The sequence below is a fragment of the Pelobates fuscus genome, chromosome 2, assembly GCF_036172605.1.
Source record: "Pelobates fuscus isolate aPelFus1 chromosome 2, aPelFus1.pri, whole genome shotgun sequence".
In the NCBI taxonomy this organism is placed as follows: domain Eukaryota; kingdom Metazoa; phylum Chordata; class Amphibia; order Anura; family Pelobatidae; genus Pelobates; species Pelobates fuscus.
In genome coordinates, this window is record NC_086318.1 from 341,724,631 (window position 1) to 341,796,719 (window position 72,089).

The 72,089-nt window shown below is 42.9% G+C and overlaps 1 protein-coding gene across 1 annotated transcript; it reads left to right on the forward strand.

The window, feature by feature from the left end:
* The first annotated feature begins 200 nt into the window (after positions 1 to 200).
* Positions 201 to 36,434, forward strand: LOC134585858 (sulfotransferase 6B1-like). The gene is made up of 7 exons (XM_063441334.1): positions 201 to 446; positions 6,852 to 6,961; positions 9,940 to 10,029; positions 21,624 to 21,750; positions 27,839 to 27,933; positions 34,565 to 34,721; positions 35,986 to 36,434. The coding sequence occupies exons 1-7, from the start codon at positions 221 to 223 to the stop codon at positions 36,114 to 36,116; spliced, it is 936 nt and encodes a 311-aa protein (XP_063297404.1). The 5' UTR covers positions 201 to 220; the 3' UTR covers positions 36,117 to 36,434.
* Positions 36,435 to 72,089: the final 35,655 nt, after the last annotated feature.

The window sequence follows — 72,089 nt, forward strand, 5'->3', positions numbered from 1 at the left end:
TAATATTTATATATTATTTACTCACAAAATCATAACATACCATATACTACATACTGTGTTATGCAGTATAGTGCAACAAGGTAGAATTAAAAACACAATAATATGTGCTAATTTGGCAGCACACATCCAAGCTTAAAGGTTGTGCTCCAAACCCCTCCCATTTCATTATATCAATAAACAAAACTCAAAGGACAGTTTTCAGCACAGTAACACAAGGTGAATGATGTCTACCCTTAAACAGAAGCCTAGAACAGAACGGGATAAATTTCTAGAAGCTATTGTGAAAGTGGCTGGGGATGCCAGCAAGAAATCCGCGGAAGAATTGCTGTTTCGTTATAAAGGGGTTCTATATCCCATTTACATCTGCAGTGAGGCAACCTTCCAAGCTGTGCAATCACTGGAAGCCAGGGAAGATGATATGTTCATTGCAACTTACCCAAAATGTGGTGAGTGATTTAAATACAAAGTTTTTGGAAAGTTGAGGAAGGTTATTTAATCAGGTTATCTTATTAGGTGGGATCAATAATTTTTGAAGGACGTTCCATCAATCCTATATATTTAATTAATGAATTAGTAACCGGGTATTACAGTTAGTCATATTTATATAATAATTCTGCGAACACAAGGAAACAAATATGGTATATGTGTGCATCAGTACAGTTCGGTAAGGGCTAAGATTAATTACAGCAAAAATAAACAGAACAGATTTACACCACACTGAACTTTTGTCTTTTTTTGATGTCAGGTTTCCAAGAATACACTTTGGAGGGCTTGCACTGCACGGGGAAACTACTCAATCCCATTGGAATACAGCCTTGCCGCATACATTCACTCCCACACACACACACTTGACAGAGATACCCTCATATCCGGTCACATTCACCCCCTCAATCAGCCACGATTACTCCCCTCACCCAGTCCCAGTCACGTGTGAAGATTTTCATTGTCATACACATATGAAATACAGGCTCACCATACACGCAACACACAAAGACCCCCTTACAATTGCTTTAAAAGTCGCGTTTTATGCAGTACTTATTAAACATCTACCTTATAGCAATTAGAAAGGATAGGGTTTTGAAATTCTATATAATGAGCTGCTAGCACATGTGTTGCTAACACAGCAAGGGCTATGCAAGAGTCTGCAGCGTATTGGGTACCACTTGCATCCTGGGATCCAAACCCCTCTGACATCCTCTGCAGTCATTTCTATCTTCCCTAACCACTTCTCCCGCTTAGCCTCACACAGATTTATGCATTAAAACAGCTGTCTGCTCGACTCCAGTACTAATGTTTTTTGTAACCAGTGGACAATAGATACAAGTAATCATGCACATAAGTAAAAAGCAGAGATTAATACTAAAACAGTTACAGTACTTACTCTAATTTAGCTGACATTGAGTTACTGTGATATGTGCATTCCAGTTTAGTATAGGGGTTACAAATAATGAGAATAAATTATGATCAAAGTTTTTTTTAATAGACACTCTATGCACCATAATCACTAGACAGCACTGTTGGGGTTATGGTACCAGGAGTCATGGGAACCTTCTGCCAGTAATCTGTCAAACTGTTTACAAATGGTTTGACACTTGCCTGTGGTCCCTCAGGTGTTGATCTGATATAGAACACATTTATACTTCTGTTCTATCATACCTGATTCACACAGTTTACCCTCTGGCACTTTCAGCCAATTACATTACTGTATGAGGGGGTGTGGTACAAATATGAACTTTTGCTTAATCATACCAACTCACAGTGGAAGGGCTGTGGGTGACCAACACAGCAAGGTATCGTACACAGCTTGTAAACAGTTTAATGAGTTACTGGTTGTGTGAGGCCTTATGGCACAGAATGCATCCTCCACCATTATGTTTCTCCAACGTACAATAACTGTGAGGCAACTGTAAGCAATGTTGGATGACCATGGCAGTATATGCAGCTTAGACATAAAGGCAGAACATGATCATGTTGTGTAACCCTAAAATTGGTCAAAATAACTTTTTAGAAGTGCTAGCTAATCCTATTCTGGTTTCGCATTAACCCATTTATGACAAATAATTTCCCAAGTCAATAATGATTTTAAGGGATTTCACTAACCTCTTGTTTATCTGGTATTATTTTCATTTACACAGAGAAGGCATTTTGAAAGCAGTTAAATCTCCCATTTGTATACTAACATCTAATCTACTTTAACATCTCAAATTCCCCATATTTCCTGCTTTGAATCAGACCAAAACCTGACACTAATTCCATTATGGTTCTTTGCATGGATAGGCTCAATAACAAATGACGTTTTCTAATGCTATTACACACCTGCAAAATACATATTATTTAAGTTTTAGAAATTGATAGATGACCGAGATATTTGTTCTTGAGAGGAGTCATTACTGCCATTCTGCCATCCCTATCAGTATGATCCAAAACAGACTTATTCCAGAGGTTATCATTAAAGGATCATTATAGGGTAGGGAACACAAACACGTATTCTTGACCCTATAGTGTTAACACCACCATCTAGCCTCCCTGGGCCCCTCATGCCTCCATCAATATAGCAACATCTTACTGTATTCAAGCCTGAAGCTGTAACTCTGCATGCTGTTAGACTCAGAAAAACAAGCAGTCTGCTGACATCATCAGAAGTGGTAGTCTGATCCAATCACAATGCTTCCCATAGGATTGGCTAAGACTGGGGCAGAGCCAGCATGATTCAAACACAGCCCTGGCCAATCAGAATCTCCTCATAGAGATGAATTGAATTAACGGGAGGAGATACTAAATGTTTGGATGCATTTTAGGCAGCCATGACCCAGGAAGGACCTCTAACAGCTATCTGAGGAGTGGCCAGTGAAGTTATCACTAGGCTGTAATGTAAACACTGCATTTTCTCTGAAAAGACAATGTTTACAGCAAAAAGCCTAAAGGTAATGATTCTACTTACCAGAACAAATTCAATAAGCTGTAGTTGTTCTGGTGACTAGAGTGTCCCTTTAATCAATAGACCCACAATATAATCTATAGCACCACATCACTTCCAGAGAAGACAATCTAAACCTGTTATGTGGATACAGAGGAAGGCAATGACCAGGGGCGGACTGACAACTCACAAGCCCTCTGGAAATAGGCTATCAAGGACCCTCCTCATGGTGCAATCATTTTTGGCTGCTACTACTCTTCTCCCCCTTCTTTGTGAAGTTCTCACACAGATATCATGTGTGCAATCTGACAAGGGTCGGTCACCTAAACAGCCACACCAGCACAATAATGTAAGGAATATATGTTTGTATCACTAACACTATAGTGTTTGTTTATTTTTATTTTCTCTGGAGATTAAAGAGAAATAATAGACGAGGGATGTCACCCGGCACTGGCAGAGATTGTATTACACTGAATTGCAGTTTGTAAACCATGAGAATAATACAATCAGCAGGTGGCCTGAAGTCATCTGTAGCAAATACAGAGAGAGGCATGAAAACAACAATTTGGTTGGTTGTCTCCATTGCGTCCCCTGTTTGTAATTTATATTGGTTGATTGGGCAAAATAAATAAAATAAACACCGTAACGTTTGTCAACTACATAACTACAACTACTACAGTCTCCCTATTACGTATAAAAATAAAGTTCCATTCTAATTCACAAATGTGGAGATAATAACTACAATTCTATATCCTCATTCGCTGTATAATTGAAACTCTGAAAGAATGAGTCTGTATAAAACGGAGACCTCTCTGTACAATAATGAACATACCGGTCAGTAAAATCTATTTATTAATGTTTTGTCCGATGTGTCAAGAAAACTCCAGCGTTAGAAATAAAAAGCTTTATTTGTAACACTGGAGTGTTTGGTGTGGCATTGCTGCTGTGCTCCTGCAATGCTTCTCATAGAACAAGCTGACGTGGTTTCGGTGTTTGGGGTGTTCTCCACCACACCATAATCCTACACTAAGAAACCAAACATATCATAACGTGAGGCTGTACTGCATGATGTGCCAAGGTAAAAAAAAAAAAATATCCTGAGTAACAAAGACTTACATTTTGTAAACTAGAAAGGAAAATAAATCATTTTAATGTTCTAAAATAATTTTACATCATGTTGTGTTGAAATGCATGGTTTACAAAATGTTGATAACATTCATTGTCACAATGAATACAACTCTATATATAATGCACAATTTTGTCTAGCAATGCAGTTAGAATACACACTGAGATTTGCTTAAAAGGATACTATAGTGCCAGGAATACAAAGCTATATCCCTGGCACTATAGCTGCCTCTGCCTACCCCCTCCCTCACACCCTGCCCCCCCCCCCCCCCCGAATGGTAAATAAAGGGTTACAAATTCTTTACTTACCTGATCCGAGCGCCAATGTCCCTTGTTGCTGGGTTGTGGCTTCACCTCCTCTGATGTCCCATGACAAGTGGGTGCTAATGCGCATGTGCGGCAAGTAGGCCTTACCATAGAAAAGCATTGAATCAATGCTTTCCTATGGGGAAGTAGCTGATGCTGGATGTCATCATGCAGAGCATTATGTTAGGATCCAGGAACAGCCACTGGAGGCAGACTTAGTGCTGCAATGTAAATGTTTTACATTTCAGCACTAAGTGCAATAGGGACAATGTACCCAGACAACTTCCGTGACCTGAAGTAGTCTGGGTGCCTATAGTGTCCCTTTAATGATCCAAACTAATGTTCAGCATGTGCCACCTTTTTGGAAAGCTTTACGCTGGAGATGTATTATCTTGCACTTATCCACTTTAAATGTCAGTTAGCACAGCTCTCACTGTTTTTCTAGTTTACCTAAATCATTTGCCATTTGGCTTATCCCTCTGGAACATCAACCCTGCTGTAAATCTTTGTATCATCAGCAACATACTTATCTTACCACCAAGATCTTCTGCAATATCACTAATAAAATATTGAAGAGAATGGGTTCAAGTACAGGTACCCCACTGGTAAGACCTTGCTTAGAATATACTCTTGATTGCCTGTCACTCAGCCACTGCCTTACCTATTCAACAATATTGGAATTTAAACTCAAAGATTGCAGTTTATTGATAAGCCTTCTATGTGCAACGGTGTCAAAAGCCTTACTGAAATATAGTTACCCAATAAAAAAAAAAAATCAATAAGATTAGTTTGGCATGATCTCTCTGAAGTAAACCCATGTTGTCACTGAACTTGAAATCCATGTGATTTCATATGTTCAACAATCCTATCCTTTAGCATGATTTCCATTACTTTCCCCCACTACTGAAGTAAGGCTTACTGGCCTATAGTTGCCCAACTCCTCCCTACTACCTTTGTTGTGAATGGGCACAACATTCGCTAACTTCCAATCTTCTGGGACTACTCCTGTTAACAATGATTGGTTAAATAAATCTGTTAATGGTTTTGCTAGTACACCACTAAGCTATTTTAATAACTTTGGGTGTATTCCATCAGGTCCCATTGACTTATTTGTCTTTACTTTAAAAAGCTGAAATAGAACCTCTTCCTTTGTAAACTCACATGTAACAGATGTCTTTTTTCCTAACTGAGGTGCTTTCCCTTCATTTTCATCTGTAAATATGGAACAAAAATATTAATTGAGGCAGTCAGTTATACCTTTATCCTCTTCTACATACCTTCCTTCTTTTGTTTTTAGTCTAACTAATCTTTGTTTTACTTTCCTTTTCTTATTTATGTATCTAAAAAATGTTTTATCCCCCTTTATTTATGTAAATATCACTTATATAGTAATCGCTGATGTTTACATTTGTTTTGAATTTATTTTAAGTATGCACAAATATAGCCTTATTGTATTATTTTGTATTCCATGAACTATTTAAAAATTAGAGAGAAAGTAAAACACTCCTAAGTTAAATGAAAACTATAGGGTAAGGAATACAAACGTATTCCTGACCCTAGAGTGTTAAAAACACTATTTAGGTCGTTACCCCCCCTTTCCACTCCTTAAAAAGCTGGAAAACTCACCTTTATTCCAGTACCGCACAGGTCTCTGGCCTCATTGTCTGAGATTATCAGAGTCAATCCAATGCTTTCCCATAGGATCAATTCTGATGATCTCAGCCAAGGAGGAGGGGCAGTGGGCAGAGCTGTGCTGACCAATCAACATTTCCTCAGAGATGCACTGAATCAATGCATCTCTATGAGGTACGTTAAGCGCCACTGGAGGTGTCCCTAGGAAAAAATGTAAACTCTGCCTTTTTTTCTGAAAAGGCAGTGTTTACATGAAAAAAACTGCAGGGACTGATTATACTCACCAGAACAACTATATTAAAGGGACACTCCAGACACCCAGACCACTTCTGCCCATTGGAGTGGTCTGGGTGCCAACTTCCACTACCCTTAACCCTGCAAGTGTAATTATTGCAGTTTTCATAAACTGTGATATTTACCTTGCAGGGTTAAGTCCTCCTCTAGTGGCTGTCTTAGAACACGAAAAGTGTTTTAAGTGACCCTGGACATCCTCACGCTATGTGAGAACCTCCAGCGTTGCCGAAATCCCCATATGGGGAGGTCTAATGGGCGTGCGTGGGCATTGGAGGAGAGTAGGCATCGGCGCTGGTTTTAACCCCTTCAGCAACTTGGGATAGGGGGTGGGAGGGAGAGGGGCACTACAGGGTCCTGCAGTGCCAGGAAAACCTATATGTTTTCCTGGAACTGGAGAATCCCTTTAAGAAATCTAATTTTAACTTGACTATTATCAAAGTGCCCTACCATATTCACAATAGGATACACACATTTCCAAATACAAATAAAGGCCAATTCCATATTTTTATTTATTTATCTGAATTATACCAGACCAATTCAATGCTATCCATCAATGTTGGTTTCCCCTGTTTTGCAGGAACAAATTGGATAACCCAAGTTCTGCACGAGGTGGTCTATTTTACTCACAACAGAGAGCCATTGCTAGAAGATGCAATGTTGGAATTTGGAGAACCAGAGAAAGTAGAGGTTAGTGGAAAAAAACATAATAGAGATGAATAGTGCTAACAGGCAAAACAATCGGATATTTAGCAAGGTGTAATAAACTGACAAAGCATTCGTATCATCTAGATCTAATTTCACCAATAACTGCATTTTTTTGTGATCTTTTAGATCTGGTGAGTTGCTGCCCCATTTTCTGCAGATAAATAATAATTCAATAATGTCAGTTTTTTGTCAAGTTGAGATTTTCTCTAGGATGGAAAAATCCTCAGTCACAGTCATTCGTAACAATGAGAGAGCATTAACAGCAACACCAACGCAAAATGGTTTGTTAACATAACAGAAGAGAGTTTTCTTTTCTTATCTAAATATTTTTTATAAAATATTTTATAAGCTACAAAAAATTGACAAGAAAAAAAGGATGACTAAAATAAATAGAAAACAGCATCCCCCCATTACATAGTGACACATACCAAGGGTCTTAAAGTCAACTTAAATAGGGGGTTGTCACCAGATCTGTACTTTCCGACACGTGTGCATACAAAAATCATTACTCCCATATGTGCACAGCACATACACACACACACACACACACACACACTCTCTCTCTCTCTCTATCTCATCACTAAAATACAGCATTTGACTGCAGAATTTGAATTAATGCTTCATATAGATAACTTAATAATTCAAAGAGAAGTATTAAATTGGCGTGTTACAAAGATTGCCAAGTATGCACCATGTTCTGATTGGATGGATAACATATTATTTAGTAAGTGTTCATTTAAAGGTTGAAAGTACTACTAAAAGATGTGAAATAGGAAACTAAACATTTTAAACATAATAGACCGCAAGTGAACAGTGTTGCAATCACATTTGTAATTTCCCAGGATTGAATAATGTGTGAAGTGATGCACAAAAATTGTATTATAAAAATGAATCACCAAACAAGATAATTAATGAAGTAATTCAATTTTAGCTCTAATATCCTTTACTCTCGAGTCTATAATGATGCATTCACAGGTTTAAAACTTAGAAAGAATTACACATAAAAATAAGAACAAGAATTTGTTTTGCTCTGTTATATGTCATAAAATGTTGAATATCTTCAAGCTTCTAGATTTTCAATTATAGTTTGAAGTACCCATTTATCTTCTAACAGATTCAGACATTCAAACATTAATAACAATATCCTCTTGCAGTACACCATTGGATTTAGAAAAAATATATATGAGAAGGCTTTGTAACATTTTTTCTCTGCTGTTTGTTATCACCATTTTTGCACTTGCTATTATGGTACAGCTAGTATTATGTCAGTTATTGTTATAATTTTAAGCCTGAAAAACATTTATCTGTAAAAATAAGTTAACCCCTCAGTGAAGATTTAACTGTAACTCTCTAAGTAGAACCTTTATCATAACTCTAAGACTGATACAAATTCTACAACCGAAACCTTAAAGGGACACTATAGTCACCCGAACAACTACAGCTTAATGTAATTGTTCTGGTGCGTATAATAATTATATGCAAGCATTTTTATGCAAACATTGCCTTTTCAGAGAAAATCAGTGCTTACATTGCCCCTAGGGACACCTCCAAGTGGCCACTCCTCAGATGGCCACTGGTGGTGCTTCCTGGCTCAGTGCTGCATAGTAGGCAGCACTCCCGTTCAGCGTCCCCACGCAGTGCATGGGGACGTTGAATTTTCCTCATAGAGATGCAAGTGATCATGTCATATATCATATTTGAGATTGTGGAATTTCTTACATTGGTAAGACGGATCTAACACTTAGAGACAGATAATGGAGGCACCATTCAGTTTCGCAATATGACCAAGAGCTCTCTGATTGATTGGCTAGTAAGCCAACCAATCAGAGCTCTTTGACGGCCCAATCTCACTTCTCTTGAGAACTGGCTGTCAGAGTGCTTTGATTTGTTAGCTTAATAGAAAACCAATCAGAGAGCTCTTGGTCATATTGCAAAGCGTGGGAAATGTTCCTACACTTTGTGAGAACAGTCATAGTGTGGTAAAGCCTGTAAAAGGGCTTTCCCCTCTAGGAGTGTTCATTCTGCAGCAAGCCCTCAATGAAGATGTTTTTTTTTTTTGTCGTGCTTTTTTTTTCTTATTTTATTTGAATAAGTGGTGTTGGGAATTGTGGATTTTTATTAGGCCTTTTTGGGAGCTGCAGAACAGAAGAATTAGAAGAAGACTTCTGATGGTAAGCCCACCCCCAATGGCACTATTTTATAATTAATTAGGGCCTCCACCTACCAGCATGAGGTGGGCCATGGGAGGTGACAATAGGTTCCCCCTAATAATTTAAATTAGCCCCATCTGATGCCCGTAGGTGGAGGTTCCCCTGTTATTGCATAGGCTCTAATAGTTCTTTAGAATAGGGGGAAAATAGTTCTTCTAATTATCAATTCACTTGCAAAAAAAGCAAGTAAATGATAATTTGCAAACAGGCATCAAGAGGTGGCTCTAGACTTTGTGAGGGCCCCACTGACACCCTAATTAGAGAGCCACCTATACGTGCGTTCTCCCAGGAGTATTCGATTTATGTGGTTGTTGATGAATTTCAAATTCCAGGTCTGTAAGTTGTTTTGGATGCATATAGTGGTGATTTTCTGTACTCATCCGAGCCAATGTTACAAAATCGGTTGGACCGACTGAATCCTGTCTGCCTTTGGCTTTAGCAAATCTGAGAGTTGCAGATGAAGTCAGAATATGGTCATTTTCACCAGATTTTCTGAATTTGGACAAAATTCTGTGTTTAGTGAATAACCGTTGGTTCTTCGAGACAAAATGATTAGGCATTCTAGAAGAATACAGACTGACCAAAAAAGGGAAGGAGACACAGGAAATAGAAAACATGACGCAAAAGAACACAATCAAATGAGAAAAACTAAAATAGAAAACTCAAACAAATAAATAGCAATATACAAAATGGATCTTAAGATAAAATACCCATTTTTTTCTAACATTTAAATTGTATTTCTCATTTCAGAGTATTACGAGACAAGCTTCGCCAAGGATATTTTCAACACACCTCTATTACAATGACATGCCAAAATCATTTATTGAAAACAAATCAAAGGTAAGTGTGGTTGTGCTTTTTCCAATGACATTTTAAAGAGAACCTGTCTTTGAATTTCTTTTTTTATTATTATTATTTATTTTTGCAGGCAAGTTAAGACATCACAATATACATATAATAAAACAGGAGAAAAAAATCTTCAGGCACTCCCAAATTAAAGCCACAGGCAGATTTATTGGATCAGGAAGGCAAATCAATGTTTCGACCTATTAATAGGTCTCTATCAAGCTTGATACAGAAAACATGTCATGGCCTATGTGACCGTAGTCACCATCACCAAGAGCTTAAGATGGACAATTCAATTAGGTATCTGAATGATTCCTATGTTTAAGTCACCCTGAACCATTGTGGGTGCAGGGTGTTTGTGTAATGTGGTTGTTTGGGGCTAAATATTAGTGTGTTCAGCAGGGCTGGTGCAAGGATTTGTGCCACCCTAGGCAAAGTCTCATTTTGCCGCCCCCATTGGCTCCACCCTTGACTCCGCTACCTCCTGTAGTGTGTATGTGTGCAGTAGGATGCAAGAGGGTGTGTATAGTGGATGAGGTGTACGGGTATAGTGAATGCAGTGTGTATAATAGATGTATAGTGTGTGTTTATATGGTGAATGCAGATTATATATTTGTGTAATAGATGCAGTGTGTGCAGTGTCTGTGTAATTTATGCAGTGTGTGTAGTATTTGTGTGTAGTGGATGCAGTGCACGTATAGAGAATGCAGAGTGTTTGTGTAGTGGATGCAGTGTGTGTTTGTGTAATGAATGCAGAGTGTGTGTTTATGTAGTGGATGCAGTGTGTAAAGTAGCAGTATGTATAGTGTAAGGTGGCAGTATGTATAGTGTAAAGTGGCAGTGTGTAAAGTAGCAGTATGTATAGTGTAAAGTGCCAGTGTGTACAGTGGAAGCTCCACCCCCTGTCTTCGAACTTTTACTTTGAATCATGATCATTTTACCTTGATGTGTAGAGTCTGAATAAACTGTTATTTTCTAACCTTTTATGTCTCTTAGACCTTTATATATATATAGAAGGCATATGCCTGAAATTGTGGGAGGGATTTCATGCCTATTTAAACCCAGCGTTCCCCCCACTCACCTGTCTGCGACGATTTCGGAAATTCGCCTTCATTTCCGTTTTCACAGACCTCTGACGTCATTCTCCCGCGACGCTCGTACACTGCCCGCCGGTTTGTGAGTAGTTTCGTACGCTTTGGAAGCCACCCGTCGATTCGAACTGTAAGTCCTTTCCGATGATTTTCGTTACATACATCCTCTTCGTACGCTTATTCACTTGTCGGTATTCCATTCTCCGTACAGCCGGTTCGTCTTGGCATGCAATAATGTATAGAGCGTTGGTGTAATTCCGTCAGTCTATGCTTCACGCACGCTGGTCCATGCTTGTATTCGGACTTTCGACTTTCACCGGTAAACCAGACAAAACACATATTCAAAATGACAGAAAATATAAATGCAAAACAGGAAATATAATTGCACTTATTATGAATGTTAGCACACGTTTTATTTGTTCCAATGTGACCTTTTGACTCGTACAGACAATAGAACTGCTCGTATCTTTATAGAGCATAGCAGGTTCCAAAGCATATAGATGTGGGTGTACAATAACACAGAATTCAGAATATTCCTGGATGCACAACACACACATACTAAAGTAAGAATTTTGGGGAGTTTAAAGTGAATTTAAAAATGTAGGCAATGTTAGAATATTTTCTGAGTATTAGTTCAGTTTGGCTATTATTTGAAATTAACTTTGACTTCCCTGCAATTCTCCCGTTAGTGAATAACCCTTAAAGCAATGTCTCCCCCCCTGCTATTCTTGGAAACGATTTCTCTGTATTGCAACAGGTGCACATTGTCACAGCTGCTACTGACACACTCAACCTGTCACCTGTTCTCATGTGTGCGTTTCACAGGCACAACTCAATGTGACCTGTCAGAGTCAGTCCAATTGAAAAATAAACTGTATACTATATTTCACCCATCTTGCAACTAAGTCATTATTGCATTAAAGAGCCCAGTCATCTGCCCTCACATGTGAACTCGAATTACACTAATACTGAACTGAAGAGAGGCTTAAATTTAACGGACATGTCTGCGTATTTGTCATGGTTCGGCACACCTGTTAGATCGCTAACTCTCCAGCCTTAGAATACTATTACGATCCTCCTGCGCTACCCGCAACGCACAGACTCGGTGCCGCTCACACGCCGCATGCGGATAGTCTTTGTCTACAGTGTCTTGTCTACATTACACTGTCTGTATACTGGGTGGGAGGGTGATCCCCCTCTCCTCCCCACTCCCCCCTCTCCCATTGTCTGTGCACGGTTGCACATTCGTGACGAGTTACAACGGAGTGAAGGCTTCCTCCGCACGGTTAGTTCCTTCATACGTCAACATAATCCCCACAGAGGGCTTAATTGACATGCCGGTGGCATTGCAGGACGTCTTACGGGCATCCGATTAGGAGCACCGATCATGGGTAGTTTGCAGCGAACGCCGCACTGGCTTTCCTTCACCCGCTCACCATTGCGGGGGTCTTTGGTTCACGGCATTTACGCTACAAGCAAAGCATTATCCGTACCAGTCCTCATTCTTCCTCAGTCGGTGTAGCATATGCGTTAAGTGACGACCCGGCGTATTCCTACGCAGTCAAGCACATATGTTCCGGGCAAGTGCATCTCATTTCACACCGCTGTTCTAGTGAGCGGGCCTCGGCTACGGCTAGCACGTGTTTTAACTATTCTATGTACAAGGTCTGCATATATTTTTATATCTACGTACTTATTACAAAAAAAAAAAAAAAAAATCGCAGTACATTTTCGAATCAAGGCCACGGTCTGGCACCACGAGCCCCGAGGGCCGTACATACGATCATACACGCATTCCAGTTCATACGTCCCAACCGTCTGGACCCCACATGCTCGCTGGGCACTCCAGTTTTGCTCAGAACGTACGATCCTACCTCACTGCTACCCACGTTTCGCTCTGTAGCATGTCCTCTCTCACTACCCGACCTTCCATCTTAGTTAGCAACTGCTGGCTGTTAGGTTCCTAGGTGTCCACTAGTTGTTATTCCCCCTGGCTTCTTCGCCATAGGTTAGTGGTCCCGCGAGGCCAACACCCATCCTCATACTCGGAGGTACTATGCCCCTCGGGCCAAATCATAGCTAGTCGCCTCGCATTGTGGCATAGAGAGGGCCTCATCTGTCACTCCCAGTCTATCTTATGTTAACTGTCACCGAGAGGCCGACACCCCGCCACCTCATTCAGTGGCCACGCTGCCCCCTCGCGCCAACGCATAGATAGAGCCTCTCAAGCCGCTTGGCAACTAGCAGGGCCTCACCTGTCACCAACCTAGTGTAATCGTTTCGCCGCATCGCGGCACTAGCTAGTCGGCCAGCACACACGCACTCACGCTCGCGCTCCTAGTAAGCTGGGGGGGGGGGCGGCACACCCCAGACCCGTCAAGCAAAATCGCTCTGTTTTAGATCCCATAACCGCTTCAGGTATCCTAGCGCTTTATTTCCCGCCTTTGTTTCGATCGTGCGTTACATACTCCTACATTGGTGCAAAACGGTATTTCAGAACTATCGTACTCGGCTACTCCGGTGCTTTCAATACGTTGTCTCTTACGGGCAATGGGTCTGCTAGATGCTTAGTTCTAGCAGTACGAGGATACCTATATATATATATATATATATATATATATTTATATATATATATATATATTACCCCAACCTGTCGCTCACTGGCGATCCTTAGGTACCACGTTCACCACGTGCCCAGTCCAGACACCAAGACCAGCGGTTCCTCCGGCGACTTGTTTCAGGCATTTCTTACTTATATTCAGTCAAATAGGTATGTTGAGTCTCACGTTGCCCTCCACATTTTGTACAGTTTTGGCCTCGTATTGGACCATCGTCGGGTCCTCCAGGTGCTGACGTGACGTACAGTGACTGCTTCCGGACTCATGTATTACGGATATACCGTTTATTTCTTCGCAACGTTTTGGGGGCACTTTGGTACATTGAGTTCTAAATTACCGTTTATTCAACTCACGCTATCACTCTATTTTCACGTCGGCGTCACTTATACAAGCAATGCAGGATAAGCTTTAGCGATCTGATCGGACCGGGTGTACAGAATTCCCGCTTGTTTCTTTTCGAACATCGAGGCATCACTCCGCCTCCTTTTTGGCCAAACAAATACAATTTGAATCCTTAATCTACTAATTAGGGACTTGTCTGCACGCCTGACATCCACAGGGTCCTCCATGCGCAGTCAATTCATTAGTCACGCATTGGTCGTTGTTCACGCTTCTCTTTATGTATGCTTAAGTAGTACATCGGGAGTTACTTCCGGTCATGCTGGATGTTTTGATTTAAGGCGTAACACCTTACGCATCCTGGAGTACAATCTTTTACGTTCTCATGCCCACCAAGTAACTGCTATAGAGTACTTGCTATACGAGCACATATCGTCTTCGAATTTAGTCAAAGCTTCTTTCAGGTTCCTCTCTCGTGCAAACATTTCCCTACGGTGGGTCACGGCTTCGCATTCTGTTCTTCGATTCACATCACGGCAGTTTCATCAGGCGCCTGTTTCAGTCCTTTTTCGCTATGGTTTAATGCAGGTAATCGCACGTGTTCGGTCAGGTCGACGCTCTTCCACAAGAAGTTAATACCCTGCCGCGCATAGATGATACATGTCCACATGACCCAAATCGTAGGTAGGGCTTCTCTCAAACACAGGGCTACTAGCACGGCCTCAACTCTTACGGGATAGTCCTTATCTTCACCTATTGGTACCCATTAGCTAGCAGCTCTACTTCACGAGAAAGCTCTATGGGCTTCTGAATTCGGCATAATTTAAACTTATTTCGTTCCCTTCCTCCTCACAGCATGCTACAAGAACTAGCTCCAGTGCTCTGCAGTATCCTCCGCTTTAGCCACTTCCGAAGTCCTGAAGTAGGACCTTGCTTAAACATAACGGTTGAGATAAAATAACACGCAGTCCAGATTTCCTCTGCAGGTCAAAAAAGGTATCGATCACGCCTGAAATTAGAGTCTACGCAGGTAAGATTTGCCTACTAATACTAAGCAAACGTACTCCACGGCCTACGATATGTGTAAGTATTATAGGTGGTTCAAGATACTAAATGCGTTCCGATTATAACGGTTGCTCGTACAATTTTTGCCACATCTCTCAAACAGTCCATGCTATACATTCGCTCCTTGCTTGTTAGTCTTGGCCTCAATCCGAATTCCTTCTCGGGACATTCATTCCGTGTTAGGGCCGCCACAGCAGCCTCAAGTCGTCCAGTTCCAACTCGTCTTGTAGAGAAGATGGGTCGCTGGAAGTCCTCGGCATACAACCGGTACATTCCAAATCCTGAAAGAAATCAGGCCCGCTTTCTATAATATGTCTAAGTGATTTGTTATGTTTAATAAATGTCACACACTTTTTGGCCCTCTTTTGCAGGCCTAACCTCACGTCGGTTTCGGCACACCTCAACCGACTCTCATATATTAAAATTACACACAGTTTTAATGTGCGCCCCTTCCATAATCCCGTACACAAATAGAAGGCTTATGCCTGAGATTGTGGGAGGGATTTCATGCCTATTTAAACCCAGCGTTCCCCCCACTCACCTGTCTGCGATGATTTCGGAAATTCCCTCCCACCACACCCTTTTCATATATCATTATTCCTGGGTGGGCACACCTCAACCGGCACACCTCAACCGACTCTCATATATTAAAATTACACACAGTTTTAATGTGCGCCCCTTCCATAATCCCGTACACAAATATATATATATATATATATTTTTTTTTTTTAGCAATAAACATCTCCTGCTAGACTGTTTTAGCATCACCATCAACCCTCCTTCGTGGGTTACAACCAGCACTTAGTCATAGCCCTTCTCTGGGTAGCCTGCTATCTATTCCCAACCAGAGATGTAGGGGAGACTCTTTACGTGATCAGGGCCCATGTGCGTTTACAACACTTGAGGACTAGAAAGAGAACAGCTGGCAGGCATGTTCTCTTGCTAACAGTTTTCTATGGAATTCACAATGTGCTAGCACAATGTATAGTCAATTATAAGAGGGTTTAATATTATGTTATAAAATTATGATTAGTATGATAATGTACACAGAGTTTGCCATTTGATATTTACCTTCGTCTTAAATTATATCAGTATGGCACCCAGTGACTTTTTTTTCGCCTTAGAGGCAAGTACAAATGAATGGACCTTTTGACTCAAACTCACAGATTTCAGATTGGATGGTTCTACTCATGTAGAGCATGAGATAGATAGACAGCCAGACAAACTTGGCAGCTTAGGCTGCTGGAGTTGCTATCATATTTCCCTGTAATATCCATCAGTCAGTATTACCTGCAATGTATGAAGGAGAATTCACAGAGACAAAAGGTGTGGCTATGACTGTCATGATCTCATGCTTGTTTTACTCTGAAAGCCTGGTCAACCTCAGATACCACATGTATGTACGTAGTGGGGAATCGCGATGCAGCCTAGAACAAAATATAACCCCATTATACCCCCCAGTAACGACAGACCACTTAGTATGGATGAAACAGGCCACAGCATTTATTATCACAACTAAATTACTGCATAACACATCCATAACTTTATTTATTAACTCTCTTCTTTTCTGTAACCAAAACATTAGACATAAATAAGCATAAATTAACATATATACATATATAACTCCACCCATAGTGTTATACAGTGACCCAAACGTCCTTGCCAATAAAAACATGGAGTGGTTCCTAATCACCACTCCCTCTCACCTCCCCCCTCGTCATAAAAAATCCTTCCAATGCCTGCCATCAGCCGACCTTATCCACGCTCGATGGGCACGAGACCTCAGGCAACCTAAAGTTTGGAGCAGGGGAGGTTTGAGACCTTAAAAACTTGTTCATCTCATTCCATATACTTAAACATAACCTCAAACTCAATTGGCAAGGACATACCCCCGGCTAGCTGCGACGAAATATACTATAGGGTGGGCGGGAGGGAATCTGCCAGCGCATCAGTCAGCTGCTCTGCTGGACTCAATGGAACATGAAATGCACAATTCCTACATTTTTCATTGTCAGGAATTCCAAGTAGATTTAATATTATTTAAAATATAATGTCATATAGCCAAACTGGCAAAGTTGTCCAAGTAAACTATACTTCCAGTTCAACTATACTGGAATGAAGGGTAACACCCTAAGTGCAGTGTACGTGATCCAGGAGCTGACTGGCAAGAAATGGCTAACATATAAAAATAGTGATCTATTGGTAATGTGGAAATAAAAGTAATAAATATGAAAAAAGTGATAAAAATTCTTAAAGAGGACGCTATCTCTATAAAGAGACAGTGAGAAACTAAGATAGAGTGCAACCAATGTGTATGGTGTGTATACCTTTAAAAACTGCTATAGGCAGAATATATGGAATAAACACCAAGTTATATACTTTTAGTAAAAAGATATAAAACTTGTAAGGCAAAAGAAACAGTATTGCAAAAACTGATTTCTGCAGTGCAATATAATTGTTATATCGCTATAAAAAGCCACTAGAACAATATTTGAAGTAATAAAAACTGGGTGAAGATAAAAAACTGTTGATTCACAATTTAAAAATATATATAGATAAAAAATATAAGTCAGGAACGAGATCCAAAATGGTTACCAGCACAGTGGATGTGAGTGATAGGAGTCAGCCTCAAGGACCGGTTCGGATGGCTGCGGATGGTGTAAACACTTAACTCTTTCCAGCTGCCGGCTGCTGGTAAAGACGGCGTGCGTCTCAGACCTCGCTCTGAGAGGTGAATATTGCAGACCTCCTGGTCCGGGACTGTAGAGGCTTCGTAGTCAAGTTGTTACTCCACTGGCTGGAACATAGATGGAATCTGTAACCTGCTTGTTTAGTCTGACGCGTTTTGTGGGAGTCAGCCCCACTTCTTCAGAGACGGAATACTGTATCGTGTTCGAGTGGCAGTTTAAATACACTTTCAATTGATGGTCAATAAACATACAATTACATACATTTCAATGGTTATTAAATGATACATCTTCAATAAACAAAGTGATAACGGTAGTAGCAATACAGAAATAACTTTCGGTTAAACATAGCAGCAATTTGATATAGCGGACATTAAGTCAAAGTGACATAGTGATTTTTCTATAATTCACAATCAATTTAGGAGGATTCGACGAAATTGTTAAAAAATGGAAGACTGTGAGGAACAAATGAAGGAGATGCAACAGAGATTCAGGGAGAAAGGCTATCCTACAACATTACTAACAGAAGCCAAGAAGAAAGCCCTAGCCATTCCAAGAGAAGAGACCCTACGAAATAGTATCAAGACCCTGGATAGGTTTAACCAGATACCTGCTTTCATTACTAAATTCAGTCATCAATCTCAGACGATAGAAAAGATCTTCAAGAAACATTGGGGAATCCTTAGAAACGATCCCGCACTCTCCACATGTCTTGGGAATAAACCTCAAATCATTTTTACCAAGGCGCCCAACTTTCAGCTCATGCTGGCTCCCACCATTAAAACTTCAACAAACCTCCAAGATCAAGGACCCTTTAAAGGTTCCAGAAGATGTTCTAAATGTAGGGCATGTAGAAACAATCCCTCTTTGGAAACAGAGATTACAAAATTCTCATCCTCAACCAACAAGAAGGAATATAATCTTAAAACTAATATGAATTGCAACACAGTAGGAGTTATTTACCTGATCACATGCCCCTGCCCCAAACAATATGTGGGGCGGACTAAGAGATCTGTGAAAACCAGGATCGCAGAACATATCCGAAACATTGAAAAAGGATTGCAGACACACAACCTCTCCAAGCATTTTCAAGAATTCCATGGAGGTGACCCTATGGGATTGAGATTTTTACCTATTGAAAAAGTGAATGTACACTGGAGAGGAGGAGATATGGGAAAAAAAACCTGGACCAAACTGAAGCAAGTTGGATTTTCCATTAAGAGACTCTTGTTCCCAAAGGACTCAACATGGACTTTGAGCTCAATGCTTTTTTATAGATCATTCCACAGTGAAATTCAACACCTTTTTTTAATTTTTGTATTTTTTCTGCATATGTTTTCAATAGGAATGCAATAACATGTCTGTTTTTTATATTTTTTATATTTTAGAGTCCATCTACCATCATGAACATAGAAATCATCCTCATACAATTTTAATATATTTTTCTATTTTTTTTATTTTTATCTTATTTAATTTTTAATTTTTAATTTTACCATTTTATTTTTTATTTTATTTTTATTTTTATTTTATTTTTATTATTTATTTATTTTTTATTTTTATTTTATTTTATTTTTATTTATTATTCTTTTTTATTTTTTATTTTATTTATTTTTTATGTATATTTATTTTTATTTTTATTTATTTATTTATTTTATTTCCTTCTATTTATGATTGTTGTATCTAAAGACATCTTACAAATGCTGGACGATTCTATGTTATACCATCAGATACAGTTTACATTTATAGTGTGTCTAGCTTTTAATTAATACGTGAAGTATCTTCAATCACCTACAGTTATACATTAGTTCTGTTATATTGGAATAATTGTAGCACATATTACAACATCAGATGTGAGTGATTCACTTATTCATTTACTCTTTGAGATTGCTCGGACTGCCAGATGGTTACTCAAAATCCAGTATATCAACCAAATTGGGACTTCCATGCATATAGGGATCTATTTGATCTCTATTCCGATTTTATCTTCATATCATACTTAATTTTATTTTTCACATCCTATATCTTATATATTAGAACGATGTATTTACTCGTACTACTATTCAATATTACTCATTTTAACTCTCTTCAATTCTGTTTTATTCTGTTTTTTTATCTTTATCTTCATTTGATTTTCTTCTACATTTATTTTTACTTATATTTTCATCACCTATTTTTATCACTTATTTTCCATTCCAAGTCTCACTATAGAATCCTTCTGCCTTATACTTCTACTTACACTCAATGAATATCAATTAACTCATTTATCACTGTACAAATTTCACTCACCAAATGAATTATAGAAAAATCACTATGTCACTTTGACTTAATGTCCGCTATATCAAATTGCTGCTATGTTTAACCGAAAGTTATTTCTGTATTGCTACTACCGTTATCACTTTGTTTATTGAAGATGTTTCATTTAATAACCATTGAAATGTATGTAATTGTATGTTTATTGACCATCAATTGAAAGTGTATTTAAACTGCCACTCGAACACGATACAGTATTCCGTCTCTAAAGAAGTGGGGCTGACTCCCACGAAACGCGTCAGACTAAACAAGCAGGTTACAGATTCCATCTATGTTCCAGCCAGTGGAGTAACAACTTGACTACGAAGCCTCTACAGTCCCGGACCGGGAGGTCTGCAATATTCACCTCTCAGAGCGAGGTCTGAGACGCACGCTGTCTTTACCAGCAGCCGGCAGCTGGAAAGAGGAAAGTGTTTACACCATCCACAGCCATCCGAACCGGTCCTTGAGGCTGACTCCTATCACTCACATCCACTGTGCTGGTAACCATTTTGGATTTCGTTCCTGACTTATATTTTTTATCTATATATATTTTTAAATTGTGAATAAACTGTTTTTTATCTTCACCTAGTTTTTATTATTTCAAATATTGTTCTAGTGGCTTTTTATAGCGATATAACAATTATATTGCACTGCAGAAATCAGTTTTTGCAATACTGTTTCTTTTGCCTTACAAGGTTTATATCTTTTCACTAAAAGTATATAACTTGGTGTTTATTCCATATATTCTGCCTATAGCAGTTTTTAAAGGTATACACACCATACACATTGGTTGCACTCTATCTTAGTTTCTCACTGTCTCTTTATAGAGATAGCGTCCTCTTTAAGAATTTTTATCACTTTTTTCATATTTATTACTTTTATTTCCACATTACCAATAGATCACTATTTTTATATGTTAGCCATTTTTTGCCAGTCAGCTCCTGGATCACGTACACTGCACTTAGGGTGTTACCCTTCATTTTATCTTTGGATAGGTTTTTAGGTGAAACCCTATTTTTATCCAGTTTTGAGCGACCATTCAAGAGTCAGACTCCCCCATTTCTGTGTGTTGCATTAGGCATACCAGATATTTTTTCCAACTATACTGGAAAACTAAAAATCACTTTGAATTCCTGACAACTTTTGCTTTAGTGAATAACCCTGACAATGTTTCGAAAAACTTTTTCAGGATTATTTATTAAATTTTGTGAATTGTTGTGAAATCAAAGTGACTTTAAATTTAAGGCCAGAGTAACCACACTTGAAATATAGTTGATGATGAGACTTATTCCAGACTTATACGGCTTATATCTGAAATTTACTTTGAATTCACGTTGAATTCCAGATAATTCTCACTTTAATAAAAAAACCCTTGTAATTATTGGAGATTTCCAAAACACTGATCTTATGTTGCATAATTATTATCCATGTTTTAGCAAATTACATTTTTGCAGTCATCTTAAAATTACATGTTCTCTCTTGGTCTTTTTTGACAGATCTTGTGGATCCTTCGGAATCCAAAAGACACAGCAGTTTCATTTTACCATTTCTGTAACAATAATCCAATACTTCCAACCTACCATTCTTGGGATTCGTTTTTTCAGGATTATATGAATGCAAAAGGTACCATTAAAATTAACAACTATAGTCATAAATATATTTATTATTGGTATTATAAATTCTGTGAATTTTATTAGACAATTTAAAAAGTAATCATGGGGGGCGGGGCCGGGCCGCCAAAATGGTCGGTCGCAGGAAAGCTCGGCTCCTGCAAAACACAACGATTAAGCTAGTAATTTCAGCTATGCAGCACTCACAGCTACCTACCACTGCGACCCAAGACGCACAAAGGCTACCGGATCCGAGGAGAGGCTGGCTCCTGGAGTTTCAGTCCCTCGGAGGTGAGATCTCCGCGACTCACAGCGGGAACTTCGCCGGTGGTGAGCGGGGTGGACGGCCGCCACCCCACTATCCTGCCTAACGGAGCCTGAACGGCACTTCGACTCACCGCGGACCCGGCCCTGTTTCCCCCCCCCCTCTGGACCGGGAGGGTGATCCCGGTCCTCGCCCCATGACCGTACTCACAGCGCGGCAGCAAAGATCCGGCACCGACGCCCAGCCATCACACAGGCACAGGGCCCAAACCCAAGATGGCGGAGACCATGCGCGGCATCACTGTTGCAGATGGAGACGGAGGAGGGGAAAAGCCAAGTAAGCGGCAACACCACAGCACCTGTCACCAGCGACCACCCGACGTTGTATGCTCATACAAAGACCCAGGGAGCTGACACCCAGACCAAAAAGGCACCCTCTCCTCATCCACCGTAAAGAGCCTCCCGCCCAGCAACCCTGGATATGGACTGTGCCCAGATTCCTGACCCGATGTACACTAACTCCCTGCTTCACCAACATAGCAGAGCAGGCATCGGCTAACCATAAGACTGATCCCTTCTGTGCGGTTCCAAGACCACCATGGTGCCGGTCCCTTCCTTCAGGGACATCGCCAGTAGTCTCGATCAACCATGGTGATATCCTCCTGGAAGCAACATGCCTAGATCCAGCATGTACCTTACCCTATAATGTACTCTCATGGTCATTAATATTGTACAGCACTCAGTAGGCATACATGCAAAAAGTCAGCGATAGTGCTGTTCCAATCATATTTTTTGTTTAAATATACATATGCAAGAATAGTCATGCTAAAGGACTTCTAAGTACATAATATTATCCCACTAAGTACATACTATTATCCCACTAAGTACATAATATTACCCAACTTAGCGTAACTCATTGCAAACCAGTAGTGGGAACAAGACCTAAACCCTGTGCATACACATGTGTAGTCAGATACCAGGAGAGGAATGTGTAGATTAGTTGGGAAATGCAAGGTCCTAGCCAGCTGCAACTTCTCACTGTGACCACTAGGGAGAACGTATATGTAATCTGGGATTCTGTCTTTCATTGTCTAGCATAATATATATGAAGCTACAGACAAAACCCTTTGTACTTATCGATCAAAAAAAAAAAAAAAAAGTGCAATGATTTCTCTTTAATGTCATATGTTTAAACGTGAATACAAACCTGGTTGCACCAGCCGTTGTGGCAGTGCAATTTCACATGTTCAACTCATGCACGAACAAAATAAAGAATTTAAAAAAAAAAAAGTAATCATATTTTTTTTAAATTCTTTATTGTTGTTATAATTTACAGATATGTTTAAAAACAGGGGTCCATAATGTCAGTCGATTAGTGATTAGCACAATACATAGAAACCAACGATATTGAGGTGTAGCAAGACTATGGATTGATTTTAGAATTAAAAAGGATGGCTTACTAGTAGGCCTAAGTCCCACTAGGGACATGTACTTGACTCCATGGGTTCCCTCTGTGAACTCTACCCCAAGTGGAGTGACTGCTGCTTAAATTAGGATTACATGTATAAGGCAGGTAACTGCCGATGAAGATACAGTTCTTCAATAGAGAAAAATATGGTGGTTGTGGTAGGATTACCCCCTAACTGGGGGGGAAGAAGGATCAGTTAAACTAGAAACCTCACTCCAGCAGCCCCACTGCCCCTCTCCTACCTACAGCTCTGAGGTTGTGGCCCTATGACAAATCCAGTACTGCTTGTATATTTCTAAAACACTGTGAAACCTGTGAATGGGGAGCATCGCTGTACTCGTGGGACATCACAACATACAGATTTGTGTATTTTATTGCAGTAAAAGCCAACAGTATTATGACATTCACAGTTAAAATGCCATGCAGAACTTGGAAAATAAAAGTTCTCACACTTTTTTAGATTTTATTCATATTACATTATGTTTCATATATAAATATTTGATGTGAAATAAAAGCTGTATTTCTCCCAAACAAAACTATATATAATCAGGGCCGGATTTACATAGGGGCTGATGGAGCTGCAGCTCCAGGCCCAGGCCCATGGAATAGGCCCATTTACTCTTAGGTTTGCCACCTGACTGTTTTTTTACTGGCACAGCCGGTATTTGAGGCTGCCTGGCCGTGCCGGTATTGCAGTAATACCGGCAATACAAATGCAGGTAATTTTCTCAGAATAAATGGAGATTACTCTGCAATACTAGCACCGGCCAGTAGGGGTCACTGTGTGTGGAGAGAGGCAGGGATAGGAAGTTACAGCATATCCCTGCCTCTCTCTACTACTCACTGATCCGTGGTCCAGACAGTCCAGACAGCAGCTCTACAGCTCAGGTAAGTGAGGGATGGGGGGAAAGGCAGCAGGGACACATGGGGACACTGAGACACTAGGGGACACATGGGGACACTGAGACATTAGGGGACATATGGGGACACTGAGACACTAGGGGACACAGACACTAGGGGACACATGGGGACACAGACACTAGGGGACACTGAGACACTAGGACACAGACACTGGGAGACCTGGGAACACTGAGACACATGGGGACACTGAGACACTAGGGGACACTGAGACACTAGGGGACACATGGGGACACTGAGACACTAGGACACATGGGGACACAGACACTGGGAGACCTGGGGACACTGAGACACTTGAGGACACTGGAAAACATGGGGACACTGAGACACTAGGGGACACTGGAACACATGGGGATGCTGAGACACATGGGGACGCTGTGAGACATAGAGACATTGGGAGACACTGAGACATTGGGACACGGAGACACTATGTTCCCATGTTGGAAGTTTGGAAGCTTAAGAGGGATGTATGGGAACAAAACTTGTGTGGACTGGCTGACATTAAAATTAGTTTAGGTAATGCAGATGTTGATCTCTCTAACACTGTGGCATGTCCCCTTTCTTCTACACTCACTACATACACCTTTTCTCTGTCTCAGACTATATACCAGGAACTTCTGCCTGCTAGTAAGAAGGTAAGGAGATTAGTGGACCAGCGAGTGCTAGGGGACAGTCCAAGCATGAAATGAGCGCATCATTAGACGCATTTATGTCAAGCTCAAGGTACTGCCTGCATAGTATGCCCTTAGTTGGACAGCCTGCAGGATTGGCAGGCAGCCTGACATGCATTCATACCAGGCTGACCTTCCAATTCTTTGGAAAAACATGCCCCTTTTTGGGTATGTTCACCCCTTTTGGCAGGTCTTGTCACGTGATTCGCACCAGTGGCACACCCTTTTACCCTGCCCATTGACTTCCTGCTTCACTTGACACTGCTGTTAGGGGTTATGGATTTACTTGAAAGATGAAAGCATAAATTAGAGAGAAATTAGCATAGAGTATGTGTTTTCTTATAGCTGCATCCTATGAGTTTCCCTCCAGCACCATCTCCATCAGATACATGACGCTTGGGAGGTATGACTGTTTTAGTGTTTTGGGTCGATAAGATTCTGTAATTAGGCCCATCATAATTGTCAGCACCAGGCCCACTGTGCTCTTAGTCCGGCCCTGTATATAATAAGTGTGGGTGTACTTAATATGAAAGAGGTAAATTACTGTTGAATAGACAGTGCAAATTCTAGGGTTTGACTTGGTCAGAACCTGGACAATTGCTTTCATCCTTAAGGAGATATTATATTGCTAGATTGGAAATATATTAAAGAAAAATTATTACTGTGCATTTTAATGTCAAGGAGGTCAAGGTATACTAAGAAAATACAATGCTCCAAAGAACCCACAGTATTATGTGGCTGTGAGTAAGGGAGAGGCAGCAAAAAGGTTTGACTACTTATATGGAGGGGTGCAATGGCACTATAACAACCATATTGTGCTGAAGTGGTTATGGTGCTCATATTCTAATTTTAAAGGAACATGGCAGCCAAATGCATTAATACTTTTAGGTGTAAAGCTGGAGTGTTGTAACATAATTTTAGATTACTCCCCCCCACCCCACGCCTCTGAAATAAAGGGTTAACATATCTGTACTGCAGAATGAATGTATTCCCCCTTTTTTTAAATAAAATATTCTTTATTTTTTGTAGTGCAGTGATTAACAAACAGGCTTAGAATGACAAGTCCACAGGGATAGAAATAATAGAAGATTTCGCAAATACAGTACAATTAATGGCATGTCAAAATTGTTGCACTTTTTGTAAAATTCTAATTAATTAAACAAATTAAACAAGATAAACACTGTTCCTGCATACACTATTAAGGAAGATGTAAAATCCTAGTCTGTGCTATATACTTACAATTTTTTAGAGGTTAAAGAATACACAGAGAGTTGTATCAAGCTAACAGGCCGAATCTAAGCACAGGAAAACCTGAGTGGTGTCAAATAGTGGTACATTGTAGTAGGCTGAGTAACACGAGATACAAAGGTAAAAATCAAATATTGCATAAACTGTAGATTATCAGACAGCGTTATGAGACCACTGGACTCTGGGGCACCCCAACATTACAGTAATGAAAAATCCTATTGAATCATGGGTAGGAGAAAAATAAAATAAAAACAAAATATATTTACACAAGGGCAAGCAGAAAAGCATATTTTAAAGCATTAAGACCATTCATAAATCAGATGACACGGCAACTGCCATCATTGGAGTGGGTCTCAAGCTGCAATCCCAGTATCTGGATCAGCCAATCCCCACCAACGGCAGGAGTGGAGCATATACAGGAGAGTTCAGGTGAGTTGTGGCAGAGGTGCGGAAATTCAGGGCTCTTCTCCCGCCACAGGCCTGAGTGAGGGCCAACATCACTATTCCATGGACTTTATGGTATTCACTGGAACCAAGTCCTTCCTCCTTCGATGGTACACAGAGGGTCTAGATGGTGTGTGCCGTTTTCGGCAGGTGATCCTTTACTTCAGTGGTTGATGCTTGGAGGCAGTGCCTTGAGGGGCTCTCGGCCCGGATGGACACAAAGCTGAGTAAGTATACGCTTGCTTGTGCATTTTGCCCCAAGGAGGCCCGCTCCGCTCTAGCTGCATATTTCTTTCAGGAGTGATTTCCCACTAAGCCAGGGTAGCCTGCTCACTCTCCAGGATTCTCAGCCAGAAGCGTTGAAAGACATCATCCAAGCGCTGCAAAGAAGATTCCACTGAGCCGCATTGAGGCACTTGAGATGGGCGCAGACGCTGGGTGTCTAGCAAGGAGGCAGTTACCATCTTGTGGCTTAGTGCACCTGAAGTTCTGCCGGTTGTCTATGTGTAGCAAAAGGTAGGAGCAGTGCTAATTGCCCTAGTATGTTCAGTAGTGACCGGGATATCCCTCGCCGGTCCAGAGGGAGGGGGAGAGGAGAGTAGTATCACAGCTGAACCAAATGGAGGTTTTAAAAGCGATAAGATCGGCCTCCTCTCCCCAGCTTTCAGTCCCAGTAGGCCGCAGCAGTGTGGTTCAAGTTTCAAAGGCTTACAGGCAAGATTCAGGTGTCTTTTTTTTTCTTTATGATTTAAAAAAGCATTTATGTACAAATGCATAATGATGATATACAGCAGTCACACCAATCACCTGCACTATATAGGACATTGCATAATGAAAGCCTTTAAAGAATTCCTCTAGTAGGATAAAAACCTAATTTTACAAATAAAATGTTCCTTCAAAAAAAATAAAAAATTTTTTATAGGGCTTTTGATTTAATCAGATTGTTATTGATATATTCTCTAAATAAATATTAAACTGACAGCAGAATGTTTGGGTCAAAAAAACAAAAATCTATGCATTAAAACTTGCAGTGGTGAAAGTATGAATTCTTTCAATTTTCAATAAATCTCTCTTGTTTGTTTTTTTAGTATGCTATGGATCTTACTTTGATCATGCTTTATCCTGGAATGAGCACATAGATGAAGAAAATATAATGGCAGTCACATTCGAAGAAATAAAAGAGGTAAGACATGAGCAGCAGATCCTTTAACACCACATGAATGCCAGGAGAAATGCTTTCCTATGGACTGTTTGAATGAGCATGCAAATCTTGCCGAGCATGCGCATTCCACTCCACTCGGGAGCTGACGTCGGCAGGGGAGGAGAGGTCACCAGCGCTGAGGGAGCCCGGCGCTGGATAAAGGTAAGTGGCAGAAGGGGTTTTAACCCCTTTTGCCCAGCGGGAGGGGGACCCTGAGGGTGGGGGGATCTAAGGGTTATATAGTGTCCTTTAATTAGCAATATAGTCCATAGACTTCAATATAGAGTTTGACAGAGAAGGTGATGTGATTCCTGTTGTAGGGAATAATACAGTCCTTTTGAAAAAGAAAACAGAAGTTGGAAATAAGGCAGATCGTGGTTAAGTAGTGGTTATAGTTCTTTAGACTCCAATAAAAATGAATAACACAAATGATGAATGAGTAATTGACTTATGAGACTTTCAATTAGAATATGCAAATAGAAATCCCAGAGGACAGATTTAGTATTCCCTTATCCTTCTCAAATAACTTCAGGTAAGAACCAATTGTTAATCCCAATAACTGGAGAACTTATCTTGCATTGGGTGATGAGCATGAGAGTCCTTCCAGAATACTGTGGATTATGGTTCCTTCTGGTATGTGGAGAGAGGCAGGAATCCAAGGTGAAGTCAGGGAGTGAAGAGTAGAGTGTCGTCAGGATCAAACGAGAGAGGTTCGGTACACAGGAAATCAATTAGAAAGCTCTGTCAGTAAATCGGCAACAAAGTAGCAAATATGCGAGAGAAAACACACACAAAACACATTGATTTTGCAATTTGGATGCAATCGCGGCTTGCTTTTGAAGGAAAGCGCGTGATGTCAAACGCATGGGCGGAGACTGCTGATCGTCGAAACCTGGAAGTCACACGGGTAATGCCGATCTGGCTGAAATCAACATGGAGGAATTCCGAGATAATATGGAGGAATCCTGACAGTATGACTGACTTTGTATAGCAGAGGTAATCTTGGCTCCTTAACACTGTACTGAATTTATAGTGATACAAGCAGTTAGATTATTAATATAATTTCATCTTCTTCTGCTAGGTTTGTTTGTCTATCAACATAGATATTTGCATACTATTAGTAGTCAGTTGTTGGGGTATTGTAGGCTTACTTTAGCTGAGGTAATCAAACTAGGGTTATTTTACCTGCCTTTCCCGTAAATAATAGGGTGTGACAGACTGCCTGGTCACCTAGGACTTGTACATGGTTTCCAACCTCCACCTTCCTCTACCAAGGACAATCATTACTATACTTACCTCTCCAGCCCATACCTCACAGCCTATCGCACTATTTCCCCAGAGTCATCACAGCCGGGAGGAAACTCATAGAGACACAACGCACCTGACCGGGAGCAACCAACAAACTCTCGGGAACTCTGAAGCGGAGTGCCACAGTTATATAAAAAATTGTCAAGGGCACTCTCGGTCCCAGAGTAACCAAACAGCCAAACAGAGTCACTAAACAGATTAACTAAACCATATTTTGAAGGATGATAGAGGAGGTGGTGAGGCATCGATGACAACCTGGACTTGAGGGAGCTCCATGTACCTTCGGAAAGCGCCTTAATTTTAGGTGCCCATGACTTCTCACCAAGCACTGTGGAACTTTGCACTGGATTGGAGAATGGTTGCGGACTGGTCAAAACTTGACATCCAGCTAACCCGGGCTAGACATGTGCGATCTGAGCACTTTTCGGACTGTTTGGGGATGCGGGCATGGAAACCTGAGTTTTTGAGTATTCATTTTATTAGGTGCCAAGGTGTCTGGCCGTTGATAGAATTACCTGGTCAGGTACAAATACCTATTCGCCAGATGTTGTGCAATAACTAGTGTTTTCCTGGTGACCCCTTGCTGGGGTCCCAGGTATAAAAAAGTGTTTGTCCCAATAAACCAGTTCTTATTCACCCTTCACTAAGTCTTGGCAAGTGTTTTGGTGGGACAGCAATATTCGCTATAATAACTGAGCTAAATACACTTGGGTTAAAAACACAAAGGGGAAAGCTGATCTTGGTGGCGACATCCCAGCTACTAGCAAATAGGCCGCTACATAGGGTAACTTCATCTGTTTATTATATATATGTTTGGCTGAAAATATAGAGGTTAGAGCACCATTATATAAGCTGGTGTATAGTCTAATAATTGTAAAAAAAAATGAGGGCACTTTAGTGTGCTGAAATGTTTTGTGTGTAGAGTGTGTCCCCTTTTTTATTTTACAAAAGAAGAGCAGATTTCAACTGAAGTTGACACTTTTTTATATTAACCTGGTTACACAACCCTGGCTGTCAGTGAGACAGTCTTGTTACTTCCTAGTTAGGTTAGCTCAGTGGCGCTAAACTCAAGAGGCAGCAATTGCCCAGTGCATCTGTCTTGTAAAGATTTCTCATTGAGGTGCATTAGGACGGGTAATTCTGTGATTTGAAAAAAACAGCCACAGAAATTCTGGGCTGGGGAAGAAGAGGAGAAAAGATCTGCCACTTTTGCAAGCTGTTTTTAGAGAAACTCCCACTGAAAAATGCATAATTTTTTTTTGTATAATTTGTTTTTAATGCACATAAATGGATAATATAGTTACATAGTTACATAGCTGAAAAGAGACTTGCTTCCATTAAGTTCAGAATTCCTCACATTTCTTTTTTGCTGTTGATCCAAAAGAAGGCAAAAAAAAAAAACAGTTTGAAACACTTCCAATTTTGCAACAAGCTAGGAAAAGAAATTCCTTCTTGGCCCCAGAATGGCAGTCAGATTTATCCTTGGATCAAGCAGTTATTACCCTACATTGAAAGATTATATCCTTGAATATTCTGTTTTTGCAAGCATGCATCTAGTAGCTGTTTGAACATCTGTATGGACTCAGATAAAACCACTTCTTCTGGCAGAGAGTATTACAGGATATATAGTTACTCTGCAAACAGTAAGACCTTTCATAATATGTCTTTTCACACAGACCGTGTTGTATAAATGATATACCAAATCCTATGTGGTTACATGTCTGTTGTCTGGATATCAACTTATCAGGGCGGTATCACCAGCTGGTCACTATGTTCTTAAGGGACCTGCATATGGTGTACGTGCTTGGACAATGTATACATGTACATCTGACAGAGATAAAACCTTCATCCAATTATTCCAGTTATTGCAATGTACGGTAGACAAATAATACATTAAAAGTGATAGAAACACTAACACGTTCGTACTGGCCACTGCACAAATGGAAAACACAAAAACCCTTTGCTCCAAGTGGCTCATAATGGCAAGTCTCAGTTGCTATCAGTCCCACTTATACCAGTGTCTCATCCCAGTGGTCCCTCAGGCCTCATGTATTCTTACTTCTTTGTTTGCCTAAATCTCTCTCTTGTCCCCCTGTTCCACCCTCTTCTTGCTTTCCCTAGCAGAGTTCCAGTGTGCTATCCAGGGCTGCAATATACCCATATATTTCGGGTGAAGGCCCCTGGTGGACCAGTGGAGTTCCTCTATGCCCCTCACCTCCTCTACCCGGTTTATCCATTGGGCGATGGAGAGTAGTTCAATTTTACGCCATGAACCAGGTATCAGGGCATTCAGCTCCCCTATCAAGAACCATACAAGTTTCTGGTTGTTCATAATTTTTGTTGAGTTGGGCCAGCCTAGTAATACCTGTGAGGGGGTCATAGTTGGTATACTTGGGAAAATTATTTTAATTACCTCTAGTACTTGTGCCCAGAAGGGGCGCACAATGGAACACTGACACCATATGTGATATACCGTGCCTTCTTCCCTCATACATCTCCAGCACCTGTCACTCACACTGGGAAAATGTGCATGTAGAAATGAGGGTGTTCTGTACCACATCGCTACCCTCCTATAGAACATCTCCCTATTGGCAGTACTAATAAAGTATTTCATTAGCTGTCCCATAATGTATTCCCAGTCTTTGTGAGTTAACTGTATTTTTAGTATAGAGCACCATTTTGCCCAATATGCTGGGGAAGTGTTCTCCTGGGAGTTTTTCTGTATCAGGTATTAGAAAAATGCTAGGAGTTGGTGCATTCTGTTACATAGAGTGCAAGACTTCTCAAAGGGAATTAAATCCCTCTCTTCCAAGGTTGGTAGTATGTGTTTCTTAAAGTAAATGGACAGCTGGGAGTAAAGCATTACTTCTAATAGGGATGCTTGGGCACTATCTTTTTTCGGATCTATCAGAGCCGAGACCATAGAGCCTATTATTGTGTTACAGGTCCCCAGGACGTCTAATCAATTCCCCTCCGGTTCCTTGTTGGAAATCTGGATTGTTTGCTAACAGGGATAGTGGGGGCGTCCTGATTTTCCTCCATGTATGGGGGATGTGGCGCAGAAAGGGGTGAGAGGGTTGCACTATCTTATTTATTTGGCAAGTTTGCCATGGTAGGGTCTCCAAAGGGGCCATGGCAAATCCCTGTTCCAACGATACCAGGCTCTGGGGGACTTCCTATCTTTCCACTCTCTCAAGAGTACCATAAGTGCTGTGATATAATCGTGATAAACATGGGGTAATCCCAGTCCACCTCTCTTAAGATGCGGGGATGTCGAGTCCGCCAAACATAGGATGTGAACAGGCTTTTCATAGAATTAAAGAATAATCTCGGAACATGGATGCGTAGCATCTGGAAAATATACAATATCTTTGGTAGAACCATCACCTTTAAGACACTGATCCTCCCTGTCATTGACAAGTTTGGGGGGTCACACCCTAGGAGGTCCTGTTTCACTTGCTCCAGGAGGGGGGAATCATTTGCTCTGGATAGGCCTGATAATGTCTGTGTGATGTGTATCCCTAAAGTCTGGAAGATTTCAGTTGTAACTGCGTTCGGGACCCTACACCAAGCACCTCACACTTGTCAATGTTTATTTTATAGTTCGACAGGGAGCTAAACCTGTGCCGTTCTTAAACAACCTGCTGGAATTTATATACAAAATTAGCTAAAATTATACCCAGGCAATGTGAAACTATCTGAAATATTGGGTAGCGGTTAAGGAATTAGCTATTTCTAAACCCAAAATAAGAGGGGGTAAAAGTTTTAATCTATTCCCTCACTGTTGCCACTTTGAGTAACTGTTTAGTTGGTTATGTTTTTTTTTTGTATGTAATGGCTTGATTTTAATTTATTCCCTGTATTTCCTATAGTGTCAATATTTTTTTCTCCTTAGTTGGTACAATTGAGACAAATATGTAGTCGGCAAAGGCTGATACTTTAATCTCCTGTCTCTTATGTTTATAACCATGTATATTATTGTTGGATCTGATGGCCTGGAGTAGTGGTTCCAGGGAGAAGATGAAAAGTAAGAGGATATCGGGCATCCTTGCCGGGTGCCGTTCCCTATCGTAAATGGCCTTGAGTCTCTGCCGTTAACTCCTACAGTAGCGGAGGGGCCAGTATACAAAGCCCTAACCCAGGTGCAATACTTCGCCCCAAGCCCCTGTGCCTACATCGCTGTAAACAGATAGGGTCAGTACACCCTGTCAAACGCCTTTTTGGAGTCTTTTGATAATAAAGCCAGAGATGTATTGGATGTTTGAGCCCCGTGCAGGAGGTTAACTATTTTGGTTCTGTTATCTCTCTTTTTGGGGGGGATTTTGGTAGTGGTTTGTCTTTTTAAATATTTTTGAGAAACTGACTTATAGAAGATATAGGTATTTTTTTATTACCCCTTTGATAAATTGTATGAAGAATCTGCTATTTACAACTTAACCGATTACAAGGAAGAAAAATAAATTCTCCTTTCAGCCTAAATATCTTTCCTCTATTTCTATATTGCTCTTATCTTACAGTTATATCCATTTTGGATGCAATATTTGCATAAGAGATATTCCAGACAGGAACTGTTAAATTTTCATCTTACATTTTAAATTCACTTTGAATTCTCACCTTAATAAATAGCCCTGTTAGAGTTGAAGTAGTGAATATTTCTAGGCCTTTCATTCCAATTTATATACAAAATTAGCTAAAATTATACCCAGGCAATGTGAAACCATCTGAAATATTGGGTGGCGGTTAAGGAATTAGCTATTTCTAAACCCAAAATAATAGGGGGTAAAACTTTTTAATCTGTGCCCTCACTGATGCCACTTTGAGTAACTGTTTAGTTGGTTATGTGTTTTTTTTTAATTTATTTAATGGCTTGATTTTAATTTATTTCCTGTATTTCCTATAGTGTCAATATTTTTTTCTCCTTAGTTGGTACAATAAAACAATCAACAAACAATGTTTCTGTTTTTCTCCTCATTTGCGCTATATACTCTGGCTATGGCTAGATTGTGATAAAATCTTTAATATATGCTAAATCTTTAATATATGTTGAAAAAAATATGTAATACAAGTTACAGGTTATTTTCACTGCACTCTTCAATTGTGTAAGTTCCACTTTAACTACTAGCATATCTACATGTTTCTAAGCATCTATCCTTTTGGATATTGTTGAAATAGAAAGCAAACTCCATAATGTTTTTAGTAGTAAAACACACACAATGAGAATATACCCTTTAACACAATACCACTGAACTAATGTAATTTCTTATTAAAATATTATTAAAATGCATTATTTTATTATTTCAAATAGGATTTTGCTAAACAACTGAAGAAAATATGTAAATTCTTTGGACTCCATTTGACAAATGAACAAATTAACAAAATTGAAAATAAGACTACTTTTAAATCAATGAAGGAAAAATCCAATGAAACTCATGGTGAATTTGGTGATTTAATGTTCCGAAAAGGTAAGTATCTCAAAAATATATTTTATTGGGTCTGATTATTTACATCTTCCATTGCTATACAAAAAAATGCATATTCCAATTAAGATAAATCTGCAGATATTTTGGAGACTTTTGAAATTAATATTTATTATATCTTAATAAATACATTACATATGCATACAGAGCTTAAAATTACATTTCCACTTTCCACTAGCAAGTGAAAATTCATGATATCTCTGAATTACAGGTAACCCTAATACTACACACTGCACTGTACTACCAGGGTTATATCCATGTCCTTGCTCATGTCTGGTTCTGACCTGGCCCTCCTGGGTGGAGGCAGGAATTGTAGTTTTATGAGCGGCAGTTAATGTACTCCATAACCGGGCTGAAAATGTACAATTCTGTATATACCTATGTAAAGATGCTTCTGATCATTTGTTAGAAGGCCAGATCATCTTGGTGAATTCAGATAATTCATTTGAGACCATGCATATATTTCAGACATATTGCCCCACAAACCTAAAATAGTATCTAAAATTACTTCCAAACTTTTAGTGATCGACCCTTAATTAAACTTTTAATATACGGTACATTACACGTTTGGTGTTGTTTGTCAGTCTCTCTCTGACAGCTTATCTGGTAAATTCCAAAAATTATTACTGGACCTCAGTTAACAGGAATCAGATTAGTAAATCCCTCTACAGAATTTGGTTTATAAATGGGAAATTAAAACATGCCTTAATTGCTATCCTATTTCATGGTATTGTCTCAACACCAACATGATTTACCTTCCAAGACACAGTTCACCTCATAGGCAATATGAACCCTTACCATGCTGTAATTATTTATACCATCTCTATTGGGTAGTCATTACATGCATCACATTAGTTCAAGGGTTTCGCAAACCACCATAACCACTTTCTCTTTTTGTAGGGGTTATGGAGGTAGGAGTCTGGATGTGGAGTGTTTCTGCTTGGAACATTGCACATCCAGAGTCATTTGCAATTGTATTCCAGGGCTTGTTACACCCCCAGCACACTTGAATGTGAATTCTGTGCATATATTCTGACTCTATATATTTCTCCTTTCCCTCCCCACTCCCTCTCCCTTCAGGAGTTCAGAGCGGCACATGCACTCTGAGGTAGTTCAGTGATCTGATCTAAAGCTTCTCTATAAGAAGTCTTTGATTGGACCTCCACTTGGCTCCTGTAATGTCACAAAGCATAAAACCTAGTTAAAATGGAAATAATGTTATCTCTGATCTCTTTTCCTGTCCTTAAAGGGGAGATAGGGGACTGGAGGAGCCTTTTCACTGAAGAACAGAGCAGAGAGATGGACGCAAAGTTTGAGGAACGTCTTGCAGGAACAAAAGTGGGAAAGAAGCTAAATTATAATAAATACTGCAAGTTCTAGAATTATCCAGACACCAGCAAGGTTAGATTTTGCCTACTGCCTTAGTAAAGATTACACACTAAATTATGTTAGCTTATTTTACTGATTCAGAGTTGCATTCACAGTTTACAAATAATCCCTCAATTACAGACCATAAATAATTACCTTTAAAATCCACATATTTCTCAATGAATAATTAACCTAATAATGTTTAGCTTATTGGAAAATTAAGCAAATAAAGATTCATTCCTACTATTTTCACACCTCTGGATTGGATTTTATTTTTTAATTTTTTGTGCTCATTCTAATGCTTTGATATTTGAATTCAGCCCCATTGAATAAAAAAACTCATGCCAAAAGGTGCAAAAAAAAAATCCACACGGAATACTATTTTACATAGTGTGAAAGGGTTAAATGTTGTTATGATGAATCAAAGACTAACAACCTGGTACATTGTAGGAACATCTCATACTTAGTTTTGCACATGACCCTCCTCTGTTCTAGGAAGACCCCTCCCATTAATGTCCCCTAGATAAGTTTTAGATTACTAAATGGTTATATGTCCATTTTATGCTGTTTGCACAAGCCTATTCAAGTTGTTTGTTAATAGTTGTCAATATTTGATTGGTAATTAATGATACTCCCCTTAGACATCCCCTTATTTTGTTTGCCTTATAAGTTTTGTTTGCCTTCTAAACTTGCTCTGTTTAATAAACATCAGACATTTCTGAACTGAATCCCTTGTATGGTCTCTCATTGATTGGCCCCAAGTACTTGGGGCATGGTGCATGGAAAGAACTATGTGTCCATAGCAGTAGAGGTCTGCTGATCACCTCGGAGCAGTTCCAACAGGGTTATGGTATTCTTTTTTTTTTTATTAAAGAAACACCATAGCCACCTAGACCACTTCTTCTCAGTTAAGTGGTCCGGTTGCCGTGTCCCTGTCCCCTGAAACCTGCTATGTAGAACATTACAATTTTTTAGAAAACGCAATGTTTACATTGCAGGGTTAAGTCATTCTCTAGTAGCTGTCAGTATAACAGCCAGTAGTGGAACTGATGACAAGGTCTAAGTAGAAAGCATTGTTTCAATGCTTTCCTACGGGAACATTTTAATGTGTGCGTAGAAAGCAGGTCCCCATGCTTCTCTACAATGCCGTGACAGTGGGGGAGGAGAGGTGAGCAATGCCGAAAGAGCATCTGAGTTGGAAACAACGTGATTAAAAAACGTTTTTGGGGGGACAGGATGTAATAGTAGTACGAAGAACAGGAACACTATGATGTTATATAAAGAAGTCATATGAGACTGTAACATCAATCCTTACTTGTCCAATTCACTGAAAAGGCAGTGTTTGCATTAAAATGCATGAAGGCAAGGATTATACTCACTAAAACAATTACATTAAGCTGTAGTTGTTCTGGTGACTAGAGTGTCCCTTTAAAATAAAATATAGAAAAACGAACGACAGGTGTAAGGAAAAGATAATAACAGTCAGGTTCAAAAGTGCTGTACAAGGTCCATGTAGCATACTAAAAGCCATATAGGCACGTTAGCAGAATCGGCCATATACAGAGCCTTGACCATCAGTCCACCAATCAAGCAGTTCTTAAAAAAGGACAGATGTACTCACCTGCACGACAAAAATAAAGAATAATAAAAAAAAAAAAAAAAAAGGACAGACCAGCGCTGTATTTGCCACGAGGCAAGCAAGGTATTTGCCTTGGGTGGCACTTTTCAGGGATTGTCAAAAAACGCCGCCCCTAACTGCCTTGTTAGCCTTGGTGCAGGTGGTTAGTTGAGGTCCAGGCGGACGTCGAGGGAGCGCTGATTTATGAGCTCTCCCTGCTCAGCTCCCTTGCGCGCCGCAGAGTGATACCGGAAGCCGGAATATGACGTCCGCCTGGACCTCAACTGGCCTCCCGTCTGCCTTTTTGCACAAACAGCCCAGCCAAGAGCCCCACTGGACCCCAGGTAAAACATTTACCCAGCTCCCCCAAAGGTAGGGAGGCTAAGATGGATTTAAATTAAAATAAAATAATAATCTTGATTGCGTTCTACGAAGTAAGTAGAAGTATAGATCAGGGTGTTGCAGTGGATGTGATCTATTTGGATTTTGCCAAGGCATTTGATACAGTTCCACACACTAGATTAGTGTTCAAACTCAAGGAAATTAGATGAAAATGCTTGTTCTTGGGTAGAACATTGGCTTAAAAACAGAGTACAAAGAGTTGTCATTAATGGTAAATGTTCAAGCTGGACAGAGGTGGCAAGTGGTGTCCCTCTGGGGTCTGTTCTGGGACCCTTTCTATTTAACATGTTTATAAATTATCTTGAAGACGGCATTGAAAGTTATGTTTCAGTGCTTGCAGATGACACAAAACTCTATAAAATAACAATGTGAGCAAGATATTGAAAAATGCAAAGTTCTGCACTTCGGCGTAAAGAATACACAAGCAACGTATACCCTTAATGGAAGCGAATAAGGGATAACAACACACGAAAAGGACTTGGGAATTGTTATAGACAACAAACTATGCAACAATGTGCAATGTCAATCAGCAGTGGCCAAGGCCAGAAAGGTATTGTCATGCATGAAAAAGAGCATTCATTCTCGGGACGAGAATATCATTTTGCCTCTTTATAAATCACTGGTAAGACCACATATTGAATATGCTGTGCAATTTTGGGCACCTGTTCTAAAGAAGGATATTATGGCACTAGAAAAAGTGCAGAGGCGGGCTACAAAATTAATAAAAGGAATGGAACATATCAGCTATGAAGAAAGGTTAACAAATTTAAATCTACCTACCCAATGGGTATGGATTTTCAGGGGGCTAGGTCAACACTGCGGCGCTTTAACAGCACGACCGGGACCCCTGTGATGACATCACACACTGGGATGAATTGACTGACCCGGTCACTCCTCCCAGCAATCACACAGAGCCCGCGCGGGAGGAAGCAGAGGAGGGAGTCAGAGTGGGAACTCTGCCCCCCATCAACCTGAGCCACCACTGGACCCCAGGGAAAGTCACCATCCTGCACCTAAAAGGTAAGAAACAGGAGGGAACTTAAACATTTTGTATATGTATGTGTTTGTTTATCTGTGTGTGTGTGTGTGTGTGTGTGTGTGTATCTGTCTGTATGTATCTGTCTGTTTGAATGTGTGTATGTGTGTCTGTATGCATGTATGTGTTTTTGTATGTATGTGTGTCTTGTGTGTGTGTGACGAGTGTGAAGGGGCAACAATGCTTGAACAAAGTGGTCTTCCAGATGTGCTCCCCATCTGTCTTGACTGGCGTCCGTAGTAATTATTATCCAGTCTATCTCCCTTACAGGAAATCCCCTGGAAAGGTTCTCCCAAGAAAGCCAACAATTGAGGGACCACTTGATATACCATGGAATGGAAAGCTTCTTCTCCCATTCCTGAGAGCTGGCTTTGAACTTCTCTGGGAAGTATTTCTGCAGAGGACGGAGGTTCCACTGAGCCCATCTGACTAGGCCTATCGTGGATGAAAGGGAGCTTATGATCCTCATAAACTTCATTGTTGTAGACAATATTTTGGCTTGGAATTCTCGGATGTGTGAGAGAAGATTAAATTTTCTGTTGTGAGCCAGAGAAACCCCTGCTGATATGATGTTGAAGTTGGCTCCTAAAAATACTAATTTCCTGGAAGGAAGAAGTTGACTTCTCTGGTAGTTGATCAACCAGCTAAAATGTCTGTAGTACTATTAAGCGATGTCTCAGTAGAATCTCATTCTCTGGAGCGACTATCAGAATATCGTTGAGATAATGGAATACTGCCACTACCTTCTTTCTGAGTAATGCAATAACAGTTACCAGTACCTTTGAGAAGGTCATTGGGGCTGTGCTGATCCCAAATCGCAACTGAATTTCCAATTGAAACTGGAAATGTTGTTCATCTATGCAGAATCTGAGGAATCTCTGGTGATGAAAAGCTATTGGAATATGGTAATAGTATGGGTCTTTGAGATCCACTGATATTAGCCAGTCTCCTTCAGAATTGCTTGTTAAAATGAAAGGAAGAGGCCATAGATTTTCCTCTAATGGACTTGCTGGTTTGACCACTTCTCCAAGAGGCTGGTCTGTAGTATTCTCGACCAGGTCTGTATGCCCTACTCTCTCTATAGGCAGGGTGTTCTCTATAAGAGAAACATTCTAGTGGCAGTCTTCTTGGTCTTTTATCTTGGGAAAGAAATACTTGCTTGACGTCCAGTGCCTTCTTGATAGCTTCTTCACTGGGTTTTTCCAAATAACACCTCTCCTGAGAATGGTAGGGAACAGCACCCCACAATCTTAGCCATAGAGCTCTTCTGGCTGCTACCGAGAAGTCCATAACCTTCGACATGACCTTGATCATGTCTGTGGAAGCTTCTAAAAGCCATTCACTGGCAAATCTGACCTCCCTTAATGAATCTGCTATATGTTGTCTACTAACACCTTTATCCAAAACCTCTTCTATGTCCAGGATTCATATAATCTTAGGGCTCTGGACATGTCAGAAATAGAAACTGCAGGGTAACATCCCATACCAGCTGCCAAAAAACACTTTGAGGGGTCTGCATCTATTCTTTTTTCAATTGGGTCCCTTAGGAAAGCATTACAATCAATAGGAAGAATAAAGCGCTTTGCCACTTTGATAACTGAGGCATCCACCTTAGGATTAGAGGTCCACAGCCTGGAATCCCCTTCTCGGATGGGTATAGCTTAGGAAGTCTGCTTTGAAGAGAAAATCTTTTTTCTGCGTTCTTCCACTCATTGCTTATAGGATCCTTAATAGATTTATGCACCAGAAATGAAGGTTTCCTTCTACTGAGATCCCCAAATGTCTGTCCGCGGCTGAGGTTTCTAGGACCTCATCAGGTAATTCCAGCATTCTTCTTACCAGAGTAATCAGATGTTCTTTAGCCTTGGAGTCTAGTGGACAGGAATATTCATCTTCACTAGAAGACATATGTTTTAGATCCAGGGATCCTGAATCTTGTCCGAATTCTTCCTCTGAGGAATCAGGATCTACTTGTGGATATTTACATAAAGGACACTTGCCTCTGTGTGATTCTGCAGTACCTTTGGCTACTGCCTGCTTGATCCACGAGGCTATATCCTGGGTTGAGGTAGAAGCTTAGGGAGATTGTTGGAACTCTGATTCTCCCACAACCAGTGCTAAGCACCTCTTGCAGAGGCTGCAGTTTTCCAATGGTCTAGAGCCACATCCAGCGCAGTCTATCTCTTCTCCTGGAAGGAGATATAGGGCCGGTCCGGTCTTGAGGGCTGTAAATACAGAAGTCAAGAGACTGTACCCTCTAGTGCACTCTTTTTGTTATACAAGCTTAATGTGAGTTAAACAATCATAATGATGCTTACCTATGGCCTATTGTTGCAGACTTTGCTGAAGTTGGAGAATGATCCATCATTAGAAAGGAAAAGAGACTAAAATAAATTTAAATTAAATTAAGCTGGAGGAAAGTTGATAATTCAGATATAGATTTATTTTGATGAAGGTAGCAGAAAAAAACTTGTACCTGCAGAGTTATTGAGACTTGAATCCCAAAGAGCACTTCTAGCATCAGAGATGTGTAATCCTATACTGTCGCTTTAATTTCGCAGCAAAACAACAAAATTACTCCTTCAAATATTTTTGTCGTGCGGCGCCTTTAATAATTCACGCATGCACATGCGTCAGCGTCCGGGTCCTGATGAGGAAAGAATTTCACCAAATACCCACACCACGTACCTGCAGGGCTTGCTGATCTCCAGGTCTGTTTGCAGGATTTCCAGACTTGCCGGAGGGTAACTAACTCCTTTGGCTCCCAGGGGTCCCCTGCTACAAATAGGTGGGTTACTTGTGCCTTTTCTTCCTACAGAGGGAGGCTCTGACCTCTTACGGAAAAGGTTATAGTCATAGCCAGGTGAGCATAAAATAAAAACCTTTTGTAATAAATACAAGCTGTCCTGTCTAGATAGGAGGACAGGAAAAAAGACCGGAGAACCAAGGCTTCTGGGATCTCTTATACCTAAAGGTTTATTGATTATTGAATTCTTTAATTGGTATTCCTGTCCTATTGGCTGGGGGGAGGAGCTGCCATGATTAGCCAGGAAATGCTGCCATGATTAGCCAGGAAAGAGGTAATTACATACCCTGGGGTATAAAAACGGGCTGGACTAATTTAATCATCACCAAAAAAAACACTGTAACTAAATGTATGGAAGTTTGGCAGATATAATGCATTATAAAAATGGTACCTGTTGTGCAATGGTAGAAGTAAAATAGAGAGTGCCGTGGGGCAAACATTTTCTTGTTCCTCCCCTTACTGCAATGGTGGAAAAAAGGTAGATACCCATTTGTCGTACAACTCCCACAATGCTTTGACAGCTATGTATCTGTATTTATGTGTAGTGTTAGGTTGTGTGTTTTTATGTACTGTTAGCATTTGAAAGCAGTAGTTCACTTGTGTGTAGTGTTTGGTTTTGATTGTATGGGTGTGTATGTAGTATTGACGTTTGAATGCAGGGATGTATGCTCATATACATATACACTGCCACACATACTGATACACATATACAGACACAGTGACACATCCGTATACACAGACACACATGCAGATACACAGATACACACTGACATACATACATATACAAAGTCAGGCACACATACAGTTACACTGTGACATACAGATACAGATGCACAAAAAAACACACTGACACACATGCAGATACACAGACACACACTAACACACATACAAATAAACAAATACAAACTAACATGCATACAGATACACAGACACACCTCAATTAGCCACCTTGCTCCCTCTCCTGCAGCTGTGCCATCTATACAAACTAAGCCTGTAAACTCTTGTAACAACTGACCTTTCCCATACAGGAAATACTTCTTATCCGTACCTCTTGTGTCATCTTTTTCCCACTCCTATTAAGCTTGTTTTAACAAGGCTATCAGCAAATTCTGTTCTGGTACATCTTGTTCCAACTACTTGTTTGTTAGTTGACCTATTGTACAGACTTGTACAATTTGTTTGGGCTATATAAACAGTAATTAAAATAATAATTATAATAATTTACCAAAAGGAATCAAAAGTTTTACCATCACATACTGACAGTTTAGAGAACTGCACCATATAATTACAAAGTTATGAAAAAAAATTAATATCCATAAAGTTATCAACAAATTCTACAGCTGAAAACAATAGAAGGTGTAGCTATGTACATTCTTCTTTTGTCTATCTAGCATGTACTGCTATATCATTCTCCCAGTGTGTTTGCTCATACGTTAGGCTGTTACGGATTTGGTTTTTTTCTATTAACTAAGTTAAATCTGATAATTCATATTCCTTGTGGGATGGCTTGGCTTTTTCGTTAGCTCTCAATCATTATTCAGCTGCCGCACTCAGTTGGCCACATAACATATAACATTACTTAAGGATTAGGGTTAGGGTAGGGTTATGGTTAAGGGTAGGGTTAGGGTTAAGGGTAGGGTTATGGTTAAGGGTAGGGTTATGGTAGGGTTAGGGTTAAGGGTACCCTAACCCTACCCCTAACCCTACCTCTAACCATACCCCTAACCTAACCCTACCCCTAACCCTTAACCAGCCCTAACCCTACCCTAGGTGGAGGGTAAGGGTTTGGTGTAAGGTTAGTGGTTGGAGAAGGGTTAGGGTAGGGGTAGGGTTAAGATTTGGGGTAAGGTTAGTGGTTTGAGTTCCTAACCCTACCCCTAAACCTACCCCAAACGCTACCCCTACCCTTAACTCTAACCCTACCCTTAACCCCAACCCTACCCTTAAGTGCAGGGTTAAGGGTAGGGTTAGGGTTAAGGGTAGGGTTAGGGGTAGGGTTAAGGGTAGAGTTAAGGGTAGAGGTAGGGTTAGGAGTAGGGCTAGGGTTACCTTACCTCTACTCTATCCCTACCCTAACCCTACTCCAACCCTTAACCCTACCGCAACCCCTAAACCAACCCTAACCCTACCCTAACCCTTAACCCTACCCCTAAACCTAACCCTACCCTTAACCCTACCTCTACCCCAACCACTAACAATACCCTACACCAACCCCTAACCCTACCCCAACCCATAACCCCAACCCTCTCCTGTTTTGACATTTTTCAGAAATTGGAAGCACTTCGACACTTCGGAAATTCTGCACTTCGGCAATTTGGTTCGGTTCAGCATTCCGAAATTGGCACTTCAGAAATTCGGTGCATCCGTATGTCCGCATTTCCAAAATTCGTCCGAATCTGCATTCGGAATGAAACGAATTGCACATCATGTCTACTGTGTGAAAGTTCATTGGAACAAGGAAGGGAGTTCCATAGGAACAATGCAATCCTAGAGATGTTTTGAAGGTAAGAGTAAAACTCTAACAGCAGAGAGTGGGGGCCTGGATGGGACATACAGCTGTAATCAAAATTATTCAACCCCATTGAAAATCAGGTTTATTGTCAAAATTTACTGACTTGTTTGCAATGAACAAATCAAACAAAAGCAATTGAAATAGCTTAAACATGCTTCAAGAGGTTTTCACAAATTTAGCTGCAAATGCAACTTATGATTTCTCCAGTCTTAAAATTATTCAACCCCCTGAACAGAATTCCTCACAACACAAATATGCAAAAAAGGTGTTTGCACAAGCACACATGATGCAACTAATCAAGGGCTTCATTAGTTGCACCAGGTGGGATTGAACTAGAACACTTAAAATAACTGAACTGGCTAGGGGTTTGTTAAGTGTCACTGTTGACTGCCTTTTAGAAATCTGCCTAAATAATGGTCCACAAAGTTAGGAGAACAAGAAATAAACATGCAAAAGGATAAAAAAAAAATAGTGAAAGCATTGAATGTTCCTAAAGGCACAGTTGGAAGCAGTGGTCACACTACCTGGATAGGACACAAAAAGGAAGCTATCAATGGCTGCAACCAGATTTATGAAAAGGCAGATTGTGAAATACAAAAGTGGCTGCAAATGAGCTGCAGCAAGACTTGGTGGCAACAGGCACTGAGGTTTCAGTGAGGACAGTAAGGTTTCCATGCCAGCAAGGCCAGCGCTTCCACAGAAGGTTTCCATGCCAGCAGGGCCGGCACTTCCATTAGGTCACTTGGGAAGTGGCCTAGGGTGCCAGTTCCCTGAGGGCGCCTCGAGCAAACCTCCAGCTAATGGAGTCTGGGTCTGTCAGGGCAACTGGACTGCCCGGACAGACCCAGTAACGAGTTGCAAAACTGTCCAAATGGCCAGAAACAGTCATATTCAGGATGGCAGCCTGGCTGCACTTGATCCCCATCCTGAGGTAGCGTGCGGGTGCAGCATCCATGCGCTCCCACCCACTCTCACCCCCACCCTATTGGATGATCCAAAAGGGGGCATGTATAATTCTCATTTCATATACTATTGTGTCCTACCATTAAAACATAGTCCTATTGAAACATCGTGAGTGTGTGTCATTCAATTGGGCTTCCCATTACTGCAGAGGTACTGACGAAACCAGCGATTGATAAATGAATAGAAGTCTTTGGCAATTAGGCTCTTTTTTTTTTAATTCTTTATTTTTGGTTTTGCATGAAATAAGTCTGGCGTGCTGCGCCACAATAGCTACAGCCCACCGGTCATATAGTAACATATAGTGACATGGTATGAGACATACATTACACTTTTTGAAGTAGTATATAAAAAAGAAAAATTAACAAATTTTACATTGCAGACATGTAAAATAAACAAATTATCATATTACATTTTAGCTTTTCTATTTTCGGTGTGACACTGATGTGTTTGTGGGGTCTTACATTTATAAATCCGATTTGGTTAACATAGATCTTCTATTCTGTATGGCTAGGCATGCTGTTTAATTGTAAATGAATGTATTCGCTTCAACTCAAGTCTGTAAGATGTATAATCTGGCACCTTGTCTGAGTATAGGGAGACGGTCAAGGATGCTGAGCAGAACCCCCTGAATGACCAGCAGAGGTTACTGGTTTCTATACCTATTCCTAATTGTGACTATTATTGAAGTGGGTAAGACAGTTATGTTTTCCAGTCTAGTTAAAAGCAACCGTCCTCATTTAGAGCCAAATAGAGTACTGAAAATTTCTACCTGGTAAAAAAAAAAAAAAAAAAAAAAGGTATTGCCATACGCATTGGTGTACAGTAATGCATAAGAACACTAAAGTATTCTAAAAACTTGTTAGGATTCACAGTGACCTCCATGCCATAACCTGAGTTGCTAATCTGCCGAGCTATCAAAACTGCACCAAAATTATGAATTTTCAGCGAGCAGCACAAATTATAAAACGGCCACTCAGGTCCTGCCAGAGTTACTACCCTTTCTCATATTAGGAGCCTATTTCCATCAATAGCATTTCCCAATGCAATCGGAACAGTTGGTTTGCACAATGAAATATTTAATGCAGGTGCTCTCTTAGGGTCCGATAGCAATAAGAAATAAATAAGTAAAATTAAATCTCACCCTCTGAGCTCCTTCCCATAAGCTAAGCATAGGCTCAAATGTAAAGAGACTGGTCACTTTAGAAAATAATATGTCTAGTACTATTCTTCTGTTGGTACGTGTAAGTCAGTAGGTGTGATGATGGGTTGTGTGCTGTGTCCTCCCTCTCTGCTCTCCTCTGTATGCTTCCCTGCAGCAGTACAGTTCCTCGTGGGAACCCAGTAGCAACAGTGCTAAGTGTGTACAAGTAAAATCAAATACACAGAAGAGGGCCACATCAACCTGAAATCAACTATGTCATTAGGTATTACGCTTTAGGAAAGTTCCTCTCCTTGTGTAGAGGGTCTCGGGTGATATAAGTCTCGTGCCTTACTAGTCCTCCATTCTCCCATATAGCCAGGTATACTCTCAAGCATAACAAAAGTGTTACAAAACAGATTATTTAAAAAATTATCAAAATGAAAAATTGGCAAATTGGCAAAGCGTCAAAACTGGAGGTAAGTTGACTTGAAACTTTGTGGGTAACTTAGGACCCAAAGTGAGTTAAAGTGAGTTACGTGTCTTGATTCTGTGGAAAGTTAACGACGTGGGTGATACTCGTGCTCCGTCCGCTGCATCCAGCTATGGAGAGTTCATCATTCTCGTCTTCTTCTGTGGCGCTCTCGTCTCTGTGGATCGTTTTTGCGTCGGATTGGCTCCATCAGTAAGTGGGATCATGTCTGCTGGCCCTGGTAAGTGGAGAGCCTGCAGGAATTCTGTTGGGTCTTCTTGTGCTGATAGGGTGAAGACAGAGTCCCCTTGTTGCACTACTAGAGTGCCCGATGCTCCCCATCTATATCTGATTCCGTTTTCACGGAGTTCTTTTGTTACTGGCATGAAGCGCCGTCTTTCAAGGAGGATGTTAAAAGGTAAGTCGTCGTAAATTCTAACGGAGCAGTTGTTCACCATGATGGTGGGGGTGTTGCGTGAGCGCGTCAGTATTGCCGATTTTATGGAGACATCCCTGGTAACGGCGATGATGTCCCTCGGGGCATCCGCCGGGGCAGTAGGGGCTTTCCTTATCCGGAACGCAGATATGATGGGCTGGGTTCCTGCTGAGGATTTCACCCCCACTAACGCTGCCACTTCATTAGCAAAGTCCAGTATGGCCTCCGGGCCTATTCTTTCCGGTGCCCCGCGGATCCTCACATTCCTTTTACGGTGCCTGGCCTCCAGGGATGTGACTGCTCTGGTGAGCCCCTGGAGCTGCCGAGACATAGTCTCCAGTCGGGCTTTTGTTTCTGTTAGGTCCCTTTCCTGTTCCCTTAGTTCAGCCGCGCTGATCCATGTGGTAAGGCCGTCTACCTCAATGCGCACTCCAGTTAGGTCAGCCTTCCATACCTCCCGCAGGTCTGTGAGTAATTTTTTAATGTCCCCTTTGGTGGAGGGTGAGGTGTCGGAATCGGAGTCTTCACTCCCGTACACCGTGCTTTTGGCTTGCAGTAGTGCGTTGTCGTCTTCCTCCAGGGACTCCTACGAGTAACTGGAGTCTCTAGGCCTCACAGGCGCCATCTTGGGTTGTGCGGGATGGTGCGGCCTATCAAAGGACGTGCGAATGTCCGGTTGTTTTGAGCTCCCCGAGTGGGCCAATTTGCGGCTTCTGCGGCCCATCTCTCTCTGGGGGGGTTCTGAGGTACCCCTATTATGTTTTGGGTCGAGTTAGATAATGCTTTGTGGCGCTTTTAGTCTTGTTTTCTGCTAAGTTTACAGGAGCTCTGCTTCTGCACGTCTTGCTCCTTGCTCGGCTAGCCACGCCCCTCCGGCAATTAGGCTCTTTTAAAGAATTCTTTACCAATCTAACAGGCTCAGATTTTGGTCTACAGATGCCTCTTCTGAGAACAGTCTCTGCTTTCTCACATTTTATGGGGTCATGCTTTTCGGTAAGAACCTGAATGAATGCATCAAGAGAGCAGCAGAGAACAGGAAGAGTTTTCTGCCTCAAGATCACAGGCTCAGGAGATTCTTTCAATCAAAGAGATCCTCAGACTAGAGAGAATATGGAAGATCTCAGCCTTGGAGAGGTAGACAGTCTTCCATTAGAGGAGGAAAATCTAGAGGTTCTTCATCAACCATGATTACCAGAGCATTATGATAGGCTTTTCTTCCAGTCTGGCAGAGTAGGCGCACATCTGCTTCTATTCCAAAAGACATGGAATAAATATATAAAGGACACATGGGTTTTAGATATCATATAAAGAGAAGATCTATTAGAATTCTGCAAAACCTCACCATGTCACAATTTCCAAAAGACAAAATGGCCAGGGGACAAAGAAAAAAAAGAGATGCTTTGCAGAAACACATTTTATTCCTAGAAGGGGTTTTATAAAGGTCCTAAATGCAGAAAGAACGCATGGATTCTGTTTTTTCACCAGTAAGGCCTCAGGGGACTGGAGACCCATCTGGATCTCCAAAAACTCAATGGGTTTCTGAACATTTTCAAGATGTTCAAGATGGAATCTCTACAATCCATCATAAAAGCAGTTACTCCAAGGACAATGGTTGATGTCAATAGATTTGCTTATATCAATATTCTCATTGCTCCTCAACACCAAAGGGTTTCTTAGATTTGCCATAGATGAAGGACATTTTCAATTCAGAGCCCTTCCATTTGATCTCAGCACAGCACCTCGAACATTCTCCATAGTTCTTGTTGTACTTATGGCAGATCAAACGAAAAAAGGTGCCTAGCCATTTTTTACTATCTGGATGATATCTTGGTCTTGGCAGACAACATGGAATCTCTTATTGCCAGTTTTGCATTCAATTCCTGCAACTAAACAGCTGGAAGATCAAGGCCTCCAAAGAGTCATGTATCTCCTTCCCACTCCTTGTTATATATGGGAGACCTATACAACACAGTTCAACTATCTCAAGAAAGAGGAAACAGGCTCAGAAAAAAAGGTCAAAAAATGTTAGCAGTTTGAGTAATTGTCAGGGTACCTGCGGTCTCTACCTCCGAAAGAGGTAGAGACTTAGCTGTTCCTCCATCCAGACGGCCTGATGGCTCCCTTTCCCACGGTCTATCCGGTCATGCAAGGCCGGCCGCGAGGGAGTGACTGCCTTTTACAGCATCTAGGCAGGAAGTTGTCATCAGGACACTCCTCCGGAACGACCTGTCACTCAATTGCTGCAGGACCAATCAGGACGCCTCGGAGATGTGGTTACTGCTCTGAACAGGGTATTTAACAGAGCTTCTTTCATTAGCTCATTGCCCTGTCGTGGTTCTAGCTTGTTCTAGTCACTCAGTGCTTGTGTATTCTATTATCCCTTTTGGTTTTGACCCGGCTTGTTTACCTTACTCTGCTTATCTCTGTTACCCTTGATTCGGCTTGTCTCTCGCTTACCTGTCTTCTGTTACCCTCGACCTCGGCTTGTCTTTGACCATTCTATACTGTACTACTTACGTTAGTCCGGCCATTCTAAGGTCCGGTATACGTATCTGGCTACTGTTTGTACTCTGCGTGTTGGATCCCTGTCCCGATCCTGACATTACGACAGGGCCAATGGATCCTGCGAGTACAAACAGTCAGCTTGCCTCTCCTGATCCTAGGTTTGAAGCCATGGATCACAGAATGGATCAGATGGCGCTTGCGCTACAGGCTCTATTATCTCGTGCCAATAACCCACCAGAGGAGATACGTAATACCCCTGTTTCTCCTGTCGGTTCAGGTCTAGAGGTAGCCACAGTGGGTGCTTCTTCTCGCATTACCCCCCCAGTACGCTATGGTGGGGCTCCTGAGAAGTGTCGTGGTTTCTTAAACCAAATTAGTATCCATTTTGAATTGCAACCTCGCTCTTATCCTACAGATAGGGCAAAGGTAGGATTTATTATCACCCTACTTATTGAGAAAGCTCTGAGATGGGCCAACCCATTATGGGAGAACGATAACCCATTAGTTTATAACTATAACGCCTTTGTAGCTGCTTTTAGAAGAACATTTGAACCTCCAGGTAGAAAGGTTAATGCAGCCAGATTACTGTTGCGTCTGAGACAGGAGAACCGAACACTGGTGGATTATGCACTAGAGTTCAGGTCTCTGGCGTCAGAGGTCAAGTGGAATGAGCAGGCGTATATGGATGTATTTTTGAATGGCTTATCTGAAGTAATCCTTGATGAGGTTGCTACCAGAGAACTCCCTGAGAATTTAGAGGATTTAATTTCGTTCATCTCTCGTATAGATGAACGTTTAAGAGAGAGACAGAACACTCGAGAGAGGAACCGGAGACCTTCTTTTAGGTTAGCCCCCGCTTTTCCAAGTCCTGACTCCACGGTATCTTTGCTTCCTAAACCTATGCAGATAGGTTATACCCGCCTCTCTGAGGAGGAAAGACAGTACAGGAGAAGAGAGGGTTTGTGTATGTATTGTGGAGCTAAGGGTCATTTACTCTCGAACTGTTCTAACCGCCCGGGAAACGCTCGCACCTAAGTCTCTCTAGAGGACAGGCCTTGGGTGTTTCTATTTTGTCCTCTACTCCTAATTATAAAGATCACAGGCTTCTGCTACCAGTTTCCTTAACTTGCGGGAGGGAAGTAGTAAGGGCTATGGCTTTGATAGATTCCGGTGCTGCTGAGAATTTTATCGACCAAGCCTTTGCTAGTAAAAACAATTTCCCATCCCAGCTAAGGGAGACACCCTTGGCCGTTGAGGCCATAGATGGTAGACCACTACTAGACCCTGTTATCTTTCGTGAGACCATACCCATTGAGTTAAATGTTGGTATCCTACACGTGGAGAATTTATCTCTTCTGCTCATTTCGTCTCCTTCCGTTCCCATAGTTCTGGGGTACCCATGGTTGAAAGAACATAACCCTATTATTGATTGGGAGTTAGGGGAGATACTCTCGTGGGGCCAGGGCTGCCAGGATCGGTGTTTGTGCAAGGTTTCTCCATTAGCTAATATTAACATACAGGAGAATCCTACTCAGTCCACAGAAAGACAAATACCAGACCTTTACCTAGATTTAAGGGCAGTGTTTGACAAGAAGAATGCCGATTCTTTGCCGCCACACAGGTCATTTGACTGTAAAATTAAGCTTCTACCCGGGACTATGCCTCCGAGGGGCCATGTATATCCTTTGTCTGTTCAGGAAAACTCGGTTCTAGAGGAGTATATTCAGGAGAATTTAGAAAAGGGATTCATCAGGAGATCTTCTTCTCCGGCCGGGGCGGGGTTCTTTTTCATTAAGAAGAAGGATGGCACGCTGAGACCTTGTATCGATTACCGAGGCTTGAATAAAATAACTGTCAGAAATGCCTATCCTATCCCACTGATTACCGAGTTATTTGATCGTCTTAAGGGCTCCAAAATCTTCACCAAGTTAGATCTCAGAGGGGCTTACAATTTGGTGAGAATCCAGCAAGGTCACGAGTGGATGACGGCATTCAATACTCGGTATGGCCATTACGAATACACTGTTATGCCATTTGGACTATGCAATGCTCCTGCAGTATTTCAAGAGTTGATTAATGAGGTACTTAGGGAGTTTCAGCATGATTGTGTTATTGTTTACCTGGACGACATACTAATACACTCTAAGGAGATTGAGACTCACCATAGACAGGTCAGAAAGGTGTTACACAAACTTCTGCAACATGGTCTATACTGCAAATTGGAAAAGTGCAGTTTTGATCAGTCTCAGGTAGACTTTCTTGGTTACGTGATTTCTAGGGAAGGTTTTAAAATGGATCCTGGTAAACTCCCATCTATTTTAGACTGGCCTTTGCCTAGAGGACTCAAGGCTATCCAAAGGTTTATTGGTTTTTCCAACTACTATAGGCGCTTCATTAAGGGTTACTCCTCTATCATTGCGCCTATTACCAATATGACCAAACAAGGGGCTGATACTAAGTTCTGGTCTGAGGAAGCTCTTGGTGCTTTTAAGACTCTCAAGGAACTTTTTGCCTCAGCTCCCATTCTAGTTCATCCTGATACGACTCTGCCTTTCTTGCTCGAGGTCGATGCTTCTGAGACAGGAGTTGGGGCTGTTCTGTCTCAAAGGTTAGGGGTGGATAAACCGTTACACCCTTGTGGTTTCTTCTCTAAAAAAATTTCTGGGCCTGAGAGCAGATATGACATCGGGGAGAGGGAACTGTTAGCGGTCATTAAGGCTTTAAAGGAGTGGAGACATTTACTGGAAGGGACACTACACCCTGTTACTATCCTAACGGATCATAAGAACTTGTCTTATATTGGGGAGGCTAAGCGCTTGTCCGCCAGGCAGGCTCGCTGGGCTTTGTTCCTCACTCACTTTAATTATGTACTTACGTATAGGCCTGGTTCTAAGAACTCTAAAGCCGATGCTTTGTCTCGTCAATATGAACCATCCTCTATAACTGAACCACTTCTGTCCTCCATAGTTCCTAAGGGGAATATCATCGCGAACACGAATCTCAGGATTCACTCTCCATTGCTTTCTGAGATCATGAAGTTTCAGCATTTGGCACCCAAACAGACTCCTGGGGATCGACACTTCGTTCCTGCCGCTCTCCAACTGGAGGTGCTACGCTGTCTCCATAACAGCAAGGTGGCTGGGCATCCTGGCATCCGCAAGACTTATGCGCTGGTCTCTAAAGATTTTTGGTGGCCTGACTTACGCAAGGATATTAAAGAATTCATCGGGGCATGTGAAGTTTGTACCAAGACCAAGCTACCCCATTCGCTTCCATGCGGATTTCTGCACCCTTTAGAGGTTCCTGAAAAGCCTTGGTCCTGCCTGGCAATGGACTTCATTGTTGATTTGCCTATCTCTAAAAAGCAGACTGTCATCCTCACTGTGGTAGACAGATTTACTAAAATGGCTCACTTCATTCCCTTACCTAAACTCCCATCTTCGCCCGAATTAGCGGAGATATTCGCCAGGGAGATTTTCCGTTTGCATGGGATACCTTCCCAAATTGTCTCTGACAGAGGCTCCCAATTTGTTTCCCGTTTTTGGAGATCATTCTGCTCCCAACTAGGCATCAAATTGAATTTCTCCTCTGCCTATCATCCTCAGTCCAATGGAGCTGCTGAACGCACTAACCAAAAAGTTGAACAATATTTACGTTGTTTCGTTTCAGAACACCAGGACGATTGGGTCGGTTTGATTCCTTGGGCGGAGTTTGCACATAACAATCTCATTTGTGATTCTACGCATTCTAGCCCTTTTTTCTTGAATTATGGCTTTCATCCTTCCATCCTTCCTTCGGAGTCTTCTTCTCAAGGGATACCGTCGGTGGATGTTCATGTTGCCAATTTAAGAGAGTTGTGGGATCAAACTCGACAAATTATTTTGCACAATTCTACGCTGGTTAAAAAACACGCTGACAAACGTAGAAGGGCAGCACCGGTGTTTGTTCGAGGCGATAGAGTATGGTTAAGTACTAGAAACATTCGGTTAAAAGTGCCGTCCATGAAGTTTGCTCCTCGATATATTGGACCTTACAGGGTACTGTCTCAAATTAACCCAGTTGCGTATCGTTTAGCGTTGCCTAATGCCTTACGCATTCCTAATTCATTTCATGTTTCCTTGCTAAAACCATTAATATGTAACAGGTTCTCCTCCACGATCGCCCCTCCCCGCTCAGTTCAGGTGGAGGGTCAGGAGGAGTATGAGGTCAATTCCATCGTTGATTCTCGAATCTCCCGGGGGAAACTGCAATATCTGGTCGATTGGAAGGGTTATGGTCCTGAGGAGAGAAGTTGGGTACCTCAGGAGGAGGTGCATGCTCCCCGTCTCCGCAGGGCGTTTCACTCTCGATTCCCTTCTCGCCCTGGTGTATTCCGCCCGGTGGGCGTATCTGAGAGGGGGGGTACTGTCAGGGTACCTGCGGTCTCTACCTCCGAAAGAGGTAGAGACTTAGCTGTTCCTCCATCCAGACGGCCTGATAGCTCCCTTTCCCACGGTCTATCCGGTCATGCAAGGCCGGCCGCGAGGGAGTGACTGCCTTTTACAGCATCTAGGCAGGAAGTTGTCATCAGGACACTCCTCCGGAACGACCTGTCACTCAATTGCTGCAGGACCAATCAGGACGCCTCGGAGGCGTGGTTACTGCTCTGAACAGGGTATTTAACAGAGCTTCTTTCATTAGCTCATTGCCCTGTTGTGGTTCTAGCTTGTTCTAGTCACTCAGTGCTTGTGTATTCAATTATCCCTTTTGGTTTTGACCCGGCTTGTTTACCTTACTCTGCTTATCTCTGTTACCCTTGATTCGGCTTGTCTCTCGCTTACCTGTCTTCTGTTACCCTCGACCTCGGCTTGTCTTTGACCATTCTATACTGTACTACTTACGTTAGTCCGGCCATTCTAAGGTCCGGTATACGTATCTGGCTACTGTTTGTACTCTGCGTGTTGGATCCCTGTCCCGATCCTGACAGTAATGAGCCTACTGTGTTCCATGAAATCCACTAGGTCTGACAAGGTGGGTGCAGTGGAGGATGAGGACTTTTCAAAATCCTTTTCTTCATCTCGTGGTGTGAGTGCCGCGCGGAGCTCTGACCCCGCGGTTCTCGCGAGACTTGCAGTGGAGGAGAAGGGAGCTGACCGGACCGGACCAGAGAGAAGGGAGCTGACAGGAGTTGCAGGAAAGGTAAGTAACAGCTCTCTGCCATCCCCCAACAGGACCGCCGGGCCTGTAATGAGCCCGGCGGTCCTTGTCTGTATTATGGCAATGTAAGTTGCCATAATACAGACATTGACTCGAGTATAAGACGAGTGGGGGGTTTTCAGCACAAAAAAATGTGCTGAAAAACTCGACTTATACTCGAGTATATACGTTATAATATAATTTTATAGCATGACAGGAGGCTTCATATTTGCTTAAGTCTCTCTTTACTAGAACTCCACAGCAGCACATTAACAGAGAGATAAACACCAAAGACAAAAACATAAGGTATCTATATAAGGCTCCTCCTAAGCCACCATTTCCTCTTTCTTTGCTGCTCTGCATCAGTACAGGTCAGAGTACCTCTGCCTCCTGCTTCTTGTGGGTGGCTTTGGGATTTAGTGTGATTTATTTATGATTGTTATGAACTATGCTTGGTTGTGAGATTTATGTGCCTTTCTGGCTCTTTTATTATCTTTGGTGAATGTTTCCTTTACAATACTGATAGTTTTTTTCATGTGTTTATTTATACAGATTACTGACAGTTTGCCATGTGTTTAGTTATACAGATTACTGACAGTTTGCCATGTGTTTAGTTATACAGATTACTGACAGTTTGCCATGTGTTTATTTATACAGATTACTGACAGTTTGCCATGTGTTTAGTTATACAGATTACTGACAGTTTGCCATGTGTTTAGTTATACAGATTACTGACAGTTTGCCATGTGTTTAGTTATACAGATTACTGACAGTTTGCCATGTGTTTAGTTATACAGATTACTGACAGTTTGCCATGTGTTTAGTTATACAGATTACTGACAGTTTGCCATGTGTTTATTTATACAGATTACTGGTAGTTTGCCATGTGTTTAGTTATACAGATTACTGACAGTTTGCCATGTGTTTAGTTATACAGATTACTGGTAGTTTGCCATGTGTTTAGTTATACAGATTACTGGTAGTTTGCCATGTGTTTAGTTATACAGATTACTGGTAGTTTGCCATGTGTTTATTTCTTTGTGCCTGTTTTCTCCTTGGGAGTTTTGTTTTACCCTGTTGGCTTTATTGTTTGTTCTGTTTCCTCTGGCTTATTGGCCGTGGTGGTCGCCGAGAAGCGGTCTTCCGACCGCTCCCCGTGCCGACCGCCGGGACCGCGGAGAAAGACTCCTGCGGTCCCTCGTGTGTTGCCTTTGATTCCCGCCCGCCGGCTTCGTCCGCCGAGCGGGAATCCCCGTTTTGTTCTTTACCCTGCCCGCGTCCCCGCTCACTCGCTAACACTGTTATCAGAGTGGGGACGGAGCAGGGATCTACTCATTTGCCGCGGGAGCCTCCGCTCCCGGTCACCTTCCCCGCGACCGCGTGGTCGGGCAGTGGGTGCGCGGCTCTCCACTGTGTTAGATGCGCGCGTCACTGCCTTATTAAAGGTACAGTGACTAGCTGGTCCGGTGTGTTTCCCCATCTCCTGGGCTGTTTGGGGGTGCGTATTTTTTGGTGACAGCTTTCTTTTCTGTCCATGTGAGGCGTCTGTGAGCCCTTGCATCATAAATTATGCCCCATATATGAGGGTCGCAGATTCAATCCCCCTCACCTTCCCAAGTAACTAAGCAATAGACTTTAGTTTTCGATTCTTTGCATGTGTGCTTGCCCTGCATGTTTTTCTATGGACATGGTTTTACGGTTTACTGGTTCTCCTGACTTCCACATGGCACTGCGTGCCTCCTGCAGGTGTCCCTGCCTGGTGTCCTTACCCACTTATTGAACTAGGACTGCTCTAATCAAGCCTCGGTTGCCTGATGGAGGTAGCACTGGCGTCAAAAGCCAGGGATTGTGGGTTCAGGCCCCATCTGGGTGGTTGAGCATGGCACTCGTATTTTGTGGCCTAATGGATTAGGCACAACCATATAAAAACTAAAGTGTTTCGCTATCTTGAAGAACCTTGCCTATAAGGACCCAGCTTCGTCTCTACCCTGCACCCTAATAGTCAAGATTCTACTACATGTCTAAAAGGATCTAGGTTTCCGCCTGCATTATACCTCTGGGTCGGTACCGCCCGTACCCTTATACTGGCCTGCCTTGTCTGTGCCTTTATAATTGGCCTGCTTTGTCTGTGCCCCTTGATTGGCCTGCTTTGTCTGTGCCCCTTGATTGGCCTGCTTTGTCTGTGCCCCATGATTGGCCTGCTTTGTCTGTGCCATACTATGCATGCTATTGGACTGGTGGCTCCATACCCTGGATAACGGTTTGTTGAGCCTGCATGCATTATTACTTGCCTCTGCCAACACTAGGGGTGCTGCCCCTTTTGCCTGCTAATGATACCTGTTTTCTAGCTTCGTAGGTATCAAGTATCATAGACTCAGACTTTATGGACGCCTCTGCACAGGAGCAGAATTTGCAGGCTTTACTTAATGCGGCTGTGACCGCATCTGTTGAAAAAGCCCTGGCTAGGGCCCTCCCTCAACCACATACGGACAGGGGTGTGTGTGGAACCCCTCAGTTGGCAGAAGACTCGGATGAGTCAGACTCTCAGGTGCGAGAGCAGGCAAGTGCGCGAACGCGCTATTGAAAGGGTGAAGACCCTGAACCACGCTCCCGGATGGGCAAGACTCCGGCGAAGTGACGTGGTTTGAGGTTGACAACCTCGCCGGCCAGGCGCCACCGCCTATCGGGTGCAGGGGAGGAGGCCTCCTTACCCCCCCCCCCCCCCCCACCTTGGCCGTGCTGGATGTGTGGCGGGCAGACCAGCCTCCCTCAGATGGAGAAGATGTTTGGGTTGCGGACCTTGGCGAGGGTCCCGGTGGACGCTGGGAAGAGGAAGACGCGCCACCGACTAGGGCCCCCACGACAATGTTGGGGGACGATACCCTTTTGGGCACTACTGGAGAACCTCTGTTAGAGCCTCAATCTATCCGACGCCCCAGGTCCTCGGACTAGTCACTGCCCGACCACTTGGCACAATTTGTGCGCTACTGGGTCCGTAGACCCCTTGGAAGTGAGGCCTGCCAGAAGCTGCGGGCGGAATGCCCCAGACCGGTACTGCCGGACAGGGTGGCGGTTACCCCGGATGTTGGCCCTAACAGACGAGGCCTTCACAGAAGGTAGGGCTCTGGACCCAGCCACCATGAGGGACTGGGCACTTCGTTCAATTTGCCTGCTGGGCAATGCCACTGTGGCCCTTTGCACGGAACCCAGGAAGACGGCACTCTTCCATATGGACAACAAGCTGTCGGATTTGGGAGCCGAAGATGTGGGTCCCCTGGCTAAAGGTCTGCTGTTCAGGGAGCCTTTCGTTGAGGAACTGCAGAAACAGGTTATTCTGTTTACCTCCCGGGATAAAGCGAAGTCTTCGATCGGGAGGGTCTTCCGCCCACGGTTACCTTCAGACGTATGGGTCCTTGGGACAGTGCGGAGTTATGTCACAGACTTCCACTCTTCCCCTACACAGGTTGGACGCCCGAGGATCCCCGTCATCACAAGAGGCCAACAGCCCTTGTTGGAGGTGGAAGTTCGAGCAACGCTAGCCAAAGGCGCGGTCCTACAGGCCCCGGATTTGGGGGGTTTCGTCAGCTCGATTTTCTCCTGGTAAGGGAGAAGTCTGTAGAATTCCGTCCAGTGATCAATTTAGGAGAAATGAACGCCTTCGTGGTATACAACCACTTCGAGATGGAGGGCATTCACCTTCTTCGATGCCTTCTCTGGCCAGTAGACTGGGTCGCGAGACTGGACCTAGAAGACGCTTACCTCTCCATCCCGGTGAACGGGGCCTGTCGCAGTCCCCTCTGATTCGTATGGAGAGACTCTCCGTACCAATTCCCATGCCTCCCCTTCGGCCTCAGCTCGGCCCCTTGGTGCTTCACCAAGCTCCTGAAACCGGTGGTCGCCCAATTCAGAGCAGAGGCCGTAAGCTGCATCGTCTATCTGGACGACTTGCTTATCTCTGCGAGGACCCCGCCGGGCTCAGATTTCGGACGCGCTCTGCGTTTTCCTTGTTGGAATGCCGGGGGTTCGTGGTCATTCTGAAGAAATCGGCCTTGGAGCCTGCGCAGACTGTGGAATTCTTGGGTTTCGTAGTCGTTGCGCAAGACGGCATTCTCCGCCTGCCTGTGGCGAAGATAACGACCATTCGGAAGGAGATCAGACATGTTTTCGACAAGACCGAACTCCCCTCCGGAGGTTGGCTCGCGTGGTGGGTCTCCTCTTGGCCTCGATACAGGCGTTCTACCCGGGCCCACTACATTACAGGGCCATGCAGCGGCTGAAGGCGCACTCTCTACGCAAGAGACCCTCTTAGGACCAGATGATCTCCTTGGCCTCGGACGTGCAGGCCGGATTGAGCTGGTGCCTCCCGCATATATCCGCCTGGAACAGCAAGGCGATGTTCGGGATGACCCTGGATCTCGTGTAGGAGTCGGATCCGAGTCTTTGGGACTGGGGTGCCTCGTGCGTGACGAGGTCCACGGGGGGCCCGTGGTCAGACAATAGATCGGAATCCCGCATCAATTGCCTGGGGTTGATTGCAGGTTCGTTGGCAATTCGGAGCCTGGCGAAGCATCTGTCGGACTGATGCGTGCTCCTTCGGATGGACAATGGTTCGGCGGTGCAATACATCAACCACTCGGTTTCGAGCACTAGAGGTGTTATCTCTCAACATGGAGCTCCTGGTTTCGCTGGTGCTTGTAACGGGATACCGATCCCTTTACGGGCCCTGTATCTAGCGTGCTGAATTTCTTGTCTCTTGTCTTTGACCTGGGTCGGTCATATCGCTTGGTTATCGTGGTTAGATCAGCTATCTCGACGGCACTTGTCCCGCTTCGGGTTTTTCCCCATCGGCCAGGATCCGCTAGTCTGCAGGCTCCTGCGTGGAATGAGACTGGTGCTCCCTCCGGCGCCCAAGTATTCTTCCCTCTGGGACGTGCGTTTGGTTTTGGCGTTCTTTCGGAATTGGCCTGATAACCAGGACCTTTCTCTTCGCCAGCTTTCAGCGAAATTTGCCCTCTTGTGTCTGGTCTTGTTCAGATGTGTTTCGGATGTCCGGGCCTTCGATGTCGGCGCTTTCTCGTTTTTCTCCAGAGGGGGTCTCCGTCAAGGTGCTTAGACGTACCAAGTCGGATTCGACGGTTGTATCATGCCCTTACTTCTAGGACTCGCCTAAGCTTCGTGTAGCGAAGGCACTGGCGCGATGGATAAGATGTCTTTTGGCTCTGGCGGGCGTGGATGCGACCTTCGGAGCGCTTTTGGTTAGGGGCGCCGCAGCTTCCGGAGCTTTTTTGGCGAGCGCTTCCCTTCAGGACATTTTGCGTTCGGCGGACGGGTCCCGTGTAGAGTTTTTTCGCCTATTTTACTTTAGACCGTCGGAACATGCTTCTTTTGCTTTGCTGTCGGAGCGTTAAAACTGCAAATATGAAGCCTCCTGTCATGCTATAAAATTGTAGATTATACTAGCTTTAGTGTAACTATAATCTTAATTTTATTAATGACAGGAGGCGAATATTTCCCACCCAATTTGATTTCTTCCCCCCCCCCCCCTTGTTTTGGATGGATTGCATTGATTGTATTTCTGTTGATTTGTCTGATTATCTGGGCTAGGTTGGTTAGTCTGGGGTGATGTTGTGGGAAGTGCATGTTATACTGTATTGACGGTCATTAGTATGGATTTCGTGTCTTTATTCTATCAGTACTGGATCGTGGGATTTATGTTTTATCAGTACATTTCGTTCACTAATCAGTGTTTTCGATTCTGTTTATTTCGTTTCAGTTTAATGGTTCGACTTCAGTTCATAGGATCGGCCGTTTGGCGGGATAAAGATCAAGTTCATCCATTATCCGAAGTTTTTCCAGATGACATTCATCGTTATGTTGTGAATTTTTCTTTATTTAGTTATTGTCATTGTTGTGTACGTTACGTTGTCGCAGCGTGAAAGAGGACATGGTGGCTTAGGAGGAGCCTTATATAGATACCTTATGTTTTTGTCTTTGGTGTTTATCTCTCTGTTAATGTGCTGCTGTGGAGTTCTAGTAAAGAGAGACTTAAGCAAATATTCGCCTCCTGTCATTAATAAAATTAAGATTATAGTTACACTAAAGCTAGTATAATCTACAATTATATATTATGTATATATACCCTAACTGTACCCAGCAACATCTCCTGAGTACAATACCTATACTATATATTTCACCTCTTCCCCTGTTACATTCCCGTTGTGCTGTGACATCACCCTTATACGCTGTGTAAAGCATACTATTTAATTTGATCAGCATGGCCACTTGAGTTTTTATAGTTTTCACGCTGCTTGTAGTTTATATATGGTTCACAAAAATCAAACAAACGATAAAGTAAACATGTAAGGATTCAGAATATTCTTTCAAACCCTTACACATTGTGTGTACGTATTTTTTGTCTTAAGTTTGTGGCTTTAAAGAGGTTTACGTTGTTTCTATGATGTGCATAACATGTTCTTGTAAATGTTTGTTAAATTTTTCATGGAATTGTAATTTTTGAATCTGAATAAAGATAGTCAAATCCCTGATACACACTGACACAGAGCAGAATAGGGACTGTTCCCCCTACATAGGGTCACTTGGCAGATATGGATTGACACCTATCCTAATGATCCCTGATACACACTGACACAGAGCAGAACAGAGACTGTTCCCCCTACATAGGGTCACTTGGCAGATATGGATTGACACCTGTCCTCAAAACCCCTGATACACACTGACACAGAGCAGAATAGGGACTGTTCCTCCTACATAGGGTCACTTGGCAGATATGGATTGACACCTGTCCTCAAAACCCCTGATACACACTGACACAGAGCAGAATAGGGACTGTTCCCCCTACATAGGGTCACTTGGCAGATATGGATTGACACCTGTCCTCAAAACCCCTGATACACACTGACACAGAGCAGAATAGAGACTGTTCCCTGTCCACAGAGACCATGATACACACTGACACAGAGCAGAATAGAGACTGCCCCCCCTACATAGGGTCACTTGGCAGGTATGGATTGACACCTGTCCTCAAAGCCCCTGATACACACTGACACAGAGCAGAATAGAGACTGTTCCCTGTCCACAGAGACCATGATATACACTGACACAGAGCAGAATAGAGACTGTTCACCGTCCACAGAGACCATGATACACACTGACACAGAGCAGAATAGAGACTGTCCCCCCTACATAGGGTCACTTGGCAGGTATGGATTGACACCTGTCCTCAAAGCCCCTGATACACACTGACACAGAGCAGAATAGAGACTGTTCCCTGTCCACAGAGACCATGATACACACTGACACAGAGCAGAATAGAGACTGTTCACCGTCCACAGAGACCATGATACACACTGACACAGAGCAGAATAGAGACTGTTCCCCGTCCACAGAGACCATGATACACACTGACACAGAGCAGAATAGGGACTGTTCCCCCTACATAGGGTCACTTGGCAGGTATGGATTGACACCTGTCCTCAAAGCCCCTGATACACACTGACACAGAGCAGAATAGAGACTGTTCCCTGTCCACAGAGTCCATGATACACACTGACACAGAGCAGAATAGAGACTGTTCCCCGTCCACAGAGTCCTTGATACACACTGACACAGAGCAGAATAGAGACTGTTCCCCGTCCACAGAAACCATGATACACACTGACACAGAGCAGAATAGAGACTGTTCCCTGTCCACAGAGTCCATGATACACACTGACACAGAGCAGAATAGAGACTGTTCCCCGTCCACAGAGACCATGATACACACTGACAGAGAGCAGAATAGAGACTGTTCCCCGTCCACAGAGACCATGATACACACTGACACAGAGCAGAATAGGGACTGTTACCCCTACATAGGGTCACTTGGCAGGTATGGATTGACACCTGTCCTCAAAGCCCATGATACACACTGGGGGGAGCTACTGTCCTCCCCAACCCCTGCGCGGTGGGTGGGGGCCATAAATCACAATGGGGGGACCTACTGTCCTCCCCCCCCTCGGCCCCCACCCCTGCGCGGTGGGTGGGGGCCATAAATCACAATGGGGGGGCCTACTTTCCTCCCCCCGGCCCCCTTCCCTGCGCGGTGGGTGGGGGGCATAAATCACAATGGGACGGACCTACTGATAGGAGTGGAGTATTGTTCATATCAGTTTAATACCTTCCGCGTCTCCTATCAGTGGACGTGTATATGGCAGCCATTTTAGGAACCGCACACCTGGGACCCGAGCAAGGTCACCTCTTTCAACAGGTGACATGATTTGGCACTGTAAAACTATCCTGGATATTCTCTACAATTTCTATGGATATGGCATTGATTTATGTAACAGGGAGATGGAAGAAGATGCTTGGTCGGTCCTCTTACTTGAAATTTGGGGCACTGCGCGGGCAAGCTAATGTGCCACCAGATAGGAGTGGTGAGTTTAGTATTGTTCATATCAGTTTAATACCTTCCGCGTCTCCTATCAGTGGACGTGTAAATGGCAGAGATTTTTAATTGTTGAATCACCTCCCCTTTTTAGGCCAAGGTGGGAAGATGCTTAGACCACTGGTATATTGGTGCCATCTTGGAGGATTTTTTTTGGTTTGGTTTTTGAAGCCACAGTGCTGCACCAGTGGGCCTAAAAATTAGGCATGTACACATGCCTGAAAAATTTTGTATTGTTGCAGCCGCTGCTGTAGCAGCGGCCAGAAAAATTGATGTTTGTTTCACAGGCAGAAAGTGCCCTAAAACATGGCGGCTTGAACCCTAGTTGGTGGCGGATAAGTCACGCAAGTCAAACGTCATTCAGAGCTAAAATACAGCAGCGTGTGGACCATTTTTAGCCCAAGGCAGCTCATCTCATCAGGCCGTTTTTAATCGAATGTATCGCCCAGTGTCAGTCCCTTCGGGATCCATCCCTCATTCATCTTAATAAAGGTGAGGTAATCTAGACTTTTTTGACCTAGGCGACTTCTCTTCTCAGTGACAATACCTCCTGCTGCACTGAAGGTCCTTTCTGACAGGACACTTGAAGCGGGGCAGGCCAGAAGTTCTATCGCAAATTGGGATAGCTCAGGCCACAGGTCAAGCCTGCACACCCAGTAGTCAAGGGGTTCATCGCTCCTCAGAGTGTCGATATCTGCAGTTAAGGCGAGGTAGTCTGCTACCTGTCGGTCGAGTCGCTCTCTGAGGGTGGATCCCGAAGGGCTGTGGCGATGCATAGGACTTAAAAAGGTCCGCATGTCCTCCATCAACAACACGTCTTTAAAGCGTCCTGTCCTTGCCGGCGTGGTCGTGGTAGGAGGAGGAGGAGGATGACTTCCACCTCTCCCCCTGTTAGATTCCCGTTGTGCTGTGACATCACCCTTATACGCTGTGTAAAGCATACTTTTTAATTTATTTTGCAAATGCTGCATCCTTTCCGACTTGTTGTAATTCGTTAACATTTCCGCCACTTTCTGCTTATACCGGGGGTCTAGTAGCGTGGACACCCAGTACAGGTCGTTCTCCTTCAGCCTTTTTATACGAGGGTCCCTCAACAGGCAGGACAGCATGAAAGACCCCATTTGCACAAGGTTGGATGCCGAGCTACTCATTTCCCGTTCCTCCTCCTCACTGATGTCATTGAAGGTATGTTCTTCCCCCCAGCCACGTACAACACCACGGGTACCAGATAGGTGACAACGAGCACCCTGGGATGCCTGTTGTGTTTGGTCTTGCTCCTCCTCCTCCTCCTCAAAGCTACAATCCTCCTCTGACTCCTCTTCCTCACAATCCTCTTCCAGCGTTGCCGCAGGTCCAGCAAGCGATGCTGATAAGGCTGTTTCTGGTGGTGATGGTGACCACAACTCTTCCTCTTCCTCTTCACGCTCATCTACAGCCTGATCCAGCACTCTTCGCAGGGCACGCTCCAGGAAGAAAACAAATGGTATGATGTCGCTGATGGTGCCTTCGTTGTGACTGACTAGGTTTGTCACCTCCTCAAAAGGACGCATGAGCCTACAGGCATTGCGCATGAGCGTAAAGTAACGTGGCAAAAAAATTCCCAGCTCCCCAGAGGCTGTCCTAGCACCCCGGTCATACAAATATTCAATAACAGCTTTTTCTTGTTGGAGCAGGCGGTCGAACATTAGGAGTGTTGAATTCCAACGTGTAGGGCTGTCGCAAATCAAGCGCCTCACTGGCATGTTGTTTCGCCGCTGGATATCGGCAAAGTGAGCCATGGCCGTGTAGGAACGCCTGAAATGGCCACACACCTTCCTGGCCTGCTTCAGGACGTCCTGTAAGCCTGTGTACTTATGCACAAAGCGTTGTACGATCAGATTACACACATGTGCCATGCACGGCACATGTGTCAACTTGCCCAACTTCAATGCCACTATCAAATTTTTTCCGTTGTCACACACCACTTTGCCGATATCCAGTTGCTGCGGAGTCAGCCACTTTTCCACCTGTGCGTTCAGGGCGGACAGGAGTGCTTGTCCGGTGTGACTCTCTGCTTTCAAGCAAGTCAAACCCAAGACGGCGTGACACTGCCGTATCCGGGATGTGGAATAGTACCTGGGGAGCTGGGGGGGTGCCGTTGATGTGGAGCAAGACGCAGCAGCACAAGAGGACTCAGCCGAGGAGGTTATGGAAGAGGATGGAGTAGGAGGAGTAGAGGAGGTGGCAGCAGGACTGCCTGCAATTCGTGGCGGTGTCACCAACTCCTCTGCAATGCCACGCATTCCTTGCTTGTCAGCCGTCAGCAGGTTTACCCAATGCGCAGTGTAGGTGATATACCTGCCCTGACCATGCTTTGCAGACCAGGTATCAGTGGTCAGATGGACCCTTGCCCCAACACTGTGTGCCAGACATGCCATGACTTCCTTTTGCACAATCGAGTACAAGTTGGGGATTGCCTTTTGTGAAAAGAAATTCCGGCCGGGTACCTTCCACTGCGGTGTCCCAATAGCTACAAATTTTTTGAACGCCTCAGATTCAACCAGATTGTATGGTAAAAGCTGGCGGGCTAATAGTTCGGACAAGCCAGCTGTCAGACGCTGGGCAAGGGGGTGACTTGGTGACATTGGCTTCTTACGCTCAAACATGTCCTTGAAAGACACATGACTGTGGGCAGATGAGCGGGAACTGCTCAAGGCGGGAGATGGAGTGGCGGATGGTTGAGAGGGGGCAAGAAGGACAGCAGTGGTTGACGTGGCTGAAGATGCTAGACCAGGAGGAGGATGGCGACTTAGAGTAGGCGTGCTGCTTGTACTCATGTGTTGATCCCATAGGCCTTTGTGATGTGAGATCATGTGCCTACGCAAAGCAGTTGTACCTAGGTGGGTGTTGGACCTCCCACGACTCAGTTTCCTTTGGCACAGGTTGCAAATGGCATCGCTGTTGTCCGAGGCAGACACACAAAAAAATGCCACACTGCTGAGCTCTGCAATGACAGCATTCTGGTGGTGGACACAGCATGCGTTGATTGGCGTGCTGTCGGGCTGACCCCGGGTGCCAATGCATGCTGTCTGACTGTGCCACTAGCTCCTTGCGACGACCCCCCCCTGCTTCCAACTCGTCTCCTCCTCCTCTCTGTCTCCCCATCTGAACTTTCGCCCTGTTCTTCTTCTTGCCGAGCGGGCACCCACGTGACATCCATGGACGCATCGTCATCATCAACCGCTTCGCTTGTATCTGCCAACTCAGAAAAGGAAGCAGCAGCGGGTACAACATCATCATCATCACACCGTACCTCCATGTGTTTAATGCTGCCTGCCTGAGACATATCCCTGTTATCTACATCCTCTAGCAATAATGGTTGCGCATCACTCATTTCTTCAAACGGGTGTGTGAATAACTCCTCTGACATACCAAGTAAAGCGGCTGTGGTGCTAGTTTTGGTGGTGGCGGCAGGCGGGTGAGTGGTATCTTGAGAGGTGCCTGAAGCTAAGCTGGAGGAGGATGGTGCGTCAAGGTTCCGAGCGGAGGCTGTACAAGATTGGGTGTCCTGTGTTAGCCAGTCAACTATGTCCTTAGAACTTTTCAAGTTCAGGGTACGTGGCTTCTGAAAACTGGGCATTATTCTAGGGCAAAAGGGAATCACAGCACCACGACCACGACGGCCCCTGCGGGGTGGCCTGCCTCTGCCTGTCATTTTTTTGGGGATTAGTGGTACTATGCGTGCAAGCTACTGTGAGACCAGATATGATTGGCAATGTGAACTGTAACAGTTCTGCAGAGCACACACTGTAGGCCTGACACACCCGCTTGAAGACAAGTAACTGCTATTCAATCTATAACAGTGAAAAACAAATTTTCTTTGTAAAAGCACGCTATAGAGACACCAGATATGATTGGCAATGTGCACTTGAACAGTTCTGCAGAGCACACACTGTAGGCCTGACACACCCGCTTGAAGACAAGTAACTGCTATTCAATCTATAACAGTGAAAAAAAAAATTGGTTTTAAAAGCACGCTATAGAGACACCAGATATGAGTGGCAACTGTCAAAGTACGCTGGCAGGGTTGTGCAGGGCACACGCTGAAGGAAGGCCTGACAGAGCCGCTTGAAGGACACTGACTGGCTGCTATTAGCTTACACTAGAAACCTTTTTTCTCTGTAAAAGCACGCTATAGAGACACCAGATATGATTGGCAATGTGCACTGGAACAGTTCTGCAGAGCACACACTGTAGGCCTGACACACCCGCTTGAAGACAAGTAACTGCTATTCAATCTATAACAGTGAAAAAAAAATTTTGGTTTTAAAAGCACGCTATAGAGACACCAGATATGATTGGCAATGTGCACTTGAACAGTTCTGCAGAGCACACACTGTAGGCCTGACACACCCGCTTGAAGACAAGTAACTGCTATTCAATCTATAACAGTGAAAAAAAAATTTTGGTTTTAAAAGCACGCTATAGAGACACCAGATATGATTGGCAATGTGCACTGGCACAGGTCTGCAGAGCACACGCTGAAGGAAGGTCTGACAGAGCCGCTTGAAGGACACTGACTGGCTGCTATTAGCTTACACTAGAAACCTTTTTTCTTTGTAAAAGCACGCTATAGAGACACCAGATATGATTGGCAACTGTCAAAGCACGCTGGCACAGGTCTGCAGAGCACACGCTGAAGGAAGGACTGACAGAGCCGCTTGAAGGACACTGACTGGCTGCTATTAGCTTACACTAGAAACCTTTTTTCTTTGTAAAAGCACACTATAGAGATACCAGATATGATTGGCAACTGTCAAAGCACGCTGGCACAGGTCTGCAGAGCACACGCTGAAGGAAGGCCTGACAGAGCCGCTTGAAGGACACTGACTGGCTGCTATTAGCTTACACTGGAAACTTTTTTTCTTTGTAAAAGCACGCTATAGAGACACCAGATATGAGTGGCAACTGTCAAAGTACGCTGGTGTCATGCCTTAACTATGGTATCCTCTTACTTCCTGGTTCCACGGAGCTTAGCCACACCCCTTTATGACACGGTCTCCCTATTTAATCCGACCGCACCAGCTGATCGACGCTGGATTATTGAACTACGTTCCGTACTCACGAACCGGCTACAACATCGTTGTGGAAGCCCTCTGTTACCGGACCGGACTGGAAGATTTCAAGTTCCCTTCACCTCTCCTCATCCACGACTAAAGCTGAACTCTCTCCTACCAGGATAACCGCCTCTGAGGAGAACTCGGGAACCAGTGTTCTATGTGCCGGAAGCTAAGTAAAACCTCTGTGATAAGCGTTGCATCTCAAAGCTGTTATTTCCTGTCTTCAAAGTCCTTCGATAAAACAAAACCGTTACAGCTAACTTCAACTCATACTTTATCTCAGTTAGCTGCATCTGTATCGCTTCAGTTAAAGTCTATGGAACAGCTATTGTAACTTCTTATCACCTAATTCATTAATACTACTAAGAGACTCTTTCTGATTCAGTATCTGCTAATTACTACCGTTTACTACTTAAAGCTACAGTGCCTGTAATTGTGGACTTCAGTTATCATTTACTACTTAAAGCTACAGTGCCTGTAATTGTGGACTTCAGTTATCGTTTACTACTTAAAGCTACAGTGCCTGTAATTGTGGACTTCAGTTATCGTTTACTACTTAAAGCTACAGTGCCTGTAATTGTGGACTTCAGTTATCGTTTACTACTTAAGGCTACAGTGCCTGTAATTGTGGACTTCAGTTATCGTTTACTAATTAAAGCTACAGTACCTGTAATTGGACTTAAAGTTTTACTTTAAACCTTTTACTTTTTATAATAAATATTCAAACTATAAGAAATCTGCAGTTGTGTTCCTTCATAACAAATGTTTAGACGTGACAGAATAATCCAGCCATTGTAATGGATCCAGCAGATTTCGATTCTACGATAACTACGCTGAATCAAAGAGTTGATACACTAGCCCAAGGTGTGCAAGACCTGCAAGTTACTAACGAAAGAATTCTCACTTATGTCAGAGATCTACAAACTCATACTCCTCATACCATTCTGCACTCGGCTAGCGATCCTGCTGTATGTAACCCTGAAAAGTTCTCTGGAGATCGTTCCAAATATAGGGAGTTCCTCAACTCTTGCAAATGATTAATTGCTTTGAAACCTAGATCTTATCCTACAGAAAGAACTAAAGTTTGTTCGGTTATTTCCTTTCTAAGAGGTGAACCTATGTCATGGGCCCATTCCTTTCTGGAAAACGATGACCCCATCTTAGACTCACTGGATTAATTTTTTGAAGCCATGTCTCTTCTCTATGAAGATCCTAACAAACAAGCAACAGCTGATTTAACAATCAGAACACTACAGCAAAGACATAGACCCGTTGAAGATTACATTGCTGAATTTAAAAGATGGGCAGTAGAAACGCAATGGAATGACATCACATTGCGCAACCAATTTCGTATTGGTTTATCTGAAGCTGTAAAAGACGAACTATCTAGAACAGAACTCCCTACTACTTTGAACGCTCTAATTCACTTATCAATCAGTATTGACAGAAGATTAAGAGAAAGAAAGGCCGAAAAAGCCCTTTTACATTCTAAAGACCGCAAACCTTTCACTCCCTCAAAAGCTCCAGAAAAGACTTCCTTACCAAGTGAACCTATGGAAATAGGGGTAATAAGAAGTCCTCTCACTCCTGAAGAGAAGAACCGAAGACGTCAATTAAACCTATGCATGTATTGTGCCTCTCAAGATCATTTGGTTTCTGATTGTCCCTTATTAAAACGGACAAAGGCCGGTAGGCAAGCCTATACCTCTGCGATCTTCAGTGCACTCCCTTCTACACCAACCACTCAGTTCACTCCTATATCTCTTGTACTACAGTGGGACAAGGTGAGAATTGTGACTGAAGCTATCATCGATTCTGGTGCAAATGGAGTATTCATCGATTCAACCTTTGTAACAAAGAATAAAATTCCTTGTGTTCGAAAAACCATTTCTGTTCCTATTAAAGTGATTGACGGCTCCCTTATATCCTCGGGACCGATTCTTCATGAAACCATCCCTCTAAAGGTAACCACCAATCATATTCATACTGAATTTCTAGTATTTGATGTTATTCCATCACCTCTCTATTCCGTTATAATAGGGATCAACTGGTTAAGGAACCACAACCCTCAAATTTCTTGGTCTCCTTTCTCTCTCACCTTTAACTCACATTATTGTAAAGAAACATGTTTACAGCAAATTCCTATTCTTCAGATCTCCAAAGAACCAACTATACCTTCTTGTTATTCAGACTTTTCAGACGTATTCAGTAAAAAAGAAGCTGAAACGCTCCCACCTCATCGTTCCTACGATTGTCCTATAGACCTCATACCTGGTGCCCCAGTACCTTTTGGGTACATCTACCCTCTCTCTGAGGCTGAATTGCAAATTCTCAAAGAATATCTGGATGAAAACCTTCGGAAAGGGTTCATTAGACCCTCTAGTTCACCTGCTGCCTCAAGTATGTTTTTTGTGAGAAACAAAGACCAGACTATACGTCCTATCATTGATTACAGAGCCTTAAACAAAATAACAGTTAAAAATCGTTATCCTCTTCCCCTCATCAATGAACTGGTTGAACGATTGAAAACTGCTACCATCTACACCAAGCTTGACCTTCGCGGGGCATATAATTGTCAGGGTACCTGTGGTCTCTACCTCCAAAAGAGGTAGAGACTTAGCTGTTCCACCATCCAGACGGTCTGATGACTCCCTTCCCCGCGGTCTATCCGGTCATGCAAGGCCGGCCGCGAGGGAGTGACTGCCTTTTACACCATCTAGGCAGGAAGTCATCATCAGGACACTCCCCTGGATCGACCTGTCAGTCAATTGCTGCAGGACCAATCAGGACGTCTCGGAGGTGTGGTTACTGCTCTGAACAGGGTATTTAACAGAGCTTCCTTCATTAGCTCATTGCCCTGTCGTGGTTCTAGCTTGTTCTAGTCACTCAGTGCTTGTGTATTCTATTATCCCTTTTGGTTTTGACCCGGCTTGTTTACCTTACTCTGCTTATCTCTGTTACCCTTGATTCGGCTTGTCTCTGGCTTACCTGTCTTCTGTTACCCTCGACCTCGGCTTGTCTTTGACCATTCTATACGGTACTACTTACGTTAGTCCGGCCATTCTAAGGTCCGGTATACGTATCTGGCTACTGTTTGTACTCTGCGTGTTGGATCCCTGTCCCGATCCTGACATTACGACAGGGCCAATGGATCCTGCAAGTACAAACAGTCAGCTGGCTTCTCCTGATCCTAGGTTTGAAGCCATGGATCACAGAATGGATCAGATGGCGCTTGCGCTACAGGCTCTATTATCTCATGCCAATAACCCACCAGAGGAGATACGTAATACCCCTGTTTCTCCTGTCAGTTTAGGTCTAGAGGTAGCCACAGTGGGTGCTTCTTCTCGCATTACCCCCCCAGTACGCTATGGTGGGGCTCC

What these genes read in the sequence shown, in the direction of transcription:
- LOC134585858 (XM_063441334.1), top strand. Translation starts at nt 221, where the DNA reads ATGATGTCTACCCTTAAACAGAAGCCTAGAACAGAACGGGATAAATTT. An exon ending in GAGAACCAGAGAAAGTAGAG is followed by an intron (nt 6,962 to 9,939) that starts GTTAGTGGAAAA and finishes TTCTCATTTCAG; the next exon opens with AGTATTACGAGACAAGCTTC. An exon ending in CATTCGAAGAAATAAAAGAG is followed by an intron (nt 27,934 to 34,564) that starts GTAAGACATGAG and finishes TATTTCAAATAG; the next exon opens with GATTTTGCTAAACAACTGAA.